Source organism: Panthera uncia, chromosome D1 (genome assembly GCF_023721935.1).
Source record: "Panthera uncia isolate 11264 chromosome D1, Puncia_PCG_1.0, whole genome shotgun sequence".
NCBI lineage: Eukaryota > Metazoa > Chordata > Mammalia > Carnivora > Felidae > Panthera > Panthera uncia.
In genome coordinates this window covers 90,515,354-90,587,442 of record NC_064808.1, presented here as the reverse complement: position 1 = coordinate 90,587,442, position 72,089 = coordinate 90,515,354, and the positions used below count along the sequence as shown (strand labels likewise).

The 72,089-nt window shown below is 37.5% G+C and overlaps 4 protein-coding genes across 5 annotated transcripts in view; all 4 read right to left on the bottom strand.

The window, feature by feature from the left end:
- The window catches only part of LOC125928678 (olfactory receptor 8B3-like), a 936-nt gene extending 199 nt beyond the window's left edge, over positions 1-737 (bottom strand). Inside the window, exon 1 of the mRNA XM_049639391.1 lies at positions 1-737. This exon is cut by the window's left edge and continues 199 nt beyond it. Within this exon, the coding sequence (XP_049495348.1) occupies positions 1-728 (728 nt within the window). The 5' untranslated portion in view covers positions 729-737.
- Positions 738-23,146: 22,409 nt separating this feature from the next.
- LOC125928664 (olfactory receptor 8B3-like) lies at positions 23,147-24,079 on the bottom strand. Its single transcript, XM_049639390.1, has one exon. The coding sequence runs from the start codon at positions 24,077-24,079 to the stop codon at positions 23,147-23,149; it is 933 nt and encodes a 310-aa protein (XP_049495347.1).
- Positions 24,080-33,854: 9,775 nt separating this feature from the next.
- LOC125928646 (olfactory receptor 145-like) lies at positions 33,855-36,582 on the bottom strand. 2 transcript variants are annotated; one of them, XM_049639376.1, is made up of 2 exons: positions 36,572-36,582; positions 33,855-34,791 (listed from the first exon to the last, which is right to left on the bottom strand). In XM_049639376.1, exons 1-2 carry the CDS (start codon positions 36,580-36,582, stop codon positions 33,855-33,857), a joined length of 948 nt encoding a protein of 315 aa, XP_049495333.1. The 2 variants fall into 2 exon arrangements, with proteins under 2 accessions (XP_049495333.1, XP_049495338.1); XM_049639381.1 differs by lacking the exon at positions 36,572-36,582 and having other exon boundaries at positions 33,855-34,802.
- A 14,685-nt stretch (positions 36,583-51,267) lies between these two features.
- LOC125928635 (olfactory receptor 8B3-like) lies at positions 51,268-52,200 on the bottom strand. The gene has a single exon (XM_049639369.1). The coding sequence runs from the start codon at positions 52,198-52,200 to the stop codon at positions 51,268-51,270; it is 933 nt and encodes a 310-aa protein (XP_049495326.1).
- Between the last annotated feature and the right edge of the window lie 19,889 nt (positions 52,201-72,089).

Below are 72,089 nucleotides of genomic sequence, written 5' to 3'. Positions count from 1 at the left end.
GAACTGCAGGTGCTGAACGCTTTGGACCTCCCCTCAGTGGAACTGATGTGGAGGATGCTGGAGAGGATGCAACCATAAGACACAAAGATGGTGACACTGGGCACAATGATGTTGATGCCCACCACGATGAAAACCACCAGCTCATTCACGTAGGTGCTTGTGCAGGAGAGCTGGAGAAGGGGGAGGATGTCACACAAATAATGGTTGATGGTGTTTGCATCACAGAAGGTCAGTCTCAGCATGCATCCTGTGTGAGCCACAGCACCCGAAAATGCCATCAAATATGAACCAAGCATAAGGCTGGAACACACTTTAGGGGACATGACAACATTATACAAAAGTGGGTTACAGATGGCCACATAGCGATCATAGGCCATTGATGTCAACACATAGCATTCAGAAATAGCAAAAAAACAGAAAAAGTAAAGCTGGGTCATGCACCCCCTGTAGGAGATAATATTTTTCTTTGATACAAAGTTAGTCAGCATTTTGGGTGTAAACACAGAAGAATAGCAGAGGTCTATGAAGGACAAATTGAAAAGGAAAAAGTACATTGGGGTGTGTAGGTGTGAATTCAGTCCAAGTAGAGTTATCAAGCCCGAATTTCCTAACACAGTGACCACATACATGACTAGAAACAGGCAGAACAGAGGGAGCTGGAGATCTGGTAGGTCTGTTAGCCCCACCAGAATGAATTCAGTCACAAAAGAACCATTTCCAGGAGCCATCTTCTCTAAAGGGATCTGTGAGCACAGAAGAAAAAAGTTACAAAGAGAAAAACTCAGCTTTTCCCACCATCTCTCCTTTCCCAAATGCAGTATATGCATGGAGAAGGTCTGAGACTAGCCCAACCTGGACCCAAGACTCCACTGCCATTATCATGATACTGAGTGACTCAGGCTTCCCCTTATTAGTCTTTGCAAGCTAAGTAACAAAGAATGTCAAATCTTAGCCTATAGAGTGAAGAGCAATGTTGCTAAATGTAAACATAACTATGGGAAATACCTTCTCCCTTATGGAGAAAAAGTTTACATGAGGACACAATTATCCTTCTTTCTTCTCATTTTCATTCACATACGCCCTCTCTTCACCAGTAAAATTTGAAGCTGCAACCTGGAGCTGGCCTCTAATGCAGATTAGACTTGGTGTGGTGGAAACCAGCTAGACTGTTTCTAATCTGAAACTAAGGGACCAGTCTACAAGAAGTTACTGCCCAATGTCACAGAGTAAAAGCCTCAAATCTGGAGTAGCAAGTTTTGCCCATGGAGAAGAAACTTACTGACTCACAGAACGCATTCCTTGACCAGCCCTTGCAACATCTCTAAACATTCCCTGCTTTGGACAGATTTTTCTGCCAATTTCACTTGAGTCTCAGGACTGCAAAACTGGGAAAAATAGTGGCATATCTTAGATCCTCAGGTTTCCATCTCCAAAAAGGAGGACATGATTAAGCTGAAATTCAGAAGCTCACCCACCTTAGGCCAGAAAACATTGGTGCTTCCTTATCATTGTTATTATCCCCATTGTCATGGAAGGGCAATTTCCGGCTCTGAGGATTTGGTTCTTTTGATTCAAAGAGAATTCAGCCCATAATTAATTGCTGATATGTCCTGGAAATCTTTTAGAACTCTAGATCTTAATTTCTGATTATGACTTTTAGTTCCCTCAAACAGAAGACAAAAACAGTCTTTATTATTATCATTTTTGCCACTTGGTAAGTCACAGAAGATTTAATGTGAGTGTAACTATCTAATGTTAGTTATAAACAAGGCAGAAGCTTGCTCAGTGTGTTCCCCAAGGAAAATTTCTAAGTGTAATCAGAAACCATTGGGATTGTATATACACCCTGGACCAGAATCCATCTTCAGTGCCTCAAGGACTCAATAATCTGCTCAAGTTTTCTCTTCCCTGTAGAGACTGTATGACCCCTCAAGGAAGAGCCAAAAATAAATTCCCATTTCCAATTATGCAAGCTGGAAGCCTTAATCTCTACTTCTCCACATGACACACTGATTCAAAAAACAACTTATGTACAGATTCCCTTTGTAAAAAAATCTAGAAACTGGTTAAGAAGGTCCCTTACCCAATTCATGCATGAAACCAGGCATATTGAAGCTGTTAGGGAAATTCAAGATACCCTTTTGTCATAATACCTATCTTGGCATAGCACATGTGATTCTGACAAAATCCCTCAGCTCCCAGCTACTCCCTGGGAAAGGGAAGAGGTGCACCATACATCCAAAGCCTCAAGTTTTTTAGGAGCTTTCCATAAGACTAGCTTATGTTAGGCATGTTTCAGAAAGGTGAGGAGCCATGGGCCATGGCATAGTTTAGCTAAACAGGTGACAGAGGACAGAGACAGCAATTTGGGCTAGAACTCACAATAGCCCTCTGCCCCCACATACACATGCCCTGCTGACTCAGCCCAGAGCTAGCAGTAAAGAACTCTTCCTCTAACCATGTATCTAATGACCCAAATTATTAGGGGGCTGCCTGAGGAACCGACTTCAGCCTTGCTTGTTTTAGAGTGCTGATGGGAACTGACATACTCCAGAAGCGATGAAGCAAAAAAGAACAAAGAAAGTGGGATAGACTGACATGAACTGTAAGAGGCTCTCACTATCTGGCCAGGCTTTTTGTGTGGGTCTTCTCTAGCACAAGGCTAGACCATGAAGATTAGGATAGGTGGACATTTTGTCTAATGTCCAGACACAAGCCCAGAGAGTCTAAGTATTTCCCAGAAATAACAACATAAATCTCCAGAAACTGTCCCTAATGAAATGGAAATACATCGTTTATCTGACAGAGAATTCAAAACAGCTATCATAAAAATGCTCACTGCAGTCAGAGAGCAATACGTGAAAAAAGTAAGAATGTCAACCAAGAGACAGAAAACTCTAAAGAATACCAAGCAGAAATAATGAGGCTGAAGAAAAAAAATCACTGAACTGGAAAAATTACTAGGAGGTTAAAACAGCAGACAAGGTCACACAAAAGAAAATATCACAGAATTTAAAAAAAAAGTCATGTGAAATTAGCCATCAAAGTATCAAATGAAGAAAGAATTAAAAATAGCAAATAAAATAAGAGAATTATTGGACTGTACCAGTTGGACAAATATATGTATTTTAGGGATCCAAAAAAAAAAAGAGATGAGAAATACCTGAAAGATTTCTCAAAGTAAAAATGGCTTAAAATCCCCCAAATCCGTAGAAAGAAATGAACATCCAGATCCAGGAAACAAAAAGGATCCCCCTGACCAAAAAAAAGATGACTGCAAAGAAATCCACACCTGGACACACTACATTCAAAATTATTGAAAAATCATGGGGCGCCTGGGTGGCGCAGTCGGTTAAGCCTCCGACTTCAGCCAGGTCACGATCTCGCGGTCCGTGAGTTCGAGCCCCGCGTCAGGCTCTGGGCCGATGGCTCGGAGCCTGGAGCCTGTTTCCGATTCTGTGTCTCCCTCTCTCTCTGCCCCTCCCCCGTTCATGCTCTGTCTCTCTCTGTCTCAAAAATAAAAAAAAAAAAAAAAAAAAAAAGTTGAAAAAAAAAATTATTGAAAAATCAAAGACAGAATTTTGAAAGCAGCAAGAGAAATGCAACTTATCCCATACAGTGAACCCCCCCATAAGAATATCCGTGAATTTTCCAGCAGAGTTCAATGGATTTCAGCAGAAATCTTTCAGGTCAGAAGGGAATGGGAAGATCTATTCAATGTGCTGAAAGAAAAAAAAAAGGGGGCGGGGGGGGGGGGGGCAACCAAGAATACTGTAAATAGCAAAAGTATCCTTCCAAAAGAAAGAGAGAGAAAATTTTTCCTCAAACAACAGCTGAAAAGATTCATCACCACTAAACCTGCCTCATAAGAAATGTGAAAGAGAATTCTTCAAGCTGAAAAGAAAGGACACTGGGGGTGTCTGAGTGGCTCAGTCAGTTAAAGCATCTGACTCTTGATTTTGGCTCAGGTCATGATCTCACAGTTCCTGAGTTCGAGCCCTGCACGGACAGTGTGGAGTCTGCTTGGGATTCTCTCCTTCTCTTTCCGCCCCTTCCCTGATCTTTCTTTCTCTCTCTCTCTCTCTCTCCCTATGTATATATCTATATCTATATATATATATATATATATATAGATAGATAGATAGATAGATATAGATATAGATATAGATAGATATAGATATAGATATAGATATGTATATATATATGTATATACATATATAATACATATATGTATATACATATCTATATCTATATATATATGTATATACATATATATATCAAAATAAACACCTTTTAAAAAAAAGAGAAAAGAAAGGACACTAAACAACATCACATTAGCCTAAGAAAGTCTAAAACAAATTGATAAAGGTAAACACATAGTACAGAATATTGTATTGTAAAAGTGGTGGGTATGGACTGCCTTATGGCTCAGTTGGTTGAGCACCCAACTTCAGCTCAGGTCATGATCTCACAGTTGGTGGGTTTGAGCCCTGTATCCAGCTCTGTGCTAACAGCTCAGAGCCTGAGTACTGCTTTGGATTCCGTGTCTCCCTCTCTTTCTGCCCCTCCCTCACTTGCACTCTGTCTCTCTCTGTCTCTCAAAAATAAATAAAGTGTTTAAAAAAACATTTGGGGGGTAATGTTCTTTCAGTTTTGATACAAAAGTTAGTAGACAAAAGTATCAAAAAATAGATATCACTAAAAATGTTAATAGACACAAAATACATGTATGTATTCAATAAAGTATCTTTAAATGACAAAAGCAAGATGTCAGAAATATTTCCTTAAATCAAGTCTACAGCCCCTATCAATGTATTCGAGCATATGAATAAATAGGAAAATATGTGAGGGTGTGTGTTAAGCTTACACATATATACCAAAGGGGAACTCTGTTATGATAACACCTATATTATGAAAGAAGAGAGACTCAAATAAATTACCTGGCTTTATACCTCAAGGAATTGGAAAGAAAAGAACAAAACCAGAAATATATCAAATAAAAAATAGAAAATCATAGTAAAGCTTGAAAATGAGAGCAGTTTTAAAAGGTAAAACTGACAAGCCTTTAGCAAGTCTAAATAAGAAAGAAGAGAGGGGCGGCTGGTGGCTCAGTCAGTTAAGTGTCCAACTCTAGCTCAGGTCATGATCTCCTGGTTTGTAGGTTTGAGCCCCGCATCTGGCTCTGTGCTGACAGCTGAGTCTGGAGCCTGCTTTGGATTCTGTGTCTCCCTCTCTCTCTGCCTCTCCCTCCACTTTCTCTCTCTCTCTCTCTTTGTCTCCTTCAAACATTAAAAAAAAAAAAAAAAAAAAAAGAAGACAGAAGACTCCGGTAAGTAAAATAAGAAATGAAAGAGGAGACAATACAACGGGTGCCACAGAAAGAAAAAGAAAAAGAAGATTATATGAACATTTGTTCACCAAAAAGTGGATAATCTCGAAGAAATGGATAAATTTGTAGAAACATACAACCTACCAAAAATGAATCATGAATACATAGAATTTCTGAACAGAACTGTCACTGACATGTGATTAAATCAATACTCTAAAATTTCCCAACAATGAAAATCCTAGCTTCAAGTAGAAATTCTACCCAACATTTAAAGAAGTAGCACAGTCCTTCTCAACTCTCCCATAATATTGAAGAACAGGGTAGACTTTCAAATCCATTTTATGAGGCCAGCATTACCTTGATATCAAGTCCAGACAAAGATACTACAAGAAAATTAGAAGCTAGTATGATGAATTCTGAATTCTTATCATCTGATGAATACATAAAAGCATATATTTACACACACACTTATATTTAGTAGGGGAGAAGGGCAGAAGGGCATCATTTATTTACTCATATAGAGGGGATTCTCTCAGTAGTAAAAAAGCATCGGACTCTGAGTTTCTTCAAATGTGTAAACTGCTCAAAGTAAGTGGCTCCAAGCATAAAACAATGACTTGTGCTCCCACAATTATGGAATTTTTTTCATGACAATTCTAGAGGGAGAAAGATGGAAAAGATCACTCAGGCATTGTGCTAGCCTGTTTTGGCTGCTATAACAAATCCATGGATTGGTGGCTTATAAATAAGAGAAATTTATTTCACACAGCTCTGGAATCAGGGAAGTGCAAGATCAAGGCACCAGGATATTCCATCTCTGGTGAGGTACCTCTTCCTGGTTCATAGGCCGCTGTATTCTTGCTCTGTCCTCACATGACCAAAGGAAAAAGGGTACTCTCTGCTATCTTTTCTATAAGGGCATTGTTCCCATTCATGAAGGCTCCACCCTTATGACCTAATCAACTACCAAATTCTCACCTCCTAATACCATCACACTAAGGATTAAGTTTCAACATAGGAATTTCAGGAAGCCACATTCAGTCTATAGCAGACTTCACTTTAAAGGTCTTTCTTCATTCTCTAAATCTATGATCTAAGATCTGTATCTAAGGTCCATGTTTAGGATCTTTCCAGCATCACACTTATGATTTTGAAACTTTTACACTCACAAAATTAGGTTTAAAAAAGAGAGAGAGAAGGAAATTCAAGATGCAATGTTTTGGAAAAGGATCCAAGGTAAAAAAAATTAGATTATTAATTATATGAAATAAGGCTAGATAGAAATTCTACTAGAAGACTCCACTAGCTGTGGCATTAAAAAGGAGACATAAGGCTTTCTTCATGGGCATTCTTATAAAAACCAAAGCTCCCCATCTCAAAGACAGTGTAACTATAAAACTGAAAATGGAAGTTACTATTAAGAGCTGGATGGCCTGACTTTGTTTTTCTCTTGGATCCCAAGTAAAAATGAAGAGCCAGAAAAACGACCTACCAATCCATGACTTGTGTGACCAGTGCATTTAATTCCCACCCCCTGCTCCAAACCAAGTAGCCATGATCGAGAGCTGCTCTTTCCTGTACCCAAATACTGTGACAATATAAATTTTCTGAGCAGATCAAAAGTATAAAAATCCTGGTGAAAAGGGAATGAACAATTGCATTTCTGGATAATAGAATGCATAAATGTGTCCTAGCAAACCCTACAACATGACACCATGTGTATTATTCAAAGAGAAGTGCAGCAATCTGGGGTTTACCCTATTTTGGGTATCAACTCTCCTATCAATGACCCTTCTAGGGAAAGATGTGTTGCCTCTGAGATTTTTCTAGTTCACAAATTTTCCACACAATTTAGATCATAAATCATAGTAAAAGAGAGAAGGCACACTGGGTCTTTAGGGGAGAGACTTCTTACAATTACAATTGTCCCAAAAATAAGAATTTTCTTTTGTACCAACACTATAACATTTTGAAAGATTAATCTGTTTTACTTCTCCCTATGAATTAGGGTATAGAGTTAGGTGGTCCAAGTACGTCTCTATCAATTGGAAATTAATGTTTGAGCAATAATCTAAGTAAACAGCTCCCTCTGATGGGGACTTTTATCTTAGAGAACACTCAAATCAATTTAAAAGAAAAAAAATGCTGTAAGGAATATCCTAGGAGGGCTTTAATAATATTTTTTCTTCTTTCTTTCCAAGTTTTTATTTAATTTCCAGTTAGTTAACATATAGTTACTCACAGTAAACATACAGTAAATTTAGTTTCAGGTATAGAATTTAGTGACTCAATACTTACATACAACACCTGGTGCTTATCACAACAAGTGCCCTCCTTAATCCCCATCAACTAACCAATCTCCCTGCTCACCTCCCCTCTGGGAACCATCAGTTTGTTCTCTGTAATTAAGAATCTGTTTCTTGGTTGTCCTTTTTTTTTTTTTTTTTTTTTTTTTTTTTTTTTTTTTGCTGCTAAGTTCATTTGTTTTGTTTCTTAAATTCCACATATGAGTGAATATTTTTAAAAGTCAAATTAAGGAGCACCTGGGTGGTTCAGTCTGTTGAGATTCCAACTCTTGATTTCAGCTCAGGTCATGATCTCATGGTTCATGGGATCGAGCCCCCCATCAGGCTAATAGTGCAGAGCCTGCTTGGGATTCTCTCCCTCTCTCTCTGCCCCTCCTCTGTTCACACACACACTCTCTCTCCCTCTTTCTCTCAAAATAACTAGATAAACTCAAAAAAATAAAAGTCAAATTAAGATCCTTGCTATATACATATTAGTCTCACTTTTAAAACTACAAAATACTATATACATTTTAATATGGTGGAAGAAAATTTTGGTAACTATTTTGCATTCTCCTTTCACTTCCCTTTATCTCAATGTGAGAAGAATTTGAATTCATTTCAAGATTTATTGAGATGGAATTGACATATAGTACTGTGTAACTTTAAGGTGTACAATGTGTTTATTTGATAAATGAATATTGCCATATGATTACCACAGCCGTATTAACTAACACCTCCATCAAGTTACATAATTACCATATCCTTTTTGTGGTGAGAACTTTTAAGACCTACTTTCTCAGTAAATTGCAAGTATGTGGCATACATATAATGGAATATTATTCAGCCATGAGAAATAACAAAACTCGGCCATTTACAACACCATAGATGGTCCTAGAGGAAATTTCTTTTTATTTATTTATTTATTTATTTATTTATTTATTTTTTAATATATGAAATTTACTGTCAAATTGGTTTCCATACAACACCCAGTGCTCATCCCAAAAGGTGCCCTCCTCAATACCCATCACCCACCCTACCCTCCCTCCCACCCCCCATCAAACCTCAGTTTATTCTCAGTTTTTAACAGTCTCTTATGCTTTGGCTCTCTCCCACTCTAACCTCTTTTTTTTTTTTCCTTCCCCTCCCCCATGGGTTTCTGTTACGTTTCTCAGGATCCACATAAGAGTGAAACCATATCATATATGTCTTTCTCTGTATGGCTTATTTCACTTAGCATCACACTCTCCAGTTCCATCCACGTTGCTACAAAAGGCCATATTTCATTTTTTCTCATTGCCACGTAGTATTCCATTGTGTATATAAACCACAATTTCTTTATCCATTCATCAGTTGATGGACATTTAGGCTCTTTCCATAATTTGGCTATTGTTGAGAGTGCCGCTATAAACATTGGGGTACAAGTGCCCCTATGCATCAGTACTCCTGTATCCCTTGGGTAAATTCCTAGCAGTGCTATTGCTGGGTCATAGGGTAGGTCTATTTTTAATTTTCTGAGGAACCTCCACACTGCTTTCCAGAGCGGCTGCACCAATTTGCATTCCCACCAACAGTGCAAGAGGTTTCCCGTTTCTCCACATCCTCTCCAGCATCTGTAGTCTCCTGATTTGTTCATTTTGGCCACTCTGACTGGTGTGAGGTGATATCTGAGTGTGGTTTTGATTTGTATTTCCCTGATAAGGAGCGACATTGAACATCTTTTCATGTGCCTGTTGGCCATCCGGATGTCTTCTTTAGAGAAGTGTCTATTCATGTTTTCTGCCCATTTCTTCACTGGGTTATTTGTTTTTCGGGTGTGGAGTTTGGTGAGCTCTTTATAGGTTTTGGATACTAGCCCTTTGTCCGATATGTCATTTGCAAATATCTTTTCCCATTCCGTTGGTTGCCTTTTAGTTTTGTTGGTTGTTTCCTTTGCTGTGCAGAAGCTTTTTATCTTCATAAGGTCCCAGTAATTCACTTTTGCTTTTAATTCCCTTGCCTTTGGGGATGTGCCGAGTAAGAGATTGCTACGGCTGAGGTCAGAGAGGTCTTTTCCTGCTTTCTATAGAGGAAATTTCTTAAGTGATATTTCACTTAATATTTCAGGCAGAGAAAGACAAATACTACGTGATATCACTTGTATATGGAATCTAAAAAATCCAGACTTGGGGCATCTGGGTGGCTCTGTCAGTTAAGCATCCAACTCTTGATTTCAGCTCATGATCTCAGGGTCATGAGTTGGAGCCCCAAGTCAGGCTCTGCACTGACAGCTCAGAGCCTGCTTGAGATTCTTTCTCTCCCTCTCTCTCCCTGCTCCTTTCCCATACCCACACACACTCTCTCTCAAAATAAATAAACATGTAAAAATAATTTTAAAAATTAAAAAGCCAGACTCATAGAAAGAGTAGAGAGGTGGTTACCAGGGGCTGGGAAGGGTCGGGGGGAACTGGCTTGTTGTTGAAAGTGATAAACTTTCAGTGAGAAAATGAACAAGTTCTGGAAATCTAATGCAAGGCACTGTGATTATAGATAGTATTTAAATTCTTTAGAGGAGTGTTAGGAGATAAAAGAAGCAGTTGTTCAAAGTATAGTTAATTCAAGGAGAGAAAAAAAATTAAAGCTGTTCCTTATTCCTCCCCATCTTCAATATTATGGCTCTGGGTAATCAAAATTAATCCATATAGTAGCTTGAAAGCATTCTAAGACCACCCATCCCTTTGTTTTTAACTATTAAACAGGTGAAATAAAAAGGCCTAAATGCAAATGTAATAAAGAACTCAGACAAGTGACGTGTGAAGGAAAACCAAAGAATTAGAGTATAGAGATAAATTGATTTCATTTAAATTCATGACAAGTGCATATATACATATATTTCCATGAAGAGAATGCAAAAACAACTCTCACACTGATGATCACTTGATTTTCAACATGGATGCCAAGATGTTCTATGGAGAGCCAATAATCTCTTCAACAAAGTAGATGTTGACATTTAGAGAAATGAAATTGGACTCCTGTCTCACACAAGAAGCAAAATTAATTCCAAATAAATCATAGATATAAATGTAAGAAGTAGTATCATAAAACTCACAGAAGAAAATATCTAAGTCTCTGTGACCTTGGATTAAGGCAGTGGCTTCTTAAATATGACACCTACAGCACATGAGACAAAAGAAAAAAATAGATGAGTTGGAATTCAACAAAATTTATACCACAAAATGAAGTGTATGCACATAATGGAGTATTACTTAGCGAAAAAAGAAAAGAAACAAAGTGACTTTACAATTTACAATATGGAAGCACTTTGGAAAGAGTAAGCCAAGTAAGAAAAGCTGGTCACAAAAGACCACGTATTGTATTATTCTGTTTGCATGGACTATCCAAGGCATTTAAAATCTATAGAGACAGAAATTAGATTGGGGGTTGCCTAGATTGGGGTGAGGAATAGGAGACCAGTAGCTATGGGAATGGTGGAAAGGTCCCCAAATATGTTGTGGCAATGGTTGCACAACTCTGTGAGTAAAGCATAAACTGTTTAATTTAAATGTGTGAATCATCAATAAAGCTGCTACCAGAAAGATAATACTAAGCCTTTAAAAAAAAGGATGAAAAGAAGTAATCAAAACATTTTGGGGGTGCCTGGGTGGCTCAGTTGGTTTAGCATCTGACTTCGGCTCAGGTCATGATCTCACAGTTTGTGAGTTCGAGCCCCACGTCGGGCTCTGTGCTGACAGCTCAGAGCCTGGAGTCTGCTTCGGATTCTGTGTCTCCCTCTCTCTCTCTACCCCTCCCCGGCTTGTGCTCTGTCTGTCTCTAAAAAATAAATTAAAATGTTCAAAAAATTTAAAAAAAGAAATACTTTTCAAAAAATATATTACATGCGCACACACAGTCTCCTATATATATGTAATTTTCCCATTATGACACACAGGATCATTCATGTTTTAAAACAAATCACTTCATTTTCCTTTTTTTCTTAGCACTTATCCCGTCTTGGCTTCCTTCCATCACTCAGTTATTCCTGTGTATAACCTAGCACACACCTTACCATATTTTCCTACTTGCTCACATAACCAAATACATTTCTAAGCGTTTTTAAATGATTACAAAGTATATATTTTTCTCTTTTTATTTATTTTTGAAAGAGAGAGAACAAGAGAGAGAGCAAGTGTCAATGGGGGGGGGGAGCAGAGAGAGAGTGGAGAGAGAGAGAAAGAGAATCCCAAGCAGGATTTGCATGGAGTTTATGTACCTTGCCCCAAGGTACATAATTTTAAATCTCTTGTTTTTGTCATTTGATGATACTTCATTAATTCATTACTATTTCCCCAATATTCTGCTGTGGATATTATAACTTACCCAATCATTTCATCTTAGTATAACTTCACTATTTTTCCAGATTTTCCACTATAAGCAATGTTAAAATAATCATAATTCTTTGTGCCTGTATTTGATATATCAGTACTTTTACCTCAGTAAAACAATTTTGTAGAATATCATCTTTCAGTTTAATATCAGATGGCTTTCCTAGAGACTATAATAATTCATCTCTCCCCAGGCAATGGAGGCATCTCCTGGGAAATAGCTACAAATATCTGGGCTCCAGACCGGTGTATGAGATCCTTTCGAAAAGATACTGGCGGGCTGTAGCAAGGCAGAGGGAGAGGACAGAGAGAGAGGCTCCCTAGCCTACATTCCCTGAGACGACCTCCATAGGCTTCTGGAAGTGTGCCAGACTAGAAGCCTGCCCCTCAGGCCAACACTCAAGGGAAAGCAAAAAAGCCTCTTTCTCAGAAAGACTGAGGGTATATTTCCATGTGCTCTCTGTGCAGTGCCCTTCATGTGGTAATCTGCCAAGAACTACCAACTGACTCTCCAGTTGTTACAATCCCATGGGATCCAGGGATGCAAGCTCCCTTGACCTCCAGAGCCAGGCAATCCAAAGGCATCCCCTGGGCTGCAGCCACAAAACTCAGGCATCAGGTGTGTGTAAAAGCTTCCCTCCTGGAGATACTGGCTCTGTGGAGTATGGGAGAAGAAAAGTGTGAAGAAGACACCTGCCAAGGAGGGGGAAAAATTAAAGAAGAAAAAAGGTTAGTGTTAAAAAAAAAAAAGAAAAGAAAAGATGGCATTCGACAGCTTTATCAAAGCAGAGGGAGAATGCAAAAATGGCACCCACTGAGTAAAAACAAATGGCGACCACCACGTTTAGCAAAATAGAGGGAGAGCACAAAAATGGCACCCACCTAGCATCTCAATCCCCACAGAATACCCCAACACAGCCCTGGCTCTTAATCTGATGATTAACATTAGCAAATGAATGTCTTTCAGATATAGTCTTGGCACTTTTTAAATGGCTGCATCTGCACGGGGCCCTGAGGTGAGTGAATTGCACATACGCCCTCTAAGAAATGTTTCTCAGTTCACTATAGCCTTTGGGTCTCATGGACATGAGCTTCATTGGTTTTCAAAGCCAGATGTTTGGGGCCTCACCTCTCACCTGCAGGTCTTAAAAGCTGGGGTGTCTGAGGTGGGGTATGAACACTCTGCTTCTCAGGGAGAAGTGTGAGTTTGCCAGGGGTTCACAGCAAGACCACATCTCAGCTTCTCCTTCCCTCCTCTGTGTGGCCCTTTTCTTGTTTGCCAATGTGAAGGAGCTGCTCAACCAGTTATCAAATCTTTCTCAGAGGAAACTGTTCCATATATAGCTGTAGATTCAGTGGGTCTGCAGGAGGAGGTGAGTTCAGAATCTTCCTAAATTGATATCCTTGACCACCTCTCCTGAATCTGTACACCTTAAACTTATATAGTGCTACATATCAATTATATCTCAATAAAGCTGAAAAAATGGGGGGGATACTCTTTAGTTAAATAACGTATTTCTATTTTGAAATGAGAGAAAAATCATGGCCATAAATCTGGTTGGGTTTTAGAAGGTACATAGCACAACTCCCTATGAAAGTATCCCGATATGCCAATATTTTCATGAAACTTATTACAGATAGAGGTACAAGAAAAAAAAACAAGTATGGTTCGTTTTTTTAAAAAATTCTTTCCTCATTTTGATGAAGTCACTCATAACCTTATTTATCTCAGAAAGTTAAATTTTTGAAAAAATATTTTTAATATGAAATTTATTGTCAAGTTGGTTTCCATACAACACCCAGTCTTCATCCCAAAAGATGCCCTGCTCAATGCCCATCACCCACTTTCCCCTCCCTCCCACCCCCCATCAACCCTCAGTTTATTCTCAGTTTTTAAGTTCTTATGGTTTGGCAAAATATATTCTAAGTGTAGATATAGATCTGATCATATGGTTGTCAATTAAAATAATAACAACAGTTCCACATCAGTGCTAAGTGGGGGGAAAAAGTAAAATTAAGCAATGATGTAGAGATGGAAATTCAGTTTATTGGTAAAAAACAGATATAGTTAAACTTAGTGGTGTCTGAGTAAAAATCAAATTCAAAGTCATGTTTCTTATCTTTTCATTGCATAGCTTCCAAAGTTTTTACTAATGCTTATTTATTTAAATAGAATATTTTATTTTAAGAAAACTCTTACTTAAACCTGAAGAACCAGTATTTACTAAAAGCTGTCAAATAATTCTAATGTGCAAGGAAAAATTAACCTGAAAGAATTAAATCAGGAAGCCACCAGATTAAAACTCAAGTAAGCTGACCTCACACACTAGACTCCTATGACACTATGACCATATGGCAGCATCATACCACTAATTTAGCTCAGCCACTAATTTAGCTAAAGAATATTAGTTGAGCATCCATGAGGTACTAGAAATTGAGGATATAACAGTTAACAAAGTAATGCTACATCCTTAAAATCTTGTACTTCAGTAAGGCATACGGATATTTCCAGATAGAGATGCCCAGAACATTCTATAGTTGGGAGCTTAGACTCTTCAATCAAGTATCCATTCATTGATGCTCACTCAACTTAAATATAAAACTGGCTAACACATTTAGATTATTTTAGATTGGCTGGTTTGAGTTTAGACACCAATGCTATTTTTGAATGATAGGCACGTCAATTGGTTTTATGTATGTGTGTGCATATTTAAATATAAATGTATATTTGTACATGGACTTGTGCATGGACATGTCAGCACATGAATGTCTGGCAACTCTGCAAATGTCAGGACTATATATAGCTGGTCCCATAAGAATGAAAGTGGACATCTGTCTCCAGGGCATCTAAGACAACAAGTCTTGTATCTGTACAGATTGACCGACAGCAGTAGGTTTCCTCCCTGAACAAACAAGATCAGTTTCTTTTTTTCTTAATTTTAATTCCAGTATAGTTAACATACAGCATTATATTAGTTCCAAGTGTACAATAAAGTTATTCAACAATTCTATACATTATTTGCTGCTCATCAAGATAAGTGTACTCTTAATCCCTTTCACCTATTTCACCCCTTCCCCCACCTACCTCCCCTCTGGTAACCATCTGTTTGTTGTCTATAGTTAAGAGTTTTGTTTTGGGGATTGTTGCTTGCTCTCTTTGTTTTGTTTTTTAAATTCTACATATAAGTGAAATCATATGGTATTTGTCTTTCTCTGTCTTATTTGCTTAACATTATACTCTCTAGATCCATCCATGGCATGGCAAATGGCAAGATTTCATTCTTTTTTATGGCTGAATAATATTCCCTTGTATACATAACGTATCTTCCTTATCCACTCATCTATCGATGGACACTTGGGCTGCTTCCATAATTTGACTATTGTAAATAATGCTGCTATAAACTTAGAGATACATGTATCTTTTCAAATTAGTATTTTCATATTCTTTGAGTAAATATTCAGTAGCATAATTATCAGATCATAAAGACCAGTTTCACAAGACCCTCAAATTACTAGATCAGCTCAATCCGCTATCCTCACTGAGCATGTATCTACACTACTTAGAGTTCTGAGAAAAGTCGTACTTAACTTCATTTTCTTTTTGTGCCTAGAACACAGCTGGTGGCATTAAAATATGGTTTTGTTGTCCCATACTTTTGAGTATGTTCTTGTTTTATGCAAAAACCCACTCATTTTATGGGGAAAAATCCACCTCCAATTTCACTTTTTTATTGAGATTATGAATGTAAAAAACTTTTATAATACAATGTGATACATGCAATAGTACAATAAACACCAATGAGATGCCAGCCAAGAAGGGAATCATCACTTAGTATTAAAGAGTCAAAAAATATTCCTGGGAAGGTAGGACCAATGCATAATACCAATGGGAAGTAGCAATTCCAGGCAGGGGAAAAGAATGGGACAGGGTCAAAATTGCATCAATTACAGAACAAATGTTCTGAGGTGTGAAAGACAATTTTTAACTCTGCTCTATTTAATCCACAGTTGCTTATCATGCATTTAGAATCCTATCACAGTTAACAATTTCCATTATGAGCTATAATTCCAAACTTATTTCACTATGCAATGGTAATTCATTGGTGCAAATACCTATAACTTAAGCTTTTATTGGGATAGAAGTGAGGGTTTTAGAAATTTAGGGACTAATTAAGTGGTGTGTGTGTGTGTGTGCACACACACGTCAGGCAATCAGAAAGCTCTTGCCTGAGTAATGAAAGAGGAAATGAAAAGATATCACTGAATCTCTTCCTCAGTAGACTACTAATTTGGGAAATTCAATCTATAGATTCAAGTCAGAATTCTGTGAAAAAAATATTACTCTTTATACATTTCCCAAATTCAGTATCAGTGATGTTCTGATCACTGATGTTCTTGACCTTTTTTTTTTTAAAACATAACTGCCCCTTTAGTTCTAGTTTTTCATGTTTCTTTTACCTTAATTTTCCTAGCAGCAACTGCCAAAGCATTCATTTTAACCACCTTTTCATCATCACATGTCACTGTCACTTTAAGAAATCAAATAATTTATTTTGAACTCATGGCACCTTTCTAACACTGTGATCTACTTATAGAAAGACAAAAGCCAAAAAAAAAACCCCTACATTATGAGTATATACACACAAAGACTGAGGATCAACAATTTATTAAGTGTTTACTTAACTGAGTATCAGGTCTCTCTTGATCTCCAGGAACAGTGTTTATCTAGGCAGGTGAGATTATAAAATCCTGTCATCCAATATGCTAAACTCAACACAAAATTACTTACTGTTGAATCACCTGTGAACTTAAGTCACAATTGTGATACCTGATTCTGATGCAATCATTATCTCTTGTAGTACTTCCAATGACTGAGGCAGTCTTTTCTCTATGCCTAAGTATTGCTATATTTCTATATTTTCAAATGGTTTTCATTACAAATATAAAAGATAATGCCTAAAGAAGTTCTTTAAGGAAAGACTTTATGAAAAAAGTGGACAGGATTCGGAAAATGAAATGATATAAAACAGAATGAGGGCTACACTCTCTTTATTATACCATTAGCTTAAGCATAATGATGCATAACATACTACAGATCTATAAGACGGGATTGTACATTGACTTTCCTCCTTCTACAAACAGTGGTGAAATTCTTCATCAGGTTAGTGGAGAGAACGTTCTCTGCCCCGGACTCGTCTATATTGTTCTGTAAGTGTTATCCTACATATGGTGGTCCTTTTCTATGGGAGCCATTCTATATTCTGAGGGTTGTTCCCATTTACTTGGGTCTTTATGCTCAATCTTTGCTTATGGATTAGCTTAATGTTCCGTTTATGGAGAGCTATAATCAACATTTTGGAAACTATCGTGAAATTTATACACTTTAAGTATAAAATTACACTTCACCAATTATTAGAAAATTAACAGCTTATAATCACTAGTGGATACAAGAATAGATCATTGCCAGCACACCAGAGTGCTCTTTGTGACCTGTTAGATGGTTGCTACAACCATTTTTTCATTCTCTATCATGACTTTTGCAATCTTCTCCTGTCATCACATTACAGCTGTATTATCTAAGTAGGGCCTCATCATCATCTGCATCCAGCCCACAGAAGGTCAAAGAGAATATGGAAAAGGTAAACTTTTCCCCAGAATGGTGTCCATTTTGTCTAGAATTCATTCATATCTCACATTTCACTGCAAGAAAAAAAGGGAAATGTATGTTCTAGAATAAGAGGTGAACAGCTAGCAAACTCTGCTGCAAGGGGCTAATCACATTGATGTTTATCAGAACCCAGGATGTGAAGTTTAAATAACATGTTAAATGTAAGAATTTACTGGCACTTAGTAAACACCCAAATATAGTTTATTACAAGCTATCTTATATGTTCTCGCTTACTGTATAAATCTGTATCAAATAAGAACTTAGTCACCCTTTCTAAATTAGACAAAAGGTCTGTCAAATATAAAATGTGAAAGATAACTTTCTAGGCATCTTTCTTATTTGAATATTTTCCTTCTATTTGTGCTCAGAGGCATTTTTATCCACTAATCGTTCAAGTTTCACTGATTTTTTTAAAGTATGGCAAATATTGTGTAATAATAATAATAATAATAATAATAATAATTTTTTTACCTCCAATAGATTTTGAATCAAAACACCAAATACCGAGTCTTATTTCTACCATATATTAATTGTGACTTGGAATAAGCCATGAACATCTCTGAGTAGTAGTCTCATCATCTATGAAATGGGAACTGGATCCTCTCCCCCATTTACCTCAAAGTTCTTCCCTGAGGAACACAGAGACTGACAGATATAACACGCAGGGAACACAGCAACAGCACACTCTTCCTAAGAGCAAGTGTAAAACCCTGCATATACTTTTATTTTTTAAGTGGGTCTATTCAACCTTACATCAGAGAGACACTTTATTTTATTTTATTTTTAACGTTTATTCATTTTTGAGACAGAGAAAGATAGAGCATGAATGGGGGAAGGTCAGAGAGAGAGGGAGACACAGAATCCGAAACAGGCTCCAGGCTCTGAGCTGTCAGCACAGAGCCCGATGCGGGGCTCGAACTCATGGACCGCGAGATCATGACCTGAGCCGAAGTCGGACGCCCAACCAACTGAGCCACCCAGGCGCCCCAGAGAGACGCGCCTCTAAATAAAATTTTATTTCATTTCATTTCATTTCATTTCATTTCATTTCATTTCATAAGCGGAAGTTGGACGCTTAACCAACTGAGCCACCCAGGCGCCCCAAGACTTTAATGTTTAAACATGAATTATTTTGTATAACAAATTCTTGCATATAAAACAACTACTACATCTAATGCTAGGCTGAATATACAGTGAAATATCCCAATGTTAAAGAGGAAAATCAACTGTGTTAGACTTGTGGAAGAATACCATGTCTGCCCCCGACATAAACATTTGCTGACATAATTTTCAGGAGTAATGTTGACCATATAAGATCAATTTTAGAATCTCTCCATGTGTACAGTGTAACTCTACTTTGTATGTGAAAATCTATGTTTATATTGGTCTTTCACATATCTTATTTGTTTGTCATATATATCACATTTCCAAACATTGCCAGGGACTTAGCAGGTAAAAAAAAGCTGGGCTTTTTTTTTTTTCTAATATAAACAAATGAATGATTTATGCAATAACCATTTCCTTTTCCTGGATTCAGCAAGTACTTCCAACACAGTCCTGCCTGTCTGGAGCTGGACCCAGGAACCACATACCTAAATGTTCTTGCAAAGATTAAAAGTGGGTTCCTGATGATGAGCGATGTTGAGCATCTTTCATATGTCTGTTAGCCATCTGGCTGTCTTCTTTGGAAGTGTCTAGTCATGTCTTCTGCCCATTTCTTCACCGTATTATTTATTTTTGGGGTGTTGAGTTTGATAGGTTCTTTATAGATTTTGGATACCAACCCTTTATCCAATATGCCATTTGCAAATGTCTTCTCCCATTCCCTCAGTTGCCTTTTAGTTTTGTTGATTGTTTCCTTTGCTGTGGAGAAGTTTTTATCTTGATGAGGTTTCAATACTTCATTTTTGCTTTTATTTCTCTTGCCTCCAGAGACATGTCAAGTAAGAAGTTGCTGCAGCCGAGGTCAAAGAGGTTGCCATCTATTTTCTCCTGTGGGATTTAGATGGCTTCCTGTCCACATTTAGGTATTTCATCCATTTTGAATTTACTTTTGTGTCCGGTGTAAGAAAGTGGTCCAGTTTCATTCTTCTCCATGTCACTGTCCAGTTTTCCAAACACCATGTGCTAAAGAGATTCTTTCTTCCATTGGATATTTTTTCTGCTTTATCAAAGATTAGTTGGCCATACATTTGTGAGTCCATTCTGGGTTCTTTATTCTACTCCACTGACCTATGTGTCTGTTTTTGTGCCAGCACCACACTGTCTTGATAATTAAAGCTTTATAATACAGCTTAAAGTCTGGAATTGTGATGCCTTCAGCTTTGGTTTTCTTTTTTAACATTCCTTTGGCTATTCAGGTCTTTTCTGATTCCACACAAATTTTAAGATTGCTTGTTTTAGCTCTGTGAAGACAACTGGTGTTATTTCGATAGGGATTGCATTGAATGTGTAGATTGCTTTGGGTAGTATCGACATTTTCACAATATTTGTTCCTCTGATCCATGAGCATAGAATGTTTTTCCATTTTTTTGTCTTTTTCAATTTCTTTCATAAGCTTTCTATAGTTTTCAGCGACAGATCTTTTATCTCTTGGTTAGGTTTATTCCTAGGTATTTTATGGGTTTTGGTGCAGTTGTAAATGGGATTGATTCCTTGATTTCTCTTTATGCTGCTTCATTATTGGTGTATAGAAATGCAACCGATTTCTGTGTATTGGTTTTATATCCTGCGACTTTGCTGAATTCATGGATCAGTTCTAGCAGTTTTTTTGGTGGAGTCTTTTGGGTTTTCCATGTAGAGTACCATGTCATCTGCGAAGAGTGAAAGTCTGACTTCTTCCTTGCTAATTTGAATGCCTTTTACTTCTTTTTGTTGTCTAATTGTTGAGGCTAGGACTTCCAGTACTATGTTGAACACCTGGTGAGTGTGGATATCCCGGTTGTGTTCCTGATCTTAGTTTTTAGCTAAGATCTTTAGCTAAGATCCTGATCTTAGCTCTCAGTTTTTCCCCATTGAGGATGATATTAGTCAAAATACAAATTAAACCACAATGAGATATCACATCACACCTGTCAAATGGCTAAAATGAACAACTCAGGAAACAAGAGATGTTGGTGAGGATGTGGAGAGAGGGAAACTCTTTTGCATTGCTGATGGAAATGCAAACTGGTGCAGCCACTCTGGAAAACAGTATGGAGGTTCCTCAAAAAATTGAAGATAGAACTACCCTACAACCCAGCAACTGCACTACTAGGAATTTATCCAAAGGATACAAAAATGCTCATTTAAAGTGGCACATATACTCCAATGTTTATGGCAACACTACCAACAAGAGCCAAATTATGGAAAGAACCAAAATGTTCATTGACTGATGAATGGATAAAGAAGATGTGGCATATATATATATACAATGGAATGCTGCATGGCAATGAGAAAGAATGAAATCTTGCCATTTGCAGCAACGTGGATGAAACTAGAGGGTATTATGCTAAGTGAAATAAGTCAGTCAGAGAAAGACAGATATCCTATGATTTCACTCACATGTGGAATTTGAGAAACACAACACATGAACATAAGGGAAGAGAAGGAAAAATAAGATAAAAATAAGAGAGGGGAGCAAACCATAAGAGACTCTTAACAATAGAGAACAAACTGAGGGTTGCTGGAGGGGAGGTGAGTGGGGAAGATGGGCCAGATAGGTGATGCGGATTAAGGGGGAATTTGTTGTGTTGAGCACTGCGTGTGGTGTGCAAGTGATGAGTCACTGGGTTCCACTCCTGAAACCAATATCACACTGTATGTTATCTAATTGGAATTTATTTTATTTTATTTTTTAAAGTTTATTTATTTTTGAGACAGAGAGAGACAGAGCATGAATGGGGGAGGGTCAGAGAGAGGGAGACACAGAATCTGAAACAGGCTCCAGGCTCTGAGCTGTCAGCACAGAGCCCGACGCGGGGCTCAAACTCACGGACCGCGAGATCATGACCTGAGCCGAAGTCGGACGCTTAACCGACTGAGCCACCCAGGCGCCCCTATCTAATTGGAATTTAAATAAAACCTTGAAGGTGAATAAAATAGAAAATATTTAAATTGTCACTTGATTCATCAAATTGAAGATTTTTAGAGTAGCATTTTTTTTGCTTTTTCTAATCATCATCATCATCATCATCATCATCATCATCCAATATCCTTCCAGAAAAAACATTGTCACAATTTGGTTTATTCACCTAATCTTTCTTTTAATTGTCATTGCTCTATCAGCTGCAACTCAAGGTTTTCATATGTAAAAATCCATATGAAAGTATATGGAAGCCCATAAAAACAGGAGTGATTTAGTTGCCCCCAAGTCCTCTAACCCTGTGGATTTAACTTTAAAAAATATATCAAATAACTTATGCTTTCACTACCCTCTCCTCTCCATATTTTTAGGGCCATCAAGAAAGGAGAGAGTCATGGGTAGGGGCTTTCATTATCCATCATTTTTCTTTCTAAATTCCTTTCTTCCTAATTTGAACTCAAATTACCTCTTACTATTTTATCACCTGAAACTGCTGCCCTCACTCTACCTGGTTCCCCAAATGTGCCTACAGCTTTTCCATCTGCATTCCTAAAACACTACTAATATATGGACATTATGCATTATAGTTCTATGAAAGGCATAAGAAACTGAAATATGTTACGGTTCTCTACAGAATAGGATATAAAATCAAACTGAAATGTGGATCCTAATTTTCATAACCACTCCCCACAATAAATAAGGGACTTCATTTATACTTGTTGCCCATGTGTCTTGTTGAGTCCTGACCTACTGACAAAATTCTGTGCTCCTTTCTTTTCCAGGCCTATTCTCTGAATTACAAACACTTGCAAACATTGCAAATTCAGGCTTTTTTTTTCTTTTCAATTTGAAGAAAAATAACCTCCCTATTTGAGCCAAACATCTTTCTAATATACTAGCTCCCAAGGCATTCTCTCTCCCAACAAAAAGAACCATCAAAGTGTTTTTTGAAAGAGAATATGAAAAAAAGTAATACCCACACTGAGAGAAATTCATGAATCATCTTGGAACAAAGCACAGTTAATTTTCAAATTTGCAATGTTTTCTCATAGTCCGTGCTTACTGAAACAAAAACAGAATAAAGTAGAGCAAAATAGACTACAAATAGTAGACTTGAAATCAGAAGGCTTTGATTTGACGAAGCTATGTGACTTTAGGTAAATCTAACTACTCTGAGCTTCACTTTCCCATGCATACAATAAATATATTTTGAGGATCACTGATGTGTTGGTTTGGCTGTTCAAAGGTAAAAGAGAAAAGCCTGCCAAAAGACACTTTATACTTGATGTTTACATATGCAAAATGGATTAACCTTGATTGCCTTTATGGAATCTTCAATCCCAGGACTTAAAGGAGACATATACTTGCCAATTGGAAGATGGAACACTGGGAATACAAACAGTATTTGATACAAGTTTCTAATGTCAAGTGGCAGATATATCAAAACTTTCCCCTATTCAGAGTTTTTCTCAGAGCAAGTTTAATGTCTTTGTTTCTCAAGCTGTAAATGAATGGGTTCATCAAGGGAACTATATTGGTATAAAAGACAGAAGAGATTTTCCCCTCATCCATAGATCCAGCAGAAGATGGTTTAAGATACATAAATGCACCTGATCCAAAGAACAAGGAAACAGCAATTATGTGGGAACTGCAGGTGCTGAACGCTTTGGACCTGCCCTCAGTGGAACTGATGTGGAGGATGCTGGAAAGGATGCAACCATAAGACACAAAGATGGTGACACTGGGCACAATCACATTGATTCCCACCACAATGAAAACCACCAGTTCATTTACATAAGTGCTTGTGCAAGAAAGCTGGAGTACCGGGAGGATGTCACACAAATAATGGTTGATGGTGTTTGCATTGCAGAAAGTCAGTCTCAGCATGCATCCTGTGTGGGCCATAGCACCCGAAAATGCCATCAAATATGAACCAAGCATAAGGCTGGAACACGCTTTAGGGGACAGGACAACATTATACAAAAGTGGGTTACAGATGGCCACATAGCGATCATAGGCCATTGATGTCAGCACATAACTTTCAGAAATACCAAAAAAACTGAAAAGGTAAAGCTGGGCCATGCACCCCCTATAGGAGATGATATTCTTCTTTGATGTGAAGTTAAATAGCATTTTGGGTGTAAACACAGAAGAATAACAGAAGTCTATGAAGGACAAATTGGAGAGGAAGAAGTACATGGGGGTGTGTAGGTGTGAATTCAGCCCAATTAGAGTTATCAAGCCCAAATTTCCCAATGCAGTGACCACGTAAATGACTAGAAACAGGCAGAACAGGGGGAGCTGGAGATCTGGTAGGTCTGTTAGCCCCAGCAGAATGAATTCAGTCACAAAAGAAGCATTCCCAGGCACCATTTTACTCTAAGTGAATCTGTGGACACAGGAGGAAAATGTTACACAGAAAAATTCAATTTTTCTCACCATATAGACTCTCATGAGAATTGGGTATGTACAAAGAATATCTGAGACTAGCCTAATCTGGACCCACAGATCTGCTTTACCATTATCGTGAATCTAGTGACATGGGCATTCCCTCATTAGAGTCTTTATAAATTGCATAAGCACAGAGCATCAAAACTGAGCTGACAGCATGAAGGCCAATGTTTCCATATGTCAACATGACTGCTGCATAAAGCAAAGGTTAAGGGAGAAGATTGGACTAGGAGAGAATTGCCTCCTCTCATTTCATTTCTTTGACCACATGACCCCTTCCCTAATCAGTAAAATTGGAGGCAGCAACCCACCAACCTGGTGCTGGCCTCTAGTGGGGATTAGACTTGGTGTGGTGAGAATGAAAAACATTGTTTCCAATCCAAATAAAAGACCAGGAGTAGGAGAGTTTAATTTCCTGCTCCATGCCACAAAGTAAAAACCGTAACTTTGGAAGAGTGAGAGTTCCATCCATGGAACTGACCGATACATTGCATCCTTTGAACCCAATAATGTCTCTGAACCTTCCCTGCACCACCATCCCCCCTCCAACAGGTTCTTCTGTCAATTTAACTTGAGTCTGAGGACTGCAAAATCTGGAATGAAAGTGGCATATCTTAGATCCCTGGACTTCCATCACAAAAGGAGAACATTAATATAAATGGAATTCAGAAACTCACCTTCTCTAGGCAAGAAAACCTTGGTTCTTCCCTACCATTATTACCCCTGTGGTTCTGAAAGGGAAGCTTTAGTCTCTGAGACTTCGCTCCCTTTGGTTCTATGAGGATGGAGACCACTCTTAATTTCTGATGTGCTCTGGAAATCTTTCTGAACTACGGAATAGAATTTCTGATTTTGAGTCCTCTCAAGCAGCAGACAAAAATAAACAGCCTTTCTTATTATCATTTTTGCCACTTAAAATTCACAGAAGACAACGCAAGTGTAAGGATATAATGTACCCAGTTATAAACAGGGCAGACACTTAGTCTCTCTCACAGGGAATAGTTTCTAGGTGTAATAGGGTATTGAGGGGATTGTATTTACACAAAGGACCATAACGTGTCTCCAATACTGTAGGGACTCAAAGTTTTACCCAAGTTTTCCCCCCACTGTAGGGAATGGACATCTCCCAAAGAGGGTCAAAAAATAAATTCCCATTTCCCATTAAACAAGATGGCAGAAGAGGAAGCCCTAGACCTCATACCCTCCATGAATACACTGATTCGAAAACATTTCATGTACAGATTGCTTTTGTGGGAAATCCAGATACTAGTTAAGGCAGTTCTGCTCCCAGTTAAAGCATGAAACTGGTCACACTGAAACTGGTAGGGAAGGTCAAGATATCCTCTTGTCCTATACTTATCCTTGCACAGCACCTTCAAATTGGGACAAAACCCCAAGTTCCTGGCTTCTCCGAGGGGAGGGAAAGAAGTGCACCATGTGTCCAATGCTCCAGCTTTTATTAGCTGTGTCCTGAAGACTGGCTTCTAGAGAGTCTCCGTCAGAAAGCAGAGGGAATACAGGACACAGCACACTTCAGCTGCCTGGGGTGAGAGAGAGTAAAGACGGTGGTTTGCCCTGGAAGTCACCATAGCTCCTCCCCCTGGCTCAGCACAGACCAAGCAATTGAAAAGCCCTTTCTTACAGCTTCTTTCTGGTGAGGGAAAATGGGCACAAGGTGTTCAATAACACAATTTATCTGTGAGCTGCCTGAGGAACTAGCTTCAGTCTTGCATGTTTTAGAGCACAGATGGGACCTGGCACACTATGGATGTCTTTGTTGGTGGGGAGGGGAGGTCACCAGGAACAAAGAAAGAGGATAGGACTGCACAAACTTTGAGAGGCCTCCAGAGTCTCTGACCAGGCTTATTGGTGGTGCCCTCTCCAGTTCAAGGCCAGTCCATGAGTATTAGGCCAAATGGGCGTTTGTCTAATGTGCAGACACCAGTGCAGAGAGTCAATGAAAATGAAGACAAGTTGAAACACTTTCCAAAAAGGAATAAGAGCAATCTCCACAAACTGACTCTAATGGAATGAAAATATGTGATATACCTGACAGAGAATTGAAAATAACTGTCATCAAGATGCTCACTGTAGTCAGAGAACAAAACACAAACCAAGAGGAAATCTGAACAAGAGACAGAAAAAAGTATTAAACAGAAATCATGGAGCTGAAGAATACAATAACAGCACTGAAAAATTCACTGGAGGGGCTCCAGAGCAAACTAGACCAAGCAAAAGAAGGAATCACTGAATTGGATAAAAGGCCACTGGAAATTATTCCATGAGAGGGTGAAATGAAAAAAGAATGAAACATAGTGAAGGAAGCATGAGGCACTTATTGGATGCTACCATGTGGACCAATATGTACATTTTAGAAACCTCAGCAGGACAGTGAGAAAGGATCAGAAAGCACATTTGGAGAAAAAAAAAGGCTGAAAAGTTCCCATCATAGCAATTTCCCGATACTATGACCTATTTATAGAAAAATAAGTCCCATAAAAATTGCATTATGAGCATACATATACAAATACCAAGGGTTAACTACTTATCCACTCTCCATTTTACTTAACTGAGCTAATCTGACTTCCACTTGCATAGTCAGATCTATACCAACTTCCAGGAACAATGCTTATCCAGGCAGGTGAGATATAAAATGCTCTAGCCCAATATTCTGGGACTCAACACAAATTTACTGACTACTGGATCACCTCTAAACTTGAATTATGATGGTGATATCTGGTTCTGATTCAATGGTTATGCTTTATAATACCTCTGGTGATTGAAGCAGTCTTTTCTCTATGCCTAAATATATCAATTTTTCTATATTCCCAAATTATTAAATTCACATAGTTGTTGAACATAATGCTTAAAGAAGTTCTTTAAGAAGAGGTACCTGGGTTGGCTCAGTCGGTTAGGCATCCGACTTCATGACCTCACAGCTCAGGTCATGATCTTACAGTTCATGAGTTCAAGTCCCGCATTGGGCTCTGTGCTGACAGCTCAGCTTAGAGCCTGCTTCAGATTCTGTGTCTCCCTCTCTCTCTCTGCCCCTCCCCCATTTGTGCTCTGTCTCTCAAAAATAAATAAACGTTAAAAAAAATTAAAAAAAAAAGAAGGGGGTGCCTGGGTGGCTCAGTTGGTTGAGTGTCCGACATCGGCTCAGGTCCTGATCTTGCACTCCATGAGTTCGAGCCTCATGTCAATCTCTGTGCTGGGAGCTAAGAGCCTGCAGCCTGCTTTGGATTTTGTGTCTCCCTATCTCTCTCTCTCTCTATGCCTCTCCCTGCTCATGCTCTGTCTCTCTCTCTCTGTCAAAAATAAATAAACATTAAAAATTTTTTAAAAAGGGGCACCTGGGTGGCTCAGTCGGTTAAGCGTTCGACTTTGGCTCAAGTCATGATCTTGCGGTTCTGGAGTTTGAGCCCTGTGTCAGGCTCTGTGCTGACAGCTCTGAGCCTCAAGCCTGCTTCAGATTCTGTGTCTCCCTCTCTCTTTGTCCCTCCCCGGTTCACACTCTGTCTCTCTCTTTCTCAAAAATAAACATTAATTTTTTTTAATATTTTTAAAAAGTTCTTTAAGAAAAGACTTTATCAAGAATGTAGAAAGGGTGAAGAAAATTAAATTATATAATGTTATGAGAACTATATCCTCTTTACATTAACCTAATGACATATAACCTACTACAAACCTATACAATGGGATTCTATGTTGACTTTGCTCCTCCCACAGACACTTCTGGAAATTCCTCATTAGGTGTAGTAAAAGGATTCTCTCTTCCCTGGACTGGTTTAGCGTCCTCCATACATTACTTCTGCTGGTTTCTTCTGTGCGAGCCATGCTGTGCTTAGAAGGCTGTTTCCTCCACCTGTGACTTTATTCTGAGTCCTGATTAGTTTAAATTTTAATTTCAGTAGAGGTATAATCAAAGTTTTCAGCCTTAATTTATTGTTAAAGTTAACATAAATACATATATCAAAGTCTACGAAATATACACTTCAACCATCATAAAATGAACAGCTTATAATGACCATGAAGATCTATAAATAGACTATTCCTGCCTTCCAGAGCCCTTGTGCGCCCCTACAGTCTCCCATTCTCCATCATGATACCGCTACAATCATGCGGGAGCATTTGTTCCCAGCTTTGTCACTTAAGTGGGGCCTCATGCATTCCACATCCAGCCAGCAGAAGGAAAAGAAAACATGGAAATGATTATTATAGTCTACCCTTAGGTGTTTCCATTTATCATGTAGGCCAGTATAAAATAAGAATATATTCACACATTCTAAATTAAGCGATAGAACTTTCAAATATGAAATGTCAAAGATATTTTTCGACATTTTTTCTTAGTTTAGGATTTTGTTTTTATTTGTGTTCTGAGCCTTTTTAGTCACTAAAACCATTTTCATGTTTCACTGATATTTAAAAGTACAGTATATTAATAATAATAATAATGATAATAGTACCTTGATATACTTAGAATCAAAGCACCATTCCTCGTCACAGCTCTACCACTTGAAAGTTGTAATTTGAGGGTGCCCAGGGTGGCTCAGTTGTTAAGCACCAGACTTCGGCTTAGGTCATGATCTCATGGGTTCGTGAGTTCAAGTTCCACATTGGGTGAGCTCGAGCCCCACTTCAGGTGAACACAAGCCCTACTTTGGGTGAGCCCGCTTCTCTCTCTTTCTCTGCCCCTCATCGGATTCTCTCTCTCTGCCCCTTGCTCATTTGCACCTTTGCTCTCTCTCTCAAAAAAACAAAAAAAAAAAAACAAAAAAAAAAAGGAAAGGTTGTAATTTGAGACAAATCATGAAAAAGTCTGAGCATCAGTTTCTTAATCTGTGAAATGAAAACTAAGATCCCCTCTCTTCTTTATCTCACATTACTTCCCTTCGGAATACTTAAACTGACAGATGTGACAGTGAAGAAAAAACTAAAACACGTTAAGAGCAATCGTAACACCCTGCACATCTCTATGAATATTTGAAGTGGATTAATTTAACTATACAGCAGAGAGAGGATTTCAGAGCCCCTATGATTCCACCAGCCACTAGTCACTGAGAAAGATGAATGTCTCTGTCTCAGCATGTAAAATTTCTGTGTATGAGATTAGTGTTTAAAGGTACAGATTTTGCATAACAAAACCCCACATATCAACCAACTGCTGTTCAGCTGATAATAAACTGAAATGTCCCAATGCACGAGAGCAAAACCAACTCTGCCGGACTCAGGGAAAATACCAGGTTCGTCCCCCAACATGGACATCGATTCAACAAAATCTATTTATTTATGTATGTATGTATGTATGTATTTATTTATTTATTTATTTAACATTCATTTATTTTTCAGAGAGAGAGAAAGAGACAGAGTGCAAGCGAGGGAGGGACAGAGAGAGAAAGACACAGCATCTGAAGCAGGCTCCAAGCTCTGAACTGTCAGCACAGAGCCTGACATGGGGCTCAAAATCATGAACTGCGAGATCACGACCTGAGCCGAAGTCGGATGCTCAACGAACTGAGCCACCCAGGCGCCCCCAAAATCAATTTTAAGAAGTAATTTTAAGACTGATTTTAGAATCCATCTACTCTGTTGCATTATGATAATATACATTTATATCTTTCTCTTACCATGCCTTATTTATGTATGTGACATATAGCCCAATGCCATACATTGCTAGGTACTTAGAGGTGCAAGATGCTGTGTGTGTGTGTGCACGCAAGTGTGTGTGTGTGTGTGTATTTCCATGAACAAGAAAGTGATTAAAGCAATAACCATTTCCTTTTACTAGATTCAGCAGGTACTTTTTGCTCATCCTTCGCAGCAGCTGGAACCAGGAACCATCTACCCAAAAGTAGTTTGCATATCATACAATCAGTGTTAGGCAGTGATCTCATAAAATATAAGACTCCAAGACTCTGTGTGTGTAGGGAGGGGGGTGTGCTTAGGGTGCACTGTAAAGAGGAGTGGAAAACTAGGTTCAATAAATGTAGGTGTTCAGCAATTCAAAGGACATGGAACTCAGAACCCCTTGTACTTCTGGTTTGCATGACACCTTAACCACAGCTTACCCCGATCATGCTCATTCCAGACCTGGTCCTGAGCAACAATACCAGCTCAGGTACAGAAAGTTTAGATTAAACAAAGGCAGAATGTAATCAACGTCGCTTCTGGTCCTGAACTAGGAGGATCATTTTCTGTTATTGCCCAGAAAGCTCAAGCTTTCATACTGATTTAGAGATGGCTGTGTCCTAGTACACAGGTCCAGACAAATCCCATGCTTTACCTGCTTGACTCCTAGCTGTGACAATTTGATACGAGACTCATACTTTCTCTCCTAACTTCTTTTATGGCCGTTCAGATAACACGAAAAAGCAAAAACCATAAGGGATAACTCTATGTTGTGCATGTAACACACCTAACTTGGTTCTCTTTTTGAAAAAAGGAAAATCCATACACAGTTCTTAAATCACTAACCAGAAAGTTGTCAGCTGAGTTGCTTTTACTAAAGCTTTGTCAATCTTACCTTTATAAATGTCTTAATAGCTTTTATAACAATTTTAATAAACTTTTCCCCAAACAACCTGAAAAAAATGGGTCCTAGTTCAAAAGAAAGCTTATCTTTTCGGCAGTAAAAAATTATCATTTCTGAAAGTCTTTGTCTGCAACTGAAGCAGATTTCACTTGTATTTTAAGGCTTCTCAAATGAAATATTAGTGACCATGTTTAACACATACTTTTAGCTACCTCAAATAGTGATAAGATACATAACAATATGAACACACCTTTGCAATGTCTACAGGGATTCCTGAATAGCACAGACATTATTTACATACTGACACACTTTTTTCAATAAGGAATACAATTTCATCAAAATAGACAATAAGTAAAAGAAAAGCAAAAATTAAAAAAAAAACAGTGAAAACCAACCATTTTATATAAATAGTACTTGGTAAGTGCAAATCAAGCATGTTGATATGGAGGTCAGGGCATGTGGTGTGAAAGGTCATGTAAAATCATAAGTCAGTGGCTATCTGGTGGTAGATGATAACTACATTTATCATGGTGAGCATTTTGTACAGTATATAAATGTCAGATCACTATGTTGTATGTGTGAAACTAGTGTAATATTTACGCTAACTATACTTTGGTTAAAGATCAATTAATTTTTCTTTGTAATAAATTGGCTTCCAGAAAAAAATTAATTTTTAAAATAAATAAGTGAACCACAGTCAAAGTTTTTGCGATGTCAAACATCTAAAAAAAAGACAAGCTAACAAACCAGTTATGCTAAATTTCACAATGCCTAAATCTTTATTTTTTTAATGTAAATTCAAGTTAGTTAACATACAGTGAAGTCTTGGCTTCAGGAGTAGAGCCCAGTGATTCATCTCTTATATATGACACCCAGTGCTCATCCTGAAAAGTGTGCTTCTTCATGCCCATCACTCATTTAACCCATTGCCCCACTCACCACCCCTCCAGCAACCCTCAGTTTGTTCTCTGTACTTAAGAGTCTCTAATGGTTTCCCTCCCTCTCTGTTTTTATGTTATTTTTCCTCCCTTTCCCTATATTTATCTGTTTTGTTTCTCAAATTCCACAAATGAGTGATATCATATGATACCTGTCTTTGACTGACTTATTTTGCTTACCATATTACCCTCTAGTTCCATCCACATTGTTGCAAATGGTAAGATTTCATTATTTTTCATTGCCAAGTAGTATTCCATTGTATACACACACACACACACACACACACACACATCTTCTTTATCCATTCATCAGTCGATGGACATCACAATATCTAAATCTTGAGCGAATATTAGAAAAATGGTATAAAAGTAATATTATTAAAGTTATCTTAGAAATGTTTAAATTATCACTTGATTAAGAGGTTTTTGTTTGTATCAAGATTTTATTCAAATTCTAGTTAGTTAATATATAGCATAATATTGGATTCAGAAGTGAAATTTAGGATTAAAAGTTTTAAAGTAGTCATCTTTTTGTGTTGTCTCAAAAGAAAAATAAGCCAACATCCTATTCCAGAAAAGAAATTGTCACAACTTGGTTTATTCACCGCGTGTTTCTTTCAAGTTGTCATTGCTTTCCCAGCTGCAGTTTCAGGGTTTTGTATCTTAAACTCCATATGGGAGTAGCATATGGAAACCAACAAAAACAGGAGTGATTTAGCTGTTCCCAAGTCCTGTAGCTCTGTGAGTTCTCCTGTTTAAATATCAAGTGACTTTCACTTTTATCCTATCCAGAGAAATCCTGAGATCTCCATAACATTCCTAGAGCTTCCAGAAAGGAAGAGTCATAGAAACAGCTGTCTTTTCCCCATAATTTGCTTTCTAAACTCCTTCAACCTCACTTGAGTTTGGAATACCACATACTATTTAATCTCCTGAAATTTCTGATCTCTGTGTTCCTGGTTCCTCATAAATGTGGCCACCAATTTGGGCCTACCTTCCCCAAAACACTATTAATGCATGATCATCATGCATTGTAAGTTTTATCAAAGCTGTATGTACAGTGGGGGGATAATTACAGTACTCTAAAGAGCAGGATACAAATTCAAACTGAAATGTGGCTTTAAACCTCATTGTCCTTTTTTCTACAGAGAGATTTTTTGTTTATTGTACGTGCGTTTTTTTATATCTTGACCTAATGCTTTGTGGCTGGGTTCCTTTCTCTTCTGTGCCCTATTCTGTGAATTACTAGTACTTGCAAACATTCTAAAATCTTTTTTTTTAACTTAATTTACAGAAAAAGCTCCATTTTTGAGCCGATCATCTCTCAACTATCCTAGCATAACAGGACTTCTCTTTCACAAGAAAAAGAACTATTAAACTATTTTCCTAAAACAACCACTACCCTGAGAGATATTCATGTATAAGCCAACAAAGCACTGTCAACTTCAAAAATAAAAACGTTTTCTCATATTCCACGATTACTGAAATAAAAATAATGAAATGAAGTAGACAAGTATACTTGAAACAGCAGTAGACTGAAATCAGGAGGTTACAGTTTATCTAGGTGTTTCTTTCATAAGATGTATGATTTAACTCATTAAATTTTCTCAGCTTCAGTATCATGTCTATGCAATAAATATATATTCATGATATAAATATGTCTCAGTTTCATATTTGCCAAGATAAATATGAAATCTCTGCCAGAAGGAGCATATGTCAGTTTACAGCTGGCAAGTGGATTATATTTTATGGACTTCATGGAACTTGCTATATCTGTGAAACACTGGCATTTCAAGGAGGCACATTAAAGGCCAGTGGAAGATGTAACCAGTAGAGTATGGATTATCTGATTCCTGATTCCACCAGTACATTATAAGTCGCAGATAAGAAACCAAAATCACCGTAGTGTTACTTTACCTGATCTTTTGCAGAACCTTTTATCTTTTTCCAGGAGAAAAAAAAAGCAAACTCCATAATGACAATGGAAAAACAAAGATAAGCTTATTCATTAATGTTAAATAGTTAAAATGGTGTAAAAGAGTAGAAATTGCAAAACTGGTGAGGAAGGAAATTATACTATTTAAAAATTGGAAACAAATTGAGAGAAGACTCAATTTCCTTCATCATGGTAACAAAGATATAGGATATGAAGTCTCCGCCTAAACTGTGATAAAAGAAACAGAATATACCAGTCCTATTACTACCTGCACAGGGACACTGATTCTGATCAAAACCTTCTCCTACTGAGGGTTTTTCTCAGAGCAGTTTTAACATCTTTGTTTCTCAAGCTGTAGATTAAAGGGTTCATCATGGGAACCACACTGGTATAAAAGACAGAAGAGATTTTCCCCTTATGCATAGACAGAGCAGACGACGGTTTGAGATATGTAAATGCACCTGATCCAAAGAACAAGGAAACAGCAATTATGTGGGAACTGCAGGTGCTGAATGCTTTGGACCTGCCCTCAGTGGAGCTGATGTGGAGGATGCCGGAAAGGATGCAACCATAAGACACAAAGATGGTGACACTGGGCACAATGATGTTGATGCCCACCACGATGAAAACCACCAGCTCATTCACGTAGGTGCTTGTGCAGGAGAGCTGGAGAAGGGGGAGGATGTCACACAAATAATGGTTGATGGTGTTCGCATCACAGAAGTTCAGTCTCAGCATGCATCCTGTGTGGGCCATAGCACCCGAAAATGCCATCAAATATGAACCAAGCATAAGACAGGAACACACTTTAGGGGATATGACAACATTATACAAAAGTGGGTTACAGATGGCCACATAGCGATCATAGGCCATTGATGTCAGCACATAGCATTCAGAAATGACAAAAAAACAAAAAAAGTAGAATTGGGTCATGCACCCCCTATAGGAGATAATATTCTTCTTTGATGTGAAATTAATCAGCATTTTGGGTGTAAACACAGAAGCATAACAGAGGTCTATGAAGGACAAATTGGAGAGGAAAAAGTACATGGGGATATGTAGGTGTGAATTCAGCCCAATTAGAGTTATCAAGCCCAAATTTCCTAACACAGTGACCACATACATGACTAGAAACAGGCAGAACAGGGGGAGCTGGAGATCTGGTAGGTCTGTTAGCCCTACCAGGATAAATTCAGTCACAAAAGAGGCATTTGTAGGAGCCATTCTTCTCCAAGGGGATCTGTGAGCACAGAAAAACAGGGTTACATTAGATGAAAACCCACCACTTCCCACAATATTGCATCCTAAAAGAGGGAATATAGGCTGGGACTATCTGAGACTAACCAAATCTAGATCACTAAAATCTGTCTTTACCTCTATCATGATACTGAGAAACACTAACTTCTCCTTTATTAGAGGTTTATAAGCTAAATATAGCAAAGAGTATCACAATTTAGCCTAAAGAGGGAAGTCCAGTGCTGCCATATGCGAACACAACTGCTGGAAAAACCAAGGGAGAAGGGAGAAAAAGGATGGACCAGGACATAATTGTCCTTCTCTTATCCCCCCATTTCTTCATTCACTTAAGACTCCCATTAAATAAATATGGAGGTAGAGATCTTAGGATATTTGCTGGTCTCTAATCCATATTAGACCTTATGTGGTGGGAACCGAGAACATCGTTTCTTTCTTTTTTCTTTTTTTAATTTTTAATGCTTGTTTATTTTTTGAGAGAGAGAGAGAGAGAGAGAGAGAGAGAGAGAGAGAGAGAGAGAAACAGCACCAGCAAGGGAGGGGCAGAGAAAGAGGGAGACACAGAATCTGAAGCAGAGTCCAGGCTCTGAGCTGTCAGCACAGAGCCCAACGTGGGGCTTGAACTCATAAATTGTGAGATCATGACCTGAGCCAAAGTCAGACGCTTAACTGACTAAGCCACCCAGGTGTCCAAGAACATGGTTTCTAATCCAAAACTAAGGGACCAGAGTCTAGGACAGGTTAAGTTACTGCCTCATGTCACAGAATAAAATCCACAAATCCAGAAAAGTGAGAGTTCTATCCATGGAGAAGGAACTTATTGATGGAGATATTGTATCCCTGCACTACTTAAGTCTCTAAACATTCCTGATCTCCCTTTGAACAGATTCTTCCTCACTTGAATCTCAGAACTGCACAAAGTAAAAATGAAAGTGGCATATTAGATCTTTGGATTTCCATCTTACAACAAGAGGGACATTCATATAAATGGAATTCAAACACTCACACTTCTTAGGCAAGAATATCCTGGTGCTTCCTTATTGTTTGTTTACCCCAGCAGTCCTGGAAAGGCAATTTCAGGGCTTTGTACCCTTTGATTCTAAGAGGATATTGCATAGGTGTAACTTCAGATACGTCCTAGAAACCTTTCCGAGCTACAGATCATAATTTCTGATTATGACTTTGAGTTCTCTCAAACAACAGAGAAAAATAAAGTCTTCATTATTAACTCGTTTGCCATTTGATAAGGTACACATGATTGAATGTGAGTTTAATGATACACTGCACGTGGTTATAAACAGAATAGAAGCTTGCACAGTCATTTCCCCTTGGGAAATAGATTCTATGCATAAAGGGAAATAAGAGGACTGTATTTACACCCTCCACCATGCATCTGTCTTTAGTTCTTCAGGGACTCAAAATTAACTCAAGGTTTCTCATCACTCATGGGATTGTGTATCTCCCAAGACAAAGCCCAAAATGAACTCCCATCTCTCTGTCATCTTCATCTCTGAAGGGAAATCGATTATACATTTCCCTCTTTCTTCCCATATCCTAACTGGAAATTTTTCTGCAGGCATTCTGCCTCTAAGATTCTTTATTTCTTTATCTGAAAATTTGCAAGATGGAGCATCTCAGGTCAACTGTCTCTTCCTGGGATATGTCTAAAATAATTTTAATGCCATGTATCCCTTCTAAGGTTTCTTTTTTTTAAATACATACTGGAAATTTGTACCTGACCATCCTCCTGAGACTTTTGTGACATTTCAATAACTGACGTCATCTATTTCTTCTCATCACACACACACAAACAGGGGCTGCAGAGTTAGAGCGTGTGTATAAATCCTACCTCCACTGTTACTAATCATACCCCAGGCAAATTACTTAATCTCTTTCTTCCTCTGGTTTATCTTTGTAAAATAGAAATGGTAAAAAAAAAAATGGCATCACTTTCATTAAATTGTTCTAATCATTAGATGAAAAAATGTAAGTAAAATGGCTAGAACACTGACTATCCCACGGTAGATAGTCATTAACGTCAGCTTATATAGGTTCTCAAAAATTTTGAAACAACCTCCATCATAACACTCATCATTCTTCCCTTTAATTCTCCTGTTCTTCAATAATTATAACTTCTGTAAGAATAATTTTTGTCTTATTTGTTAAGTACAGTACAGTGTACAGAGTAGGAACTCAAATTTTTCTGAAAGTGATGTTGTTCTCAAAGCTTCAAAATATTTTCCACAAAACCCAAATGTTAAGCCACAGAGTCTGCCACCACAATGACATCCATGCCTTTCCTTCAGCCACCACCATTATTGAGGCAGTGGTTAGGTTTTAACTTAACTCTACTACTGAACCGTAGTGGCTTTTCTATTTTCTAGCATTTCCACACACGCCCTCTTACTTAACCATCCACACTGCTGTTAGAATGACCTCTGAAAGCACAGATCTGTCATTCCCTAGTTCAAGAACTTTCAATTGTTCTCCATTATCTCGGGCAACTGAAATTTTGTCATAAAATGATGTCTTAAAACTGTGATTCAGGGGCACCTGGGTGGCTCAGGTGGTTGAATGTCCGATTCTTGATTTCAGCTTGGGTCTTGATCTCAGGGTTGTGAGTTCAAGCCCTGCCTTGCACTCCACAGTGGGCATGGGGCCTGCTTTAAAAAAATAAGCAAAAGGTAACCCCCCCCCCCATGCCATGATTCAGCCTCAGTAAAACCAAAGAAGAAATTGAGTCGAAGCTATTTTTTTCTTTCTTCCCCATCTTTACAGGGTATAATTGAAAATTAATAACTTTATATATTTAAGATATATGATTTGAGGGGCACCTGGGTGGCTCAGTCACTTAAGCATCCCACTTTGGCTCAGGTCATGATTTCACGGCTCATGAGTTTGAGCCCCGCCTCAGGCTCTGTGCTGACAGCCTGGAGCCTGCTTCAGATTCTGTGTCTCCTTCTCTTTCTGCCCCTCTCCCACTCACACTCTGTCTCTTTCTCTCAAAAATAAATAAACATAAAAAAATTAAGATATTTGACTTGAGTTTATAAGTGTAAACATTGTGAAATAATTCCCCCAAATTAATTAAAATATCTATCAGCTCACATAGTTATCTTTTTTTTTTTTTGCAGTGAGAATATTTAAGATCTACCCTCTTAGCAAATTTAAAAGTAGGAAATAAATTATTTCCTACTTTTATAGTAGGAATAATTTTACTTCTTTTCAATTTGGATATTTTTCATTTCTATTTTATTTCTATCTATAGTGATATTGGTGCACATTAGATCTCCAGAACTTATTCATCTTGCATAAAGGAAACTTTGTATATCTTAACCAACACTGTACAAGGATTCCCTTTTCTTCACAAACTCACCAATGCTTATCTATTGTCTTTTTGCTACTAGCCTTTAAACAGATGTGAGGTGGTATCTCACTGTGGTTTTCATTTGCATTTCTCTGGCAATCAGTGATGTTGAGCATCTTTTAATATACTTTTTGGCCACTTGTATGTTTTCTTTTTAGAAATGTGTATTCGGGTCCATTGCCCATGTTTTTTAGCAGACTCTTTTTTGTGTGGATGCTGTTACTTTTGAGTTTTAGGTGTTCCTTACACATTTTGGATAACTTTTTATCAGATGCATGGTTTACAAACATTTTCTCCCATTCCATAGGTTGTCTTTTCATTTTGCTGATTGCTTCCTTTGCTCTGCAGAAGCTTTTTATTTGATGTAATCGCATTTATCTATCTTTGCTTTGGTTGCCTTTGCTTTTGGTGTCATATCCAAGAAAATCTTCCTTTTATGCAAAATTTTATATCTGAGTTTTTGTATTTATTCCATTGGTCTTTCTGTTTATCTTTATGCCAAACCCACACTCTCTTGGTTACTATAGCTTTGTAGTAAGTTTTGTAATCAGGAAGTGTGAGTCTTGCTGCTTTACTCTTTTTCAAGAGTGTTTTGGCTATTAGGGCCCTTTGTGTTTCCATATGAATTTTGGATGGGGTTTTCTATTTCTGCAAAAAAGGGCATTGGAATTTGTGTTGAACCTGTAAATCACTTTGGGTAGTATTAATATCTGTTTATTTATTTATTTTTTTTATAGAGAGAAAGTGAGTGAGTGTAAGTGAGGGGAAGAAGGAGAGAGAGAGAAAATCATAGGCAGGCTCCAGTGTGGAGCCTGACTTGGGGCTCAATCCCATGATCCTGGGATCATGACCTGAAATCAAGAGTCAGATGCTCAAACAACTGAGCCACTCAAGCACCCCTGGGTAGTATTTATGTTAACAATATTAAGTTTTTTGGGGCGCCTGGGTGGCTCAGTTGATTAAGCGTCCGACTTCAGCTCAGGTCATGATCTCATAGCCTGTGAGTTCGAGCCCCGCATCGGGCTCTGTGTTGACAGCTCGGAGCCTGGAGCCTGCTTCAGATTCTGTGTCTCCCTCTCTCTCTGCCCCTCCCCTGCTCATTCTCTGTCTCAAAAAACAAAACAAAACAAAACAACAATATTAAGTTTTTCAATCCATGAACGTGGAGTATGTTTCCATTTATTTATGTCTTCTCCATTTTCTTTCATCAATATTTTTTAGTTTTCATTTTACAAGTCTATATCTCCTTGGTTAAGTATTTGATTCTATTTGATGCTGCTTTAAATGGAACTGTTTTCTTAATTGCACTTAAGGATTATTCATTGCTATTATATATAAAGACAACTGATTTTTGTATGCTAACTTCGCATCCTGCTACTTTCCTAAGTTCACTTGTGGTTTTATTTATTTATTTATTTATTTATTTATTTATTTATTTTTATGGACTCTTTAGAATGTTTTACATATAATATCCTAACATTCATGAAGAAAGATAATTTTACTTCTTTTCAATTTGGATATTTTTCATTTCTATTTCTTGCCTAATATCCTGCCTAGAAATTCCAGTGCTGTGTTGCATAGAAACTGTGAGAGTTAAGTGCCCTTCCCTTGACCCTGAACTTCAAGGAAAAGCTTCCAGATTTCACCATTGAGTATAATGTACCCTGGGTTTTTTTAAATACAGCTTTTGTTCTGTTGAGATAGTTTCCTTCTAGTCTTGTTGAAAATTTTTATCATGAAAGAATGCTGAATTTGGTCCAATGCTTTTTCTGAATCAATTGGCATGATTGTGTGTGTGTGTGTGTGTGTGTGTGTGTGTGTGTATTTCTTTCATTTTATTAACGTGGTATATTACTTTGATTAGTTTTCATATGATGAACCACCTTCCCATTCCAGGAATAATCCTACTTTGTCATGGTATGTAATCCTTTAAACATGCTGCTGAATTTGATTTGCTAGTATTTTGTTGAGGATATTTGCATTAATGTTCATTAAGGTTATTGGTCCATAGATTTCTTTTCCTGTATTGTGTATATCTGCCTTTGGCATTGGGGTAATGGTGGCCTCAAAGACTGAGCTGGAAAATGTGCTATTCTCTTCAATTTTTGAAAAAGCTTCAAAAGGACTGGTGGTAGTTCTTCCATAAATGTTTGGTAGAATTGACCAGGAAAGCTATGAAGTCCAGCACTTTTCTTTAGTGGGAGATTTTTATCTACTGATTCAATATTCTTACTAGTTATACGTTTATTAAGATTTTCTGTTTCTTCATGATTACATCATGGTAGACTTTGAATTTTCAGGAATTTTTCCATTTCATCTATGTTATTCAATTTGTTGGTATATAATGGCTCATAGTTCTCGCTTATAATGCTTTTTACTTCAATAGAAGTGGTACTAATATCTAGATCATCATTTCTGATCTTTTCTTTGACATTTTTAAAAATTTTAAATTCTATGAAAAATGTCATACATATACAAGAGTTGAGAGCAAATTACAGTTTACTATCCTGAACCCATTAATAAATGAAAAAAATACCAACTCATAGTCAATCCTATTTATCTCTACCATGATTATTGAACCCCCACCTCAACTGGGCTATTTTGGAGAAAATCCCAGGTATCATATTTTAGTATGCATTTCCAAAAGATAAATATTTATTAAAATTATAATAACACTATTTTACACTTAACTTAAAATTAAAATGCCTTATACTATCAAATGTCCAATCAGTATCTGAATTTCCCTGATTGTGGGTGAGGATGTTAACACAGATCTACACTAAAAGTGTAAGGTGTAACTGGGTGATAAAGTTAGTGGATATAGTTGGTCCATTCTGAAAAACTTGCCCTGTAACATCCTTTCATCATAAATTATTTAAATTGAAATCTGTTCAAATATAAACCATAGTTCCATTGGATATTCTATAAGCAAGCAACTGTGGTAGTTCCATTCCGCATTTAACATGCTTTATAGATATAAAACGTAAAGGAAATGAGGAAAAAGTATAGTGCAACTCCTTATTTCAGTCCCTACAACAAATTATAGGTATCTATTATGGGACAAGGGGAAAGTGATAGAGAGAAGAAAGCTGAGAAGGAGTGGAAAATCTTTTCTCAGCAGAAATAAGGTAGACATTTTATTATTTTTATTTAATTTTATTCATTTTATTTATTGAGCCAGGAAATATTGTTCATGATCATTTTGTTCTTGTCAACAATATATTGTTCTGATATGATTTATTTGACTCTACTATCTTTTTGCTTAGTCTAGCTACAGTTTTGTCAGTTTTCTATTCTGTTTGTGATACCTCCAGATTTGTTTTTCTTTTTCAAGATTGTCTTGGCTTTTTGGGGTCTTTTGAGGTTCCATGCAAATTTTAAGATTATTTGCCCCAGTTCTGTGATAAATGCTGTTGGTTTTTTGATAGGATTGCATTAAATGTGTAGATTTTTTTTGGTAGAATGGACATTTTAAGAATATTTTTCTTCTAATCCATGAGTATGGAGTATCTTTCTATTTATTTGTGTCATGTTCAATTTCTTTTATTGATGTTTCATTGATGTTTTATAGTTCTCAGAGTATAGGCCTTTCACCTCCTTTGCTTTTCTATTCTGTTTTATTTATATCTGCTCTAATCTTTATTTCCTTTCTCCTGCTAGATTTGTGTTTAGTTTTCTCTTGTTTTCCTACTTCCTTAAGTTGTAAAGTAAGGTCATTGATTTCAGATCTTTCTTGATTTTTAACATAAGCTTGCATAGCTACAAATGTCTCCCTTACCACTGCTTTTGTTGCATCCCATAAGTTTGGTATGTTGTGGCTTTGTTTTCACTCATATTTAAAGAGAAGAGAAGGAAAGAAACCACAAGAGACTCTTAATGATAGGAAACAAACTGAAGGTTGATGGAGGGAGGTGGGTAGGGGAATGTGCTAGATGGGTGATGAGTATTACGGAAGGCACTTGTGATGAGCACTAGGTGTTTTATGTAAGTGATGAATCACTGAATTCTACTCTTCAAACCAATACTGTACAGTATGTTAACTGAAATTTAAATTAGATAAACAAACATTTCAAATTCCATGTGATTTCTTCTTTGATCCATTGGTTTCTTTAAGAGAGTATTGTTTAATTTCCACAAGTTTGTGCATTTTCCTGTTTTCCTTCTGTTATTGATTTCTAACTTTATTCTATGTAGTCAGAGGAGACACCTTCTATGGCATTTCTCTTTTATACTGAGATTCAATTCGTAGCTTAACTTATGGCTATTCTGGAAAATATCCTGTGTGCATTTGAGGAATGTGTATTCTGCTGTTGTTGGGTCTATGTTTTATATATGTCTGATAAGTTTACTTGGTTTATTATGTTATTTAAGGCCTCCATTTCCTTCCTTATCTTATGTCTGGTTGTGCTATCTATTATTGAGGATGAGACACTGAACTCTTCAACTATTACTAAAACTGTCTATTTTAGAGGCCAGTCCTGCCAGTTTGTATTGCATATGTTTTCACGGTCCATTATTACATTTGTAAATGTTTATAACCATTATATCTTCTTGCTCTATTGAATCTTCCATTAAGTATGGTTTCTTTGTCTCTGTAAAGCTTTTTTATTAAGTTTAAAATTTTAATTCCAGTATAGTTAACATACAATGGTACACGAGTTTCAGGTGTACAACACAGCGATTCAACACGTCTGTACATTACTCAGTGCTCATCATGATAAGTGTACTCTTTAATCTCCTTCACCTATTTCATCCATCCTCCACCCCATCTCCCTTCTGGCAACCATCAGTTTGTTCTCTATAGTTAAGAGTCTGTTTCTTGATTTGTCTCTCTCTCTCTCTTTCTTTCTTTGTTTCTTAAATTCCACATTTGAATGAAACCATATGGCATTTGTCTTTCTCTGACTGACTTATTTTGCTTAATATCATAATCACTCTCTCCATCCATGTTGCTACAAATGGCAAGATTTCATTTTTTTAGGGCTGAGTAACATTCTATTATGTATATACACCACATCTTCTTTAACCATTCATCTGCTGATAGACACTGGGCTGCTTCCATAATTTAGCTATTTTAAATGATGCTGCAATAAGCATAGGGATATATATATCTTTCAAATTAGTGTTTTTGTATTTTTTGAGTAAATACCCAGTAGTGGAATTGCTGGATCATATGATAGCTCTATTTTTAACTTTTTGAGGAACCTCTGTGTTGTTTTTCACAGTGGCCGCACTAGTTAGCATTCCCACCAACAGTGCAAGAGGGTTCCTTTTGCTCCATATCCTTGCCAACACTTGCTCTTTATTATTATTATTTTTTAGTTTTAGCTATTCTGACAGATGTGAGGTGATATCTCATTGTGATTTTGATTTGCATTTCCCTGATGATGAGTGATGGTGAGCATCTTTTCATCTGTCTGTCGGCCATCTGTATTTCTTCTTTGGAGAAATGTCTGTTCATGTCTTCTGACCATTTTTAACTGGGTTATTTGGTTTTTGAGTGTTTTCCCAACACCATTTGTTGAAGACTATCTTTTTCTCATTGCATATTCTTGCCTTTTTTGTCAAAGATTAATTGACCATACCATCATTGGTTTGTTTCTGAGTTTTAGATCCTCTTCAATTGATCTACATGTCTATTTTTGTACCAGTACCATCCTGTTTTGATTACTATAACTTTGTAGTATAATTTGAAATCTGGAATTGTGACCCCTCCAGATTTGTTTTTCTTTTTCAAGATTGTCTTAGCTGTTTGGGGTCTTTCTTTTGCGGTTCCATGCAAATTTTAAGATTATTTGCCCTAGTCCTGTGAAAAATGCTGTTGGTATTTTGATATGATTGCATTAAATGTGTAGATTTTTTTTGGTAGAATGGACATTTTAAGAATATTTTTCTTCTAATCCATGAGTATGGAATATCTTTCTATTTATTTGTGTTATCTTCAATTTCTTTCATTGATGTTTTATAGTTCTCAGAGTATAGGCCCTTCACCTCCTTTGTTAAGTTGATTCCTAGATACTTTATTATTTTTGATAATTGTAAATGGTATTGCTTTCTTAATTTCCCTTTCTGTTGCTTCACTAGTAGTGTATAGAAATGCAACAGATTTCTGTACATTGGTTCTGTATCCTGCAACCTTACTGAATTCATTTATCAGTTCTAGTAGTTTTTCAGTGGAGTCTTTTGGGTTTTCTACATAGAGTATCATGTTATCTGCAAATAGTGAAAGTTTTGCTTCATCCTTACCAATTTGGATGCCTTTATATTCCTTTTTCTTGTCTGATTACCATTGCTAGGACTTCCAGTACTATGTTGAATAAAAGTGGTACGAATGGGCATCTTTATCTTGTTCCCAATCTTATCTTGTTCTTCATCTTAGGGTGAAAGCTCTTAAGTTTTTCATCATTGAGTATGATTTTAGCTGTGTTGTGTCTAGGTGTGAGCCCAATGCGGGGCTTGAACCCATGAACCATGAGATCATGACCTAAGCCAAAATCAAGAGTCAGACACGTCTCTACCTAACTTTTCATTGCAGTTATTGCAATTTTCACCTTCAGAATTTCTTTTTTGACTTATTTTTAGATTTTCTATTTCTTTACTGATATTTCCATTATGTTTATAAATTGTTTAATTGACTCTCTACACATCTTCCTATAGATATTTCAGCCTCTTTAAACAGTTATTTTAAAGTCTTTGTCTAGTAGATCTGCCATGAAATCTTTTTCAGAGACAGTTTCTACTGATTTATTTTTTCCTTTGAAGGGTCCATACTTTCTGTTTCATTGTATATCTTGTGATTTCTTGTTGAAAACTGAACATATTAATCTAATAATATGGTAACTCTAGAAATCAAATCTTCTCCCTTCACCAGGGTTTACTTGTTTGTTTGTTTGTTTGTTTGCTTGTTTTAATTGCTGTAGAGTATATCTGTCCCAAGGATCAGCCTGAGGTGTTAAGGGCTTTTCAGGATTTTCAGACCTTGCACTTCTCCCTGTACATGTGCAGTGACTTTCTAATTTCTCTTGCGTATACAATTGCTTTTGAAAGTCCTAGGTTTTATGGGAATCTACCCCAAAAACCAAGAGCACACTTTACACACTGTATGTTAGCCAATTTGACAATAAATTATATTAAAAAAAAAGAAAGAAAGTTATAGGTTTTTTTTAAAGACCTAGTTTTCAATGCCTGGCGTCCAAAGGGTGAAAAAAGAAAAACAAAAGGGAAAATAAAGCACTGGCCTTTAAATATACTGGAAGTCAATTCAGCAAGAGGAGAAGGGGCTTGTCACAGTGGGGCAGTGCAACAATAAATACTGCTCACTTTTTTATCTGCACTTCAGAAATCTGAAGCAGCAATCATCAATCAGAGCATGATTCCCCATTATTTGGAGCACAGTGTCTTATTTACCTACTCTGGCTCACCTAAGTTATAAGCAAGCTGATTCTGGAGACATGAATGGCTGCCTGCCACAAGGCTGAAAAGTAAAGGATGTCAGCTTCTACTGTACTAAGTGCTGAAATTGATCAAATTTAACTGGAATTTACCATCCAAGCCTTTCCTGGCAATTGTAAGCCTTCTATAGACTCCAGAGTTCCAAGACAAATCAGACAAATTCTGTAAGTGCAACTTTTGTGCAGGTGAGGAGACAGATTCCCGACATACTACTGTAATGTGCCATTTCCCCAGATTCCTCTTTTCTTTTTCTCAGCACTCCCTTTCCATGTACAGCTCTCCTGAACTCATCACTGACATTTGTTCAGCACATCCACTCCCACTGTTCTCTACCTGCTCATACATTCAAATGCATTCATAAGAGCTATGTCCTGTATTTACAAAGAAACATTTTGTTGACCTATTGCTTTTGCCATTTGAAAATATTTCATTGAGGGGTGCCTGGGTGGCATCCGACTTCGGCTCAGGTCATGATCTCACAGTCTGTGAGTTCAAGCCACGCGTTGGGCTCTGTGCTGACAGCTCAGAGCCTGGAGCCTGCTTCAGATTCTGTGTCTCCCTCTCTTTGACCCTCCCCCATTCATGCTCTGTCTTTCTCTGTCTCAAAAATAAACATTAAAAAATATTTCATTGGAATCACTTTAATGTTGTATGCTATAGATATATCAAAACTCATCCACCCACTCCATACTGATGGAAATTCACTATCTTCCAGTTTTTTACAATAAAATCAATGTTATCACTATTATGCAAAAATCTTTATACGACAGTAACTGTATTTCAATGAGATAAGTTCCCAGAATATTGTCTTTCATTTTAATATGTATGTTTATATATTGGATTTCTCAAAGACTATTGCAATTCATATTCCCACGGGTAATTTATGAAACTATATTTATTCTCCTAGCACTTCTAAATTGTATTCCACTAAATATTAATGGGGTTGAACATTCATTCATGAATTTGTAAACCTTTCCAATTTGCTTTCCTGTGATTTGCCTACTTATGTCTTTTCTTCATTTTCTCTATGCCTAAATATTTCCATATCTATATTCCCAAATTCTTTTCATCACGGAGCTATTAAAAACAATGCCTAAAGAAGTTCTTTAAAAATAAAAAGACTATATGAAGAAACTAGAAAAGGTTAAGAAAATGAAATCATATAATATGGAATGAGAACTATACCCTCATTACCATTACCCTAAATATAATGACAAATAACTTTCTACGAATCTATACAATGGGTTTGTACATTGATCTTCCTCTTCCCTCAGACACTAGTGAAAATTCTTCAAGTGTGGTAAAGAGATTGTCTCTGCCCTGGACTGGTCTGGATTACTTTGTAAGTGTTATTTGGCCTCTGTTGGTTTCTTCTGTGTGAACCAATCTGTATTGTCAATGAAATGTGAAAGACACTTTCTGGATATTTTGTCCTTTGAGTACTTGGCTGTTATTTGTGTTCTGAAACATTTTAGTTAACTAAAACCACTGTTCGTGTTTTCACGGCTTTAAAAGAATGGTAAATTTTACATGATTTAAAAAAAAGCTGATAGATTTAGAATCAAAACATCTAGGTCCTCGACTCAGCTTCTACCATTTATAAATTGTGATTCAGAACAAGTCATGAAATCTCTGAGAATCAGTTCCATCATCAATGAGATGGAAACTGGATCCCCTTCCCTACTGACCTCCCAGCACTTCCCTGAGGAGCACATGGACACACAGATGTAACAGCATGGAGAAAACAGTAACACTACTTCCAGAACAATCATAACACCCTGCACATTCTCTATATTAATAAAGTGTGTCTACTCAACTTTATGTCATAGGGAGACTTTAAGCAGCCCACTGGATTCCACCAGCCATCCCCCTCGCTGAAGATAGGAGTCTCTGCCTTAGAATGTAAAACTTCCCCACAGTGAAAGTGATTTTAATGTTCAAATCTACATTTTTTTTTTACCACAGAACCCTGGTGTTTCATTTACTACTTCATCTGGTGCCCAGCTGAATATACACCGAAATACCCCAATGCTAGAGAGAAAAACCAACTGCATCAGACTTCCAGAAAAATACCATGACTGTCCCCAACACAGACACGGATTCACCACAATCAATTTTCACTAATATTTTCTACTATATAAGACTGATTTTAGATTCTATCCATGTGTAGCATGTAACCCTACTGTGTTGTTATATGAAAAAATCTATCTATCTTTCTACCTTATTTACAGTTGTGACATATTGCATATTGCACACATTGCCAGACACTTAGCAGGTATAAACGTGTTTGCTGTTGTTGCTTTTACATAATTAAATGAATAATTGAAGCAATAATCATTTCGTTTTGCAGGATTCAGTAGTATTTCCTACTCAGCCCTGCCTCACTGGAGCCAGAAACAGGAACCACGTACCTGAATGTTCTTGCAAAGATTCAAAGTGGGTCACATGCCATGCAATAGATGTTAGGCAGAAATCTCATAAACTATAAGGTTTGAATACACTGAGTGCATGTGTGTGTGTGTGTGTGTGTGTGTGTGTGTGTGTGTAGGGAGGCATTATAAAGAAAAGTGGGTTCAACAAAGCTGGGGTTCAGGAATTAAAGAGATATAGAACTCAAAACCCCTTTTACTTCTGGTTTTCATCAATTCTTAACCACAGCACACCCTAGTCATGCTCATTCCAAACCTAATCCTGAGTAACAACAGTAGGTCACTTACAGAAAATTTACATGAAACAAATTTAGCATGTAATCTGAAAATTTTCCTTATGATTTAACTAAGAGGACCATTTTTATATGTTATAACTCAGAAACTCCAAACTTGCACACAAATTAGGAAAAAAAAAATCTCCTTCCTAATACACAGGCAGAGGTGAATCCTATGGCTTACTTATTTGACTCTCATCTGTGACAACTTCAATAGAATTATTCTGTCTCTCAAAACTTCTTTTATCACATTTCATGTAACACGCAGAATAAAAAAACTACAAAGGATAATCCTATGCTGTGCATGTAAAACACCTGACTTGTTTCCTCTGACATATTCCTCTCTTTGAAAGAGGTCCAAATAGTTTCATAGTACTTATAAATGCATTAACTAAAAAACTAATTTGCCTCTTAAAACTTTAGCACCTTAAATTTTACAATGTCTTTTTATCTGCTTTTTTATTAATAATTTCCAAAATAATCTGAAAGAATGGGATCTAATTTTAAATAAAGGATTTTCTTTTCCTGAAATTGGAACAGAAGTCATTTGTATTTGAATCTCATCATATGAAAGATCAATGACTTTTAAATCCACTCTTTGGTCCACCTCAAAGAGCAATAAAATACATGAAGAGTGAATGCAGTCTACAATGTCTTCAAAGGATCCCAAATACCACAGCCATAAACTTTTCTTCCAGTATGGAAAACAATTTTATCAACACAGTAAAACAAAAGCAAAATGAAAACTCCACTCACGACCCCCTTTTTTATATAAATAGTGAAAATCAAGCATATTAATATTGGGGTCAGAACATGGGAAATGAGTGGTCATTTAAAACCACAGGTCATGGATTTAGCAATGCCAAATGCCTCAAAAACAATCAAGCCAACAATCTAGCTATGCTAACTTTCAAAATACCTAAATAGTGAGTAGAGATTGGAAAAAGAGTAAAATAGTGAATGTTTTTAAAGTTATCTTAGAAAATGTTTAAGTTGTCACTCCATGCAACATATTAAGGATTTTTGAGTGTTCATCAATTTGCCGTTTTCTCAAAAGAAAAACAATCCAACATTCCACTACAGAAAAGACACTGTCACCATTTCATTTATTCACCAAATAGCGCATTCAGACAAGATTGGGCGCAGTCAGGGTGTTATGGCCATAGACCAAATAGTTCTTTCAAATTGCCATTGTTCTAGCTGCGGTTTGAGATTTCCATACTTCAAAATCCATACGGGAGTAACATATGAAAGCCACCAAAAAGCAGGGATGATTTTATTGTTCCCAGGTCTACCAGTCCTGTGAATTTAACTTTTTAAATATCAAATAACGTAAGATTTTATTCTATCAAGAGAAATCCTGTCATCCACATACTATTTCTAGGGCCTTCCTAAAAGAATAGAGTCACAGAAAACTTTCCCTTCTCATCATTTTACACTCTATTCCTTCTTCCTAACTTGATTACAACTCATTATTTTATCTCTACTTACCCTACCTGGTTCCCTACAAATGTGAGCATAGCTATTGGTCTTCATTCCCAAGACCACTATTAATATGGGTATATTATAAGTTTTAATGAAAACTTCATGGAAAGTGAAGGATAATTACAGTATTCTATGGAACAGGTTATAAATTCAGAATGAAATATGGTTTCTAAAATTTTATTGTCCATTCCCTACTGAGGGACCTCTGATTTATTGGCCATATATCTCTTTGGGCCATAGAATAATGGCATGTTCCTGGAAAATCTTTCTTCCTGTGTCTTGTTTGAATTAGAAGACTCTGAAAACATTTCACATTTTTCTTTTCTTGCAAAAATGTCAGCATTCAAAATAGAAAAGTTTTCTCATATTTCATGTTTACTAAAATAAAAATAAAGTGAATTAGAAAGTATACTAGAAAAAGTAGTTGACTTGAAATCAAGTAGCTAATAGTCTATTCTAGACTTCTCTATGAAGAAGCTGTGTGACTTTAATTAATCATTAACCCCAATAAATATTAACAATCTATTATGTGTGACTTTGAGTGGTAAAAATGAAATCTCTGCTAAAAGAAGTTTAATGTGTAGGGTTTGCAGCTGCAAAGTGGAGTAAAATTGATAGTTCTTATGGAATCTTTTATAATTGTGAAACATTGGCATTTGAAGGAGTCATAATCCTGCCCACAGTACAATGGAAAGAAAGGAATAGAGACAGATTGCCTAGTTCATGGTTCCAACTGCACATTACAAGTGTCAGTTAAGAAACCCCCCAGTGCACAAGGTAACACTTGTGTTATTTTATTGATTATTTGTTAAATCATTCATCTTTTTCCAGGAAAAAAGTCCATTAATGACATTTTAAAAAACAGATAAATATGTTTTTCTTTTTTTTTTTTTTTTTTTGATGCTCTGATGGTAGTTGCCACATTATTTTATTTGTTGCTTCCAATAGACCTGTGAAAAAGATACTATTATTCTCCTTTTCTACATCAAGTCTTTTACTTTTGGTGAGCAGCATATTAACCCATGAAGTTTTAAAACATGCATATATATCCTGTTTTCCATTTCATAAGCTCTGGATTTGAGACTCAGTATCTCCATCTTTTTTTAAGTTCAACAAGTGATTCTAAAGTATAATTAGGCTTAAAATATCCTTCCATATATAAACAAGAGAAGCTATTAGAGGTTAAATAATCTAATCTTAGAATATGTTTCTTAATGTTATTCTTAAATAGGAAAAATGAGGAAAAGGAGCAAAAGTTGTAAAAATGGTAATCAAAGGAATCAGATCAAACCCCCAAAAAAAACAGAAACAGATTGAGAGAAGACTCATATTTCCTTCACCACAGTGAGAAACAGGATAGGAAGACTTCCACTAAAAATACTATAAATAAACACACGCAATATCCCTACCCTATTGACCACTTGCACAGACACTGTTTCTGATCAAAACACTCTCTTACCGAGGGTTCTTCTCAGAGCAATTTTAACATCTTTGTTCCTCAAACTATAGATTAAGGGGTTCATCATGGGAACCACATTGGTATAAAAGACAGAAGAGATTTTCCCCTCATCCATAGATCCAGCAGAAGATGGTTTAAGATACATAATTGCACCTGACCCAAAGAACAAGGAAACAGCAATTATGTGGGAACTGCAGGTGCTGAACGCTTTGGACCTGCCCTCAGTGGAACTGATGCGGAGGATGCTGGAGAGGATGCAACCATAAGACACAAAGATAGTGACACTGGGCACAATGATGTTGATGCCCACCACGATGAAAACCACCAGCTCATTCACGTAGGTGCTTGTGCAGGAGAGCTGGAGCACGGGGAGGATGTCACACAAATAATGGTTGATGGTGTTTGCATCACAGAAGGTCAGTCTCAGCATGCATCCTGTGTGGGCCATAGCACCCGAAAATGCCATCAAATATGAACCAAGCATAAGGCTGGAACACACTTTAGGGGACATGACAACATTATACAAAAGTGGGTTACAGATGGCCACATAGCGATCATAGGCCATTGATGTCAGCGCATAACATTCAGAAATTACAAAAAAACAGAAAAAGTAAAGCTGGGTCATGCATCCCATATAAGAGATAATATTTTTCTTTGATAGGAAATTCATCAACATTTTTGGTGTAAATACTGAAGAATAGCAGAGGTCTATGAAGGACAAATTGAAAAGGAAAAAGTACATGGGGGTGTGTAGATATGAATTCAGCCCAATTAAAATGATCAAGCCCATATTTCCCAACACAGTGACCACATACATGACTAGAAATAGGCAGAACAGGGGAAGCTGGAGTTCTGATAGGTCTGTTAATCCCACCAGAATGAATTCAGTCACAGAAGAGGCATTTCCAGGAGTCATTCTTTTCTAAGGGGATCTGTGGACACACAAGAAAACTCAGAAAAACTCAGCTCTTCCTGCAATATCTCATCCCACAAGAGAGTGTGTACACTGGGAATGTCTAAGACTAGCCCAACCCGGACCCATTGAATCTGCCTTTTCCATCAACATGAGACTAAGTGACAGGGACTTTCCCTTACTAGAGTCTTAATAAGCTAAATGTAGCAAAGTGCATCACAAACTTTGCCTTAAGAGGGAAAGCCAGTGCTGCCACATGCCAACGTGACTGCTGGAAAACCAAGGTGAGTAAGAAGAAGCATGGCCCACGACAGAATCATCCTTCTCCCATCTCACTATTTCTTCATTCACTTGAACCTTCTCATCACCAGTAAAGTTGGAGGCAGAGACCCTAACAAGCTGAAGCTGGCCTCTAACGGGCCAGATTAGACTTAGTGGATTGGGAACCATGAATATTGTTCCTAATCCAACACTAAGGGACCAGAGTCTAGGTGAGGTTGAGTTACTGTCCCATGTCACAGAGAAAACGTCATAAATCTAGAACATTGAGTGTTCCACCCATGGAGAGGGAACTGACTGAGATACTACATCCCCTGAACCCTCTGATCTCTAACATTCTTTTATCCCCTGAAACATATTCTCCTGTCAGTTTTACTTGAGTCTTAGGACTACACAAAATTGGGGGGGGGGGGGGAAGTGGCTTACCTTACATTTTTGGACTTCCATGTCAAATCAATAAGGACATTGATATAAACAGAATTCAGAAACTCACCCTCCTTAGGCCAGAAAACCTCAGTGCTTCCTTATCTTTGGTATTTACCCCTGTAGTCTTGGAAAGGAAATTTCAGGCTCTTGAGGCCTTGATTTCTTTAATTCTAAAAGGATTTAGCCCATACTTAATTTCAGATATGCCCTTCAAATATTTCTGGACTATATATCATAATTTCTGATTATAACTTTCAGTCCTCTCAAGCAGCAGAGACCAAAGTCTTTATTATCATCACGTTTGCTACTTAAGACACAGAAGACTGAATGTGAGTTTAATGATAAAGTGCACTTGATTATAAACAGGGTAGATGTTTGCTCAGTCTCCATCCCAAGGAATAGAGTCTATGTACAAAAGAGAAATAAAGGGATTGATTGTGTTTACACTCGGGACCACAATCTCTCTTTAGTTCTTTAGGGACTCAATAGCTAATCAAGTTTACATTTCACTCTAAGGATTGTACATTCCCCAAGGCAGAGGCAAAACTAAACTCCCATCTTTCTATCATCTTCATCTCTTAATGAAAATCTATTGCAGAAGTTCTTTCTCCCTTTCTTCCCATATCCTAAATGAAAACTTTCCATAGAGTTTGCCTACAGCCTTATTTCTTTTTCTTAAATATTTCAAATATTGCAGTAATTCAATTCAGTTGTTATCTCTCCTGGGTCACCTCCAAAAAGAAAGGTTAATACCTTTCTCACTTTTAAAGGTGTTTTTTTAATTTTTTAAATTCCAGTATAATTAAGGTACAATTTTATTAGTTTCAGGTATACTGATTCAACAACTCTATATCTTATTCAGTGTTCATCACAATAAGTGTACTTTTTAATGTTTATTTATTTATTATGTGTGTGTGTGTGAGAGAGAGAGAGGGAGAGAGAGGGAGGGAGGGAGAGGGAGGGAGGGAGAGAGAGAGAGAGACAAGGGGAAATGAAGAGAGAGGGAGAGAGAGAATCCCAAGCAGGATTGGTGCTGTCAGTGAATAGGCCTATGCAGGGCTTGAACCCATGAACTGCAAGATCATGACCTGAGCCAAAACCAAGAGTCAGACACTTAACCGACTGAGGCATCCAGGCACCCATGATAAATGTACTCTTAATCCCCTTAATTTATTTCACTCTTACTCCCACCCACCTCTCCCCGGTAAGATTATCAATTTGTTCTCTATAGTTAGGAGTCTGTTTTTTTGGTCTCTTTTTTTCTTCATTGTTTTATTTCTTAAATTCCACATATGAGTGAAATCTTCTGGTATTCATCTTTCTCTGACTGACATTTAACTTAGCATTATACAATCTATATCCATCAATGTTGTTGTAAATAGCAAGATTTCATTCCTTTTTTATGACTGAGTAAAATTCTATTGTATATACATATCGCCTCTTCTTTCATCTATCAATAAACACTTGGATTGCTTTCATATTTTACCTATTATAAATAATAGGGGTTCATAGAGCTTTTCAAATTAGTGTTTTTGTATTCTTTGGGTAAATACGCCATAGTGGAATTACTGGATCATATAGTAATTCTATTTTTAACTTTTTGAGGAACCTCCATACTGTTTTCCACAGTGGCTGCACCAGTTTGCATTCCCACCAACAATGCATGAGAGTCACCCTTTCTCCACATCCTCACCAACACCTGTTGTTTCTTGTGCTGTTCATTTTAGCCGTTCTGATAGGTATGAATGATATTTCATTGTGATTTTGATTTGCATTTCCCTGGTGATGAGTGATGTTGAGCATCCATTCATTTGTTCATTGACCATCTGTATGTCTTCTTTGGAGAAATGTCTATTCATGTCTTCTCCCATTTTTTAATTGGGTTACTTGTTTTTTTGTGTTGAATTGTGTAAGTCCTTTATATTTTGGATACTTACCCCTTATTGGATATATCATTTGTAAATGTCTTCTTGCATTCAATAGGTTGGGCTTTTTATTTTGTTGATTGTTTCCTTTGCTGTGCAGAATCTTTTTATTTTTATGTAGTCCCAATAGTTTATGTTTACTTTTGTTTCCCTTACCTCAGGAGACATATCTAGAAAGATGCTGTTACAGCCAATGTTAGAGAAATTATTGTCTGTACTCTCTTCTAGTATTTTTATGGTTTCAGGCTTCACATTTAGGTCTTTAATCTATTTTGAGTGTATTTTTGTATATGGTGTAAGTGTTGTTTTTTTTTTTTTTTTGCTATAACTGTCCAATTTTCCCAACCCCATTTGTTAAAAAGACTGTTTTTCCATTGCATATTATTGCATCCTTTATCATAGATTAATTGATCATATAATCATGGATCTATTTCTGGGATCTCTATTCTACTCTATTGATCTATGTTTCTATTCTTGTGCCAATACCATACTATTTTGATTACTATAGATATGTAGTATATTTGATTACTACAGTAGTATTTGATTTGTAGTATTTGATTACTACAGATTTGTAGTTAGCTGTTACTTTATTAAGGGTGTTTATCATGAATTTATGTTGTACTTTGTGAAATGCTTTTTCTCCATATTGAAATGGTAATATGATTTTTATCCTTTCTCTTATTGATATGATGTATCATGATGGTTGATTTGTGAATTCTGAACCACCTTGTATCCCAGGAATAAGTCCCACTTGATCATAGTGAATGATTTTTTTAAATTTATTGTTGGATTCAGTTTGCTAATATCTTGTTGAGGACTTATGCATCTATGCTTATCATAGATATTAACCTATAGTTCTCTTTTTCTGTACTGTCATTATCTGGCTTAGATATCAGTGTTATGCTGAACTTGTAGAATGAATTTGGAAGTGTTTCTTCTTCTATTTCTTGGAGTAGTTTGAGAAGAAAAGGTACTAACTCTTCTTTAAATGTTTAGTAAAATACACCTGTGAAGCCAGATATCTGGTTCTGGACTTTTGTTTTGGGAAGGTTTTTTTTTATTATTATTTATTATTTTTCATTGCTGGTAATTGGTGTCTTCAAATCTTCTATTTCTTCCAGCTTCAGTTTCTAGGAATTTTTTTCCATTTCTTCTACTTTGTCCAATTTGTTGGCATATAATTTTTCATAATACTTTCTTATAATCTTTTGTATTTCTGTGGTGTTGGTCATTATTTCTCTTCTTTCATTTCTGATTTTGTTTGAGTCCTTTCTCTCCTTTTTAAAAAATGATTCTAGCTACCATTTATCATTTTTGTTGATCTTTTCAAAGAATCAAAAATCCCAAAGAGAACCAGTTCCTGCCAGGGAACTTGCTTGCTCTGAGGAAACACCCAACTCTGTACTTCTGTGGAGCCAAACCTCTGGCAGCGGATCTGACTCCCTCCCACTGCCACAGGGCCCCTCCTGAAGTGGATCATCTAAGGAGAAGCGAGCTAAGCCTGCCCCTCCTGCCCCCGTGCACCTTGCCTACCCACCCCAGCACCACAAGCCTGGTAGTGTGCAAGTAGCCCAGACAGGCCACGCCACCCCACAGTGAATCCCGCCCCTAGGAGAGGGGAAGAGAAGGCACACACCAGTCTGACTGTGGCCCCAGCGGTGGGCTGGGGGCAGACATCAGGTCGGACTGCGGCCCCGCCCACCAACTCCAGTTACACAACACAGCACAGGGGAAGTGCCCTACAGTTCCTCGCCACTCCAGGGACTATCCAAAATGACCAAACGGAAGAATTCCCCTCAGAAGAATCTCCAGGAAATAACAACAGCTAATGAACTGATCAAAAAGGATTTAAATAATATAACAGAAAGTGAATTTAGAATAATAGTCATAAAATTAATCGCTGGGCTTGAAAACAGTATGCAGGACAGCAGAGAATCTCTTGCCACAGAGGTCAAGGGACTAAGGAACAGTCACGAGGAGCTGAAAAGCACTTTAAACGAAATGCAAAACAAAATGGAAACGACAACGGCTCAGATTGAAGAGGCAGAGGAGAGAATAGGTGAACTAGAAGATAAAGTTATGGAAAAAGAGGAAGCTGAGAGAAAGAGAGATAAAAATATCCAGGAGTATGAGGGAAAAATTAGAGAACTAAGTGATACACTAAAAAGAAATAATATACGCATAATTGGTATCCCAGAGGAGGAAGAGAGAGGGAAAGGTGCTGAAGGGGTACTTGAAGAAATTATAGCTGAGAACTTCCCTGAACTGGGGAAGGAAAAAGGCATTGAAATCCAAGAGGCACAGAGAACTCCTTTCAGACGTAACTTGAATCGATCTTCTGCACGACATATCATAGTGAAACTGGCAAAATACAAGAATAAAGAGAAAATTCTGAAAGCAGCAAGGGATAAACGTGCCCTCACATATAAAGGGAGACCTATAAGACTCGTGACTGATCTCTCTTTTGAAACTTGGCAGGCCAGAAAGGCTTGGCACGATATCTTCAGTGTGCTAAACAGAAAAAATATGCAGCCGAGAATCCTTTATCCAGCAAGTCAGTTATTTAGAATAGAAGGAGAGATAAAGGTCTTCCCAAACAAACAAAAACTGAAGGAATTTGTCACCACTAAACCAGCCCTACAAGAGATCCTAAGGGGGACCCTGTGAGACAAAGTACCAGAGACATCACTACAAGCATAAAACATACAGACATCACAATGACTCTAAACCCGTATCTTTCTATAATAACACTGAATGTAAATGGATTAAATGCGCCAACCAAAAGACATAGGGTATCAGAATGGATAAAAAACCAAGACCCATCTATTTGCTGTCTACAAGAGACTCATTTTAGATCTGAGGACACCTTTAGATTGAGAGTGAGGGGATAGAGAACTATTTATCATGCTACTGGAAGCCAAAAGAAACCTGGAGTAGACATACTTATATCAGACAAACTAGACTTTAAATTAAAGGCTGTAACAAGAGATGAAGAAGGGCATTATATAAAAATTACAGGGTCTATCCATCAGGAAGAGCTAACAATTATAAATGTCTATGCGCTGAATACCGGAGCCCCCAGATATATAAAACAATTACTCATAAACATGAGCAACCTTATTGATAAGAATGTGGTCATTGCAGGGGACTTTAACACCCCACTTACAGAAATGGATAGATCATCTAGACACACGGTCAATAAAGAAACAAGGGCCCTGAATGACACATTGGATCAGATGGACTTGACAGATATATTTAGAACTCTGCATCCCAAAGCAACAGAATATACTTTCTTCTCGAGTGCACATGGAACATTCTCCAAGATAGATCATATACTGGGTCACAAAACAGCCCTTCATAAGTTTACAAGAATTGAAATTATACCATGCATACTTTCAGACCACAATGCTATGAAGCTTGAAATCAACCACAGGAAAAAGTCTGGAAAACCTCCAAAAGCATGGAGGTTAAAGAACACCCTACTAATGAATGAGTGGGTCAACCAGGCAATTAGAGAAGAAATTAAAAAATATATGGAAACAGGGGCGCCTGGGTGGCGCAGTCGGTTAAGCGTCCGACTTCAGCCAGGTCACGATCTCGCGGTCCGTGAGTTCGAGCCCCGCGTCGGGCTCTGGGCTGATGGCTCGGAGCCTGGAGCCTGTTTCCGATTCTGTGTCTCCCTCTCTCTCTGCCCCTCCCCCGTTCATGCTTTGTCTCTCTCTGTCCCAAAAATAAATAAAAAACATTGAAAAAAAAATTAAAAAAAAATATATGGAAACAAACGAAAATGAAAATACAACAATACAAATGCTTTGGGACGCAGCGAAGGCAGTCCTGAGAGGAAAATACATTGCAATCCAGGCCTATCTCAAGAAACAAGAAAAATCCCAAATACAAAATCTAACAGCACATCTAAAGGAAATAGAAGCAGAACAGCAAAGGCAGCCTAAACCCAGCAGAAGAAGAGAAATAATAAAGATCAGAGCAGAAATAAACAATATAGAATCTAAAAAAACGGTAGAGCAGATCAACGAAACCAAGAGTTGGTTTTTTGAAAAAATAAACAAAATAGACAAACCTCTAGCCAGGCTTCTCAAAAAGAAAAGGCAGATGACCCAAATAGATAAAATCATGAATGAAAATGGAATTATTACAACCAATCCCTCAGAGATACAAACAATTATCAGGGAATACTATGAAAAATTATATGCCAACAAATTGGACAACCTGGAAGAAATGGACAAATTCCTAAACACCCACACTCTTCCAAAACTCAATCAGGAGGAAATAGAAAGCTTGAACAGACCCATAACCAGCGAAGAAATTGAATCGGTTATCAAAAATCTCCCAACAAATAAGAGTCCAGGACCAGATGGCTTCCCAGGGGAGTTCTACCAGACGTTTAAAGCAGAGGTAATACCTATCCTTCTCAAGGTATTCCAAGAAATAGAAAGGGAAGGAAAACTTCCAGACTCATTCTATGAAGCCAGTATTACTTTGATTCCTAAACCAGACAGAGACCCAATAAAAAAAGAGAACTACAGGCCAATATCCCTGATGAATATGGATGCAAAAATTCCCAACAAGATACTCTCAAATCGAATTCAACAGCATATAAAAAGAATTATTCACCATGATCAAGTGGGATTCATTCCTGGGATGCAGGGCTGGTTCAACATTCACAAATCAATCAACGTGATACATCACATTAACAAAAAAAAAAAGAGAAGAACCATATGATCCTGTCAATCGATGCAGAAAAGGCCTTTGACAAAATCCAGCACCCTTTCTTAATAAAAACCCTTGAGAAAGTCGGGATAGAAGGAACATACTTAAAGATCATAAAAGCCATTTATGAAAAGCCCACAGCTAACATCATCCTCAACAGGGAAAAACTGAGAGCTTTTTCCCTGAGATCAGGAACACGACAGGGATGCCCACTCTCACCGCTGTTGTTTAACATAGTGCTGGAAGTTCTAGCTTCAGCAATCAGACAACAAAAGGAAATCAAAGGCATCAAAATTGGCAAAGATGAAGTCAAGCTTTCGCTTTTTGCAGATGACATGATATTATACATGGAAAATCCGATAGACTCCACCAAAAGGCTGCTAGAACTGATACATGAATTCAGCAAAGTTGCAGGATACAAAATCAATGTACAGAAATCAGTTGCATTCTTATACACTAACAATGAAGCAACAGAAAGACAAATAAAGAAACTCATCCCATTCACAATTGCACCAAGAAGCATAAAATACCTGGGAATAAATCTAACCAAAGATGTAAAAGATCTGTATGCTTAAAACTATAGAAAGCTTAAGAAGGTAATTGGAGAAGATATAAAGAAATGGAAAGACATACCCTGCTCATGGATTGGAAGAAGAAATATTGTCAAAATGTCAATACTACCCAAAGCTATCTACACATTCAATGCAATCCCAATCAAAATTGCACCAGCATTCTTCTCGAAACTAGAACAAGCAATCCTAAAATTCATATGGAACCACAAAAGGCCCCGAATAGCCAAAGTAATTTTGAAGAAGAAGACCAAAGCAGGAGGCATCACAATCCCAGACTTTAGCCTCTACTACAAAGCTGTCATCATCAAGACAGCACGGTATTGGCATAAAAACAGACACATAGACCAATGGAATAGAATAGAAACCCCAGAACTAGACCCACAAACGTATGGCCAACTCATCTTTGACAAAGCAGGAAAGAACATCCAATGGAAAAAAGACAGTCTCTTTAACAAATGGTGCTGGGAGAACTGGACAGCAACATGCAGAAGGTTGAAACTAGACCACTTTCTCACACCATTCACAAAAATAAACTCAAAATGGATAAAGGACCTGAATGTGAGACAGGAAACCATCAAAACCTTGGAGGAAAAAGCAGGAAAAGACCTCTCTGACCTCAGCCGTAGCAATTTCTTACTCGACACATCCCCAAAGGCAAGGGAATTAAAAGCAAAAGTGAATTACTGGGACCTTATGAAGATAAAAAGCTTCTGCACAGCAAAGGAAACAACCAACAAAACTAAAAGGCAACCAACGGAATGGGAAAAGATATTTGCAAATGACATATCGGACAAAGGGCTGGTATCCAAAATCTATAAAGAGCTCACCAAACTCCGCACCCAAAAAACAAATAACCCAGTGAAGAAATGGGCAGAAAACAAGAATAGACACTTCTCTAAAGAAGACATCTGGATGGCAAACAGGCACATGAAAAGATGTTCAACGTCGCTCCTTATCAGGGAAATACAAATCAAAACCACACTTAGATATCACCTCATGCCAGTCAGAGTCGCCAAAATGAACAAATCAGGAGACAATAGATGCTGGAGAGGATGTGGAGAAACGGGAACCCTCTTGCACTGTTGGTGGGAATGCAAATTGGTGCAGCCGCTCTGGAAAGCAGTGTGGAGTTTCCTCAGAAAATTAAAAATAGACCTACCCTATGACCCAGCAATAGCACTGCTAGGAATTCATCCAAGGGATACAGGAGTACTGATGCATAGGGGCACTTGTACCCCAATGTTTATAGCAGCACTCTCAACAATAGCCAAATTATGGAAAGAGCCTAAATGTCCATCAACTGATGAATGGATAAAGAAATTGTGGTTTATATACACAATGGAATACTACGTGGCAATGAGAAAAAATGAAATATGGCCTTTTGTAGCAACGTGGATGGAACTGGAGAGTGTGATGCTAAGTGAAATAAGCCATACAGAGAAAGACATATATGATATGGTTTCACTCTTATGTGGATCCTGAGAAACGTAACAGAAACCCATGGGGGAGGGGAAGGAAAAAAAAAAAAAAAGAGGTTAGAGTGGGAGAGAGCCAAAGCATAAGAGACTGTTAAAAACTGAGAATAAACTGAGGGTTGATGGGGGGTGGGAAGGCAGATAGGGTGGGTGATGGGTATTGAGGAGGGCACCTTTTGGGATGAGCACTGGGTGTTGTATGGAAACCAATTTGACAGTAAATTTCATATATTAAATAAATAAATAAATAAATAAATAAATAAATAAATAAACATTAAAAAAAAAAGAAAAAAAAGAAAAAAAACCAAAGAATCAGCTCATGGTTTCATTGATCTGTTCTATTTTTTTTTTTAATTTCTATTTCATTTATCTCTGTTATAATCTTTATTTCCTCCTGTTACTGGTTTGGGGTTGTGTTTGTTCTTCTTTTTCTAGCTCCTTTAGTTGTAAGGTTGGGTTGTTTATTTGAGATTTTTCTTGCTTCTTGAGGTAGACCTGTATTACTATAAACTTCACCTTTAGGGGTGCTTGGGTGGCTCAGTTGGTTAAGTGTCCAACTTTGGCTCAGGTCATGATCTCGCAGTTCATGAGTTCAAGCCCTGCGTCAGGCTCTGTGCTGACAGCTCAGAGCCTGGAGTCTGCTTCAGATTCTGTGTGTGTGTCTCTCTCTCTGCCCCTCCCCTGCTCATGCTCTGTCTGTCTCTCTCTCAAAAATAAACAAAAACACTTAAAAATTGAAAAAATTCACTCTTAGAACAAAGATTTTTGACCATTGTGTTTTCATTTGCATTTGTCTTCATGTATTATTTTATTTCCTCTTGACTCATTCATTCTTTCTTTTTAAATGTTTATTTATTTATTGAGAGAGAGAAAAAAACGAGTGGGAAAGAGGCAAAGAGAGAGACAGAGGGAGAATCCCAAGCAGGCATCATGCTGTCAGCGTGGAGCCCCACACAGGGCTCGATTTCACGAACTGTGAGATCATGACCTGAGCCGAAATGAAGAGTTGGATGCTTAACCAACTGAGCCACCCAGATGCCCCAACTTATTCACTCTTTTATAGTATGTTATTTAATCTCCATGTATTTGTGGTATTTCCAGATTTTTTCTTGTGATTGATTTCTAGTTTCATAGTGATGTGATCAGAAAAGATACCTGGTATGACTTCAATCTTTTTGAATCTGTTGGGACTTGTTTTGTGGATTAACATATGATCTATTCTGGAGTGTCCCATGTACACTTGAAAAGAATGTGTATTCCACTCTTTTAGGACAGAATGTTCTGAATATATCTGTTATATCCATCTGGTCCAATACGTCATTCAAAGCCACTGTTTCCTTATTGATTTTGTTTGGATGATCTATCCATTGATGTAGTGGGGTGTTAAAATCCTTTACTATTATTGTATCACTATCAACTACTTCCTTTATGTTTGTTAATAGCTGCTTTATGTATTTGGGTGCTCCCACATTGGTTTCATAAATATTTACAATTGTTGTACCTTCTTGTTGGATTGCTCCCTTTATGATTATGTAGTGTCCCTCTTTGTCTCTTGTTACAGTCTTTGTATTAATGTCTGTCTTGTCCAATATAGGTATTGCTGCCCAGGCTTTTGTTTCACTTCCGTTTGCACAATAAATGCCTCTCCATCCCTTCACTTTCAATCTGTATGCATCTTTAGGTCTGAAATGAGTCTTTTGTAGGCAGTATACAGATGGATCTTTTTTTTTATCCATTTCATCACCTCTGCCTTTTGATTGAAGAATTTAGTCCATTTACATTCAGAGTAATTATCGACATGTATGTACTTATCGTCATTTTATTACTTGTTTTATGGTTGTTTTTGTAGGTCTTCTCTGTCCCTTTCTTCTCTTACTCTGTTTTCTCATGGCTTGCTGGCTTTCTGTAGTGATACAGTTGGATTCCTTTCTTTTATTTTTTACATATCTATTACTAGTTTTTGATTTGTGGTTCCAATCAGGTTTGAATATAACATCTTATGCATATAGCAGTCTGTATTGGGTCAATGGATGCGTAATTTTGAACCCATTCTAAAAGCACTAAGTTTTTACTTCCTTCTGCCATCATTTTTTAAGTATATGGTGTCATACTTCACATCCTTTTATCATGTGAATACCTTGACTGATTTTTATATATACATTTACTTTTATTGCTTTTGTGCTTCCCACTTTTCTTACTCCTGCTTATGGTCTTTACACTCAACAAGTCCCCTTTAGTATTTAATATTTCTTGGAGGGCTGGTTTAGTGGTCATGAATTCCTTTAACTTTTGCTTGTTTGGGAAACTATCTCTCCTTCTATTCTGAATGATAGCCTTGCTGGATACAGTATTCTTGGCTGCAGGTTGTTTTCTTTCAGCACTTTGAATATATCATGCCACGCCCATCTAGCCTTTAGAATGTTTCTGCTGGAAAATTAGCTAATTTCCTTATGGGGAAAAGTAGTATATAACTACTTTTATTTTCTCTTTCTTCTTTTAAAATTCTCTTTATCTCAACTTTTTTGCCATTTTATTTACAATGTATTTTGGTGTGGACCTCCTTGGGTTGATTTGGGTGAGGGGGAGGGTCTCTGTGCCCCCTTGGATCTGTATATCTGTTTCATTCCCCATATTCAGGAATTTTTCAGCTATTATTTATTCAAATAAATTTTCTGCTCCTTATCTTTCTTCTCCTTCTGGGATCCCTATAATGCAAATGTTATATGCTTGATGGTGTCGCTGAATTCCCTTAATCTATTCTCATTCTTTATTATCCTTTTTTCTTTCTCCTGTTCAGCTTGATTGCTTTCCATTATTCTGTCATTCAGGTCACTGACCCATTCTTCTGCTTTCTCTGTTTTTAATTTCAGTTATTGGGTTATTCATCTCTGATTGGTTCTTTTTTAGGTTTTCTATTGCTTTGCTGTTGGACTCACTGAGATTCTCCACTCTTCTCAAGTCTAGTGAGTATCTTTATGATCATTACTTTAAATTCTCTATCAGGCTTATTACTTATCTCCATTTTGTTTAGCTCTTCTACTGTGATTTTGTCCTGTTCTTACATTTGGGACATATTCCTTGTCCACTCATTTGTCTAGCTTTCTGTATCTGTTTCTATGTGTTAGGAAAGTCAGCTATGGCTCCTGCTGGAAAGTAGTGGCCTGCAGTGCAATGTCCCCTGTTCACCAGAACTTGGCACTTTAGGAGTGTCTTCTCCATGTTACATGCACCCTACTGTTGTGGCTGAGTCACATTTGCCTTTAGTCCAGTCATCTGCAATGGCTCTCTTTTCCAGCTGTGGAAAGGATTTGGTCCCTCTGTTGTTCATGGACCATTCTGGGGCCATCTTTGGCATGAATAGGGTCAGACCTTGAGCTCTGGTTACATGGAACTGCAGGGCACTCTCCCAGTGTTGTGCTCTAAGAAGCTTTCATTGGTGGGCAGGGCCACAGCCAGACCAGATATCTGCCCCCAACTCACTTATGGGTCCACCACTAAACTGGTATGTATAGTTATCTTCCCTTCTACCCAAGGCAGGAGTCACTTTAGAGTGGTACTGCCCTCTTTCAGGGATATTTGCACACTTCCATGCTTGTGGCATTGCTGTGGATGGACTCCTACCAAGGGCATGGTGGATAGGGAGGGCCCATAAGAGAATGCAGAGGCAGGGCACATTGCATTAGCAAGGTGTGTACAGGTCTGCTGTGGAAGGAGACCTGATCAGCTTTGGAGAATGGTCAAGCCGGGGGGTGTCAGCAGGGGCACACAAGGATGGCACAGGCTGATAGCGTAGCTGGGTGACAGTGTTTGCACTGTGCTGATTCTCAAAGGTGTCTGGGTATCTAGGCTGGGACACAGGGGAGAAATGTTGCCCACCAGCTCCTTTGTTCTTGGAGAAGTCTCCCAAAGATACCTGCCCCTCCAGCACATGTTCTGAGATTAGTAAATAAATCTACTTCCCATATATCCTGGACATTTTTCAAACTTCTGCTTTTATGCTGTATCTCAGAGGGGCTATTTGTTATGCTATCTCTTTAAGGGCAGAGACTCAGTATCTTATCACCCTCTGGCTCTGGGAAGCCTGCTGATTTTTAAAGTTCCAGGGGTCAAGCCACACTAATTATAAGAACTCATGAAGTTAGGTCTCTCTGGCTTTCAAAGCCAAATGTGGTGGGCATTCATCTTCCCAGTGTGGGTCCCCCATGCCTGGGATGCCTAGTGTGGCACCTGCCTTTCTCCCTTCTCTGTACCTGTGGTGCCCCTCCAGCCTGGGGACAGTCAGTCAGGTTGCAGCCCATATCTCTCCCCTTCCTACTGTTTTTGATGTAGCTTCTTCTCTACATTTAGTTGTGGAAAATCTGTTCTGCCAGGCTTCACATCATTTTCTGGGTTGTTTACACCAATATGGGTGTTATCCAGGTGTATCTGTGGGATGAGGGAAGCTTAGGATCCTCCTAACCGAGCATCTTCCTCAGAAGTCCCAATTTTAAAGTTTTTATTTCTAAATACCTTCCGTAATTTGTCCCTGAAAGTCCTACTGGGTCCTTAAATGTAAGAGGCCATACATTTAATGATTTAATGAAGAAATGATGCCATATTCTTTTCCTCATAGAAAAGAGTGGGGGCTAAGGAGTTAGCGGGCATGTGTTCGAACCATACACCATGCTTACAAACTTGACAAATTACTTAAAATCTCCATGCCTTGAGTTCACAATTTTTAAAATAGTGATGACAATAACAGCATCTCTTTCATTGGTTTGTTTTGATGATTAAATGAAAAAATGTACGTAAAATATTTAGAACAGTACCTGGCATGTTGTACATAGTCAATCAATGTCAGCTGTTGTTATTTACATTCTGAAAATTTCCAGATCTTGTATCATAACACTCATAAGACATTCTTCCCTTTAATTCTCATGTTCTCCCATAAACTGTAAGTTTTATAAGGACAGACATCAGTTCTGTCTTGTTTAATACTTTTCTCACAGTGTTATGTAGAGTACAGAATGCATACTAGGCACTCCATAAATAATTCTGTAAATTATGGTGTTCTTTGGTGAAAACCTTCAGAAAGGCTTCCACATTTCTCACAGGCTATAAACATCAGAGTCTACGATGATTTCCGTCCACTTCCCTCAGGCACTACACAAGTTCAATAAGTTTTTAGCTCTTAATTCAACTATGCTGCTGAACTGTAGTGGCTCCTGTTATTCTAGCATTTTCCCACATACCTCCTCGCATTTAGCCATATTCACTGCTGCTAGAAAAAGTTCTGAAAGCACAGGTCTGTCCCTCAATTACCCAATGGGCAACTGAAACACTAATAAAAACATGAGTCTCAAAAGCTATGATTAAGTTTTAGATAAAATTAAAGAAGAAATCAATTGAGAGTTAAATCTGAAAAAACAAGCATGAAAGTACTATTTTGATTGATTGTAGTGTTTTGAGTACATTAAGTATTGTGCGAACTCTTACCCTTCTCCACAAATATAAAAAAGAGAATGTTTACATTTCAGAGACTACAGGAGTACAATGAATGAAAAGCACTAGCCAAGTGAACTGAAGAATGTACTTAAAATTTAAGTGTAAATATTTACATACTCTCCTTTCTATCATAATACAATTTTTCTCTTCAGTGTTTACTGAAAGTTACAAGACTATCCCCCAAGATATTCATTTGTTAGAATAATATACTACTTAGTATCTCAGGAATGTAATCATTAACCCATGTTATCAATTAGGAAGTTTGTACCTTTATTACAGAATGCTCAAATACTCATTTAAAATAGGCACTTATTTTTCTCAAATAATAATAAATTTGGAGGTACAGCATCCTAGGGTTGGTTCGCCAACTAAATACTCTCAAGGACGCAGGTTCTTCTATTCCACTGTCCTCAAACTATTGGCCTCATCCTCAAACTGTTCACCTCCTAGTCACAAAATGACTGCCATAGCTCCAATCTAAAAACAATTACATCCAAAGAAGAAATCAAGAGAACAAGAGGATAGAACTCCTTTCAAATATCTCTCTTTATATCATGAAGTAAATTTCCAGAAGCCAATGGACGACTTCCCTAAAGGGAAGACTTCAGTCAGAAAAGACTATACCACATGGTAAGGAATAGAGAAAAGCTGGAAAGAAAGAATACTATTCCCAAGAATTTGTTGTATGAGTCCACCAAAATTTGCAGAAAACTCTTCAAATAACTGGATTATTTTAGGTTTGTATGTTTATCCTTATTTTTTCATGATTTCTCCAATGGTTTCCTTTTGAAAGTTTCAGCATGAAAAAGCTATTTAGTAGTGAAAAACAATAATAAAAGTAGAGTCCTGGTCAGACAAAAAAAGTTAATAGTATGCTCTGAATGGCCAGATGTAAGAGTGGTAAATCTAAGGAGCATGAGAGAATTGAGAAAGACCCAAGAGCTTTCTTTCCTTATCTAGATATTTTCTTTCCAAAATATCTTGTGTACATTATTTACAGGATTCTGTGTAATAAGTCTAATAGATAGTTAGTGTGCAGAAACTTGAAAAAACTCACAAAATTATAATATATATTACCTAACTCTTAACACTAAATATGACTGTTTATACAAACATTCCTCCAACTATGAAGACATTCACCAGAAGTTGAACTATGTCATGAATACTCCATTCCACTTGCCCTAATTTAACTGTTTACCTATCTCATATTGTTGGGCTAAGCTTGGGGAAACTAAATACCCATATGGGGAAAAATACAGCTATAAATACCTAATAAACTATTTTGGCAATATTTTATGACCTGGGTGGAGATTACATTGATTTATTATTTATTAAATTATAAATAAATGTTCTGTGAACTTTTCAATATGTGTGTTACATTTCATGGTAAAATAAAAGTTTAGTATTTTCAATATATACCATATTAATGTAAATTATTTGGAACTCAAAATACACTTGAAAAATGTCATTATTTTTTTAGGTTAATTAACTTTATTTTTATTACTTTTATATGAAATTTATTGTCAAATTGGTTTCCATACAACACCCAGTGCTCCTTCCAACAGGTGCCCTCCTCAATGCCCATCACCCACCCTCCCCTCCCTCCCACTCCCCATCAACCCTCAGTTTATTCTCAGTTTTTAAGAGTCTCTTATGGATGAATGGATAAAGAAATTGTGGTTTATATACACAATGGAATACAATTTGGCAATGAGAAAGAATGAAATATGGCCTTTTGTAGCAACGTGGATGGAACCAGAGAGTGTTATGCTAAGTGAAATAAGTCATACAGAGAAAGAAAGATACCATATGTTTTCACTCTTATGTGGATCCTGAGAAACTTAACAGAAGACCATGGGGGAGGGGAAGGAGAAATGTCATTATTTTATTTATTAGATAATATTTCCAAATAAAATATCTTCATAATCCTTAATTAAAATGTGTGCTTGTTTCTGGAACCTATTTTTTCTATCAGATTTTGTGAATTAAACAGCAATTACTGATCATGAATTCTTAATGCGTATAATCATACATTTTTTTACAATCCCCATAACGAAAAATATTGAATATAAAAGTAACATAGAGTTTTAAATCACTTTTAAAACCATTCAAAAGTTTACAACTGAAATCATTCAAATAAGGAAAGAGCTTTTCTCTTTCATGTTAAACCAATTTAGAGCCAATTTCATATTTCATTTCAAACACTTCAGAATAACAAAGCCCTAATTTGCAGAACGCTTGTACATTCTTAGAACAATCACACTAGCTTCAATAGTACTAAGAAGATACATCCCTCTGGAGATGGACTGGAGTATCTGAAATGGGGAAACAGATGTGGGGGCATCTATCTGGAGCAAATTCAGGATTCCTTGCCTGGCCTCCCACAACCACAGACTACAGCACCTACGAATGCTCCTGGCACACTTAAAACACAACTCTTCAGCAGCCTAGACAAGAGCCATGGGACTCTTGTTCACGATGGGCACTGTCCTCCTCTGCATGTAGCTTCTATAGCTGGCCACCAGACAGTGGAGTAACAATATGTCTGGGCTTTTTTTGTGTTATTTTTTAATTTTAATTTTAATTTTTTTAATATGAAATTGTCAAATTGGTTTCCATACAACACCCAGTGCTCATCCCAACAGGTGCCCTACTCAATGTACATCACCCACTTTCCCCTCCTTCCCACCCCCCATCAATCCTCAGTTCATTTTTTAAAATATTGATTTATTTTGAGAGCAAGAGCGTGTGCGCCCATGCAAGCGGGGGTGTGGGGGGTGGGGAGAGGGGCAGGGGCAGAGAGAGGAAAGAATCACAAGCAGGCTCCCTGCTGTCAACACAGAGTCCAACACAGGGCTCAGACTCACCAAACATGAGATTATGACCTGAGCCGAAATCATGAGTGGGATGCTTAACCAACTGAGCCACCCAGGTGCCCCTGTCTGGGCTTTAAAAATGGAGCAATGGGTACCATTTTTGTTTCGTTGTTCTTGCTGCTTGCCAAAACCATAGGAGTGCAATCACATCAGACTTCCTTTATTCTTTTTTTTTTAAATTTTTTAAAACATTTTTATTTATCTTTGAGAGACAGACAAAACATGAGTGGGGGAGGGGCAGAGAGAGAGGGAGACACAGATCCGCAGCAAGCTCCAGGCTCTGAGCAGTCAGCACACAGCCCAATGTGGGGCTCGAACCCACCAACTGTGAGATCATGACCTGAGCCAAAGTCAGACGCTTAACCGACTGAGCCACCCAGGCACAATCAAACTGGTGTAATTTTAATTACCAGGGTACATTTGGCAATGTCTGGAAACAGTTTTGGTTGTCACCATCTGGGGGTTGGGAGGGGAAGGATGGGGAGAATGCTACTGGCACGCGGTGGGTAAAGGCCAGGGATGGATGTCCCCAACCATTCTACAATACAGAGGACAACCTTCCACAACAAAGAATTATCTGGCCCAAAATGTGAACAGTACTGATTTTAGAAAACCCTTCTCTAAAATGGCTTATTAGACATTGGGTCGACTTTTATTAAAAAAATTTTTGTTAATGTTTATTTACTTATTTATTTACTTATTTTTAATATGAAATTTATTGTCAAATTGGTTTCCATACAACACCCAGTGCTCTTTCCAATGAGGTGCCTTCCTCAATGCCCATCACCCATCCTCCCCCCTTCCCACCCCCCATCAACCCTCAGTTTGTTCTCAGGTTTTTTTTTTGAAGGTAAAAATAGATAGTTTTATTACACTATATGTTAACTAACTTGGGTTTAAATAAAATTAAATATAATTTTAAAAAGATATTTAAGGTGTACAACATCAGGATTTGATGCACATATACATTGTGAAAGAATTCCCCCCTTTGAGTTAACACATCTATTACTTCTCACATATTTGTCTTGAGTTTTTGTCTGTTTGTTTGATGAGAATTTTTTATTTATTTTTATTTTTTTCAATATATGAAGTTTATTGTCAAATTGGTTTCCATACAACACCCAGTGCTCATCCCAAAAGGTGCCCTCCTCAATACCAATCACCCACCCTCCCCTCCCTCCCACCCCCCATCAACCCTCAGTTTGTTCTCAGTTTTTAACAGCCTTTTATGCTTTGGCTCTCTCCCACTCTAACCTCTTTTTTTTTCTTCCCCTCCCCCATGGGTTTCTGTTAAGTTTCTCAGGATCCACATAAGAGTGAAACCATATGGTATCTGTCTTTCTCTGTATGGCTTATTTCACTTAGCATCACACTCCAGTTCCATCCATGTTGCTACAAAGGGCCATATTTCATTCTTTCTCATTGCCAAGTAGTACTCCATTGTGTATATAAACCACAATTTCTTTATCCATTCATCAGTTGATGGACATTTTGGCTTTCCATAATTTGGCTATTGTTGAGAGTGCTGCTATAAACATTGGGGTACAAGAGACCCTGTGCATCAGTACTCCTGTATCCCTTGGGTAAATTCCTAGCAGTGCTATTGTTGGGTCATAGTGTAGGTCTATTTTTAATTTTTTGAGGAACCTCCACACTGTTTTCTAGAGTGGCTGCACCAATTTGCATTCTCACCAACAGTGCAAGAGGGTTCCCATTTCTCCACATCCTCTCCAGCATCTATTGTCTCCTGATTTGTTCATTTTGGCCACTCTGACTGGCGTGAGGTGATATCTGAGTGTGGTTTTGATTTCTATTTCCCTGATAAGGAGCGACGTTGAACATCTTTCCATGTGCCTGTTTGCCATCCGGATGTCTTCTTTAGAGAAGTGTCTATTCATGTTTTCTGCCCATTATTCACTGGGTTGTTTTTCGGGTGTGGAGTTTGGTGAGCTCTTTACAGATTTTGGATACTAGCCCTTTGTCCGATATATCATTTGCAAATATCTTTTCCCATTCCTTTGGTTGCCTTTTAGTTTTGTTGGTTGTTTCCTTTGCTGTGCAGAAGCTTTTTATCTTCATAAGGTCCCAGTAGTTTATTTTTGCTTTTAATTCCCTTGCCTTTGGGGA

What these genes read in the sequence shown, in the direction of transcription:
- LOC125928664 (XM_049639390.1), bottom strand. Translation starts at nt 24,079, where the DNA reads ATGGTGCCTGGGAATGCTTCTTTTGTGACTGAATTCATTCTGCTGGGG.
- LOC125928635 (XM_049639369.1), bottom strand. Translation starts at nt 52,200, where the DNA reads ATGACTCCTGGAAATGCCTCTTCTGTGACTGAATTCATTCTGGTGGGA.